Raw genomic sequence first — 72089 nt, 5'->3', positions numbered from 1 at the left:
GAAAATTCTTTGTGGAACAAGTTCATGCTTATCATTAGGAACAACAATAATACCTCCCTCCTTAGGGACACAATGAACATACCTTACCCATCTACTATCAGCTATAGGATAGATTATACCTCCTTCCAGAAGTTTCAATATTTCCGTTCTTACCACTTCTTTCATCTTCGTATTTAACCGACATTGGTGATCAACTGTAACGACCCGACTCAAAACAAGTCAAGCCTCTGTGTTTCTGTGCCATCCCTGGATCAGTATGCTGGCACACACAGTACATCAATGTATATATCAAAGTGCAATCACATGTAAATAGCGTAAAACTGATATATACCTTAAATATCTCAGCGGAAGCGGTCAAGGGAGTGGAGTCCCAATAAACACCAACGGCAAGTTGAGTGTAGACCGTAACCCTGAATCGTACTCTTACTCGTCGAAGAAAAATATCTGCAACATAAGACGTTGCAGCCGTGTAGGTCAGCATATTGAATATGCCGGCAAGTCACATAAGAGAGGGGTGAAAAGTAATCATCTATACTATATGCATATATGGCAGGTGGGGCTATAAGTTTTTAGCGAAAAGCAAGTTTTCTCCTACATCAAGAGAGGGCTGAAAGCAAAATGTTACTACATTGTTGGTTGTTAACGAGATGGTTCCGCCAACCAGTTCTCGTACCCGAGTTGTCAATAATTACCCTCATCAAATATATTGAATGGTTTTGAGAAATCCAGATAACTTCAGTTCCTTTGGCTCAAGTTGTCCATGACCGTGGACGCGGCTAATCGATTAGGTTTGAGTACTCTGCAGAGTTTTGCACACGTTCCCCACAAGATTTGATCGCCTCCGAGTATGTCCTCGTACTTCAGGGTGTTTGAAGACCGGATGATCAAAACATGGTCTTTCAACGGGTCCCTCTGAATCCCTGTCGGTGCCCATCCATTCCTACTGTTCTTTTACATCTGCTAGCACCGCCTGTCCAGAGTCGCCGTGTTGTCCAACCAAGTTAGAGCCCATAATGACTTGTGGCTGTGTAGGTAAGCCTTGGGTCTTGAAAATATCCGTCCGTCTCTTTGAGCCTGGGTGAAGCTTTTCGCAGGATGTCATGGCCGTCCCCAGCATCCCGGGTCATCCACTGGGTTCTCCAGGGAGCCGATCAACCGTCCTTCACCCAGTGTTGCATTTCGTCCGAGGTCTTGAAAATCTTGTCTTAACCGGTCTTGATTATTTAATCAACCTCGCATCACTCATGTTATGCACTCAACCGAAATCCCGTCTACTCAAGCATAGCAATATGAAATTTGTCGTCCCGGGGACAAGTATCGGGATTGTTGTGTGCCTACCACATGATACTACAATCTATACTAAAATTTCCAAGTACCTAAGCAGCATGCAAATTTGGGCATCGGATGGTAGAACTACGATGCATAAAACATAGGTGATAGTATGATCAAAGTGACTTGCCTGGTGATGTTGACGAAGAAGAATTTCTCGAGAAATAACTTGATAGACTACTCGTCACTCTCCGATGAAATCTATATAACAAACATATCATTCACATAAGCACTCATACTAGCAATCATTCTAACAATAAAGAAAAAAGAGAGAGCGAATAGGAATCCGAAAGAAACTTCAAATAAGACTAGGGGGTCTTCTACTACGTCAAACACTAAATAGTTTTTGTCTAACAGAAAATAATAACAAGGAACTAAGATATAAATTTAACTAAGATAAAATAAAGTATTTTTCACAAAACTATTTGAAAGTATTTCCAAACGGGATTTGAAACAGTGGAGAAACCAATTGCAAGTTAGTAAGGAACTAGAATTGATTTCATGGAAACAAATAAAAATAAAATAAAAACTTGTTGCAAAACTACTGTTTAACTAACAGAAACAAAACATAATAATCTTTCTGAAATAATAAAGAAAATATTTTAAAAACAATTCTAGAAAAGAAATTAGCCGCAATCCTAAAAGAGGTGAAACAGAAATTGTTTCACAAGAAACCATAAGCTAAAATACTCAAACAAATCTGACATTTTTGCCACTGATAAATAAGATCACTAGTGATCAGTAGCAAAAAGAATCAAATTAAAATCTATTTTTAAACTCCTGGAATAAGCAAAACAAGGTTTAAACTAAATCTGATCTAATTCAAATTTGAAAATTTTAAACATAGACAAATTATATATTTTTAAAAACTACAGACAATTTGTGATCTAGTGGAAAAATAATCAACATCAAAAGTTATGGGCTAAACAAGATTGGAACTTTTCTGTTTTTGGAATTAAACAGAAAAAAGAAAATCCAACTAACGGACAGGGTGTACACATGGTGCTCTCTGATTGGCTAAGGGGGTGTTTGCTGCGAGACATATAAGCAAACGGCCGAAATCTCACTAAAAGCTCCGGCTAATAAGTTAAGTGACTGAAAAACCGGCGGTCTTTGTTTAAAAACCGAAAGGGTAAGTACCTCCTAATCTACACCGTGGGATCTAGATCTAAGGGCAGAACTACACAATAAAAAAAAACAGAACAAGTAAAAGAAAAAAAAGGCAGGAGGAGTTACCTCGTGCTCCACAGGAAAGCACGACGAGGCACTCTAGCGATGGGGAGCTCCGAAGGGGTGGGGTCGCCGGCGAGGGTGGGGAAGGGGTCGCAGGGGGGCGGTGGAGGCTCCTGGGGGGAGGGAGGCAGGGAGGGGGAAACCTGCAGGGCGGGTCGACGGGAGGATTTCTGGCTCCCCGATCGTGGTGATGGGGAGGAGCAGGAGCTCCGGGCGAGGCTGTAGGGCGAGGGGTGGGGTGGGGTGGGGAGGCCGAAGTGATGGGAGGCGCGGCAGGGGTGCCAGGGGGGCGACGGGGTGGACCTGGGGCGAGGCAGGGAGTGTCCAGAGGGCTCCCGAAGCTTCGGCTCCGGCGATTTTAAGGCGGGTGGCGCGCGAGCTAGAGGCGAGGATAGTGCGGGGTTTCGAGGGGAATGGAACGAGGAGGCCATGGGGGTTCTTATAGAGGCGACGGGAGGTGCTGGGAGGGAAAGAGCTTCGCGAATCGCGGAGGTGTGGATTCCTCTGTCCATGGCAAGGAAGGTTTCCGTGACGTGAAGGAGAGAAAGAGGAGGAAGAAGATCTTCTGTTGGGCCAAAATAGGAAAACTCTTAATGGGCCACCTGGAGTTTCCAAATAAAAGTGATTCCTTTCCTATTTTTAAAACTAGGAAACTAAAACGATAAAAGGGAATTCAAATCAATTCGGAATAAAGAGTTTCTATATACTAAAATTATCAGAAAAATAAAATATAAATGATGGGCATTTTTCCATGGCAAAAATAAAAACTTCAGAAAAAATTATTTTCACAAATTTGCCTAAAAGATTTATTTTCTTTTGCAAATAATTTTCAAATGACCCTCTAAGTTTTAGGGTTCAAATAACTTCAAAATGCCCGTGTTTTTGAGGATCATGTTCCTCCGCTCTTTCTTGCATGCAAGAATTTTTTCGGGGCATTTTCTCGGGGAAGAAAAATATAGAAGCAAGGGCAAATATTTTGAAAGGATTCAAATGCAAACTCCATTCAAATTCTTTATAGTTGAAGAAGTCATGTCATCTTCTCTCTTTGCTTTTTAAATGATTGAATTTGAATTTATCGGAGAAGGGGAAAGTCATTTTATTCCCTCTCATTCAAAGGTTTTTGAAAAGTTTCAAATTTCACTCAAGCTTCAATCACTCAAGCAAACAAACAAACAATCTTATATTAATTATATTAACATTCCAAATTTTAAAATTTTGGGATGTTACAAACTACCACACTTAAAATGAATCTCGTCCTCGAGATTCGAAGAGGCTAGAAAGAAAGGTTAGGGTTTGGGGGTCTTCTAACAAATCCAATCTCCGGCAAGGTGGGATGCTACCACACTTAAAATGAGAGATACTGGTCCCTCAAAATGCTTTAACGATCCTCTGGGGTTTTGGCAACTGACATCGCACAGTCTTCATATTAAATCCTTTGGTGATGCTCTCCCGTTTATATAAGCTTCTTCCGTCACTGGGTCTTCTTAACTGACAGTCTCGTGGTCAATTCTAAATAACATATCGATGGTTCTCATGGTGGTCTACCATTTGTGGTTATCCTGCAGAGAAAGGGGTCTTGGTTTCATCCTCACCGTAAAATTTCCTACGCGTGACAATAAGTGCCATGTACATGGGCTTTCCTTGTACCATTCTAAGGCTTAAACAAAAGCTTCAAAGAACGTCGTCTCTCTATATGGGTAAGTCTCTCAGATTTACCATTCCGAATAGCAAGATAAATGATAAGAGTAAGTCGTCATGGTGATCAATCCATTCCGCACCCAAATCATTTCTCTGTATAAGGTTTAGCGAATCTCGCATTCTAACACTTGGGCATCCTCACAAGCGTTTGCAGAATTTCTCTTGTCCACGAACGAAGTTCGGATAATCCATTGGTTCTGCAAGCTGAACGAAACATCTATCGTATCTTCACAACTCTCAGGTTTTCGTATGCTCCTAAGAAAACGTTTGCTGATCCATCATAGCTTCTTCCATAAATCATATTCATTTCATAATCAAGCCTTTATTACATCCTTAATTTATCCTCAAAAACTCCAATTCAAAAGTACTTTATTACAAATGCTGCCATCCACATAGTTCGGTATGGTCAAGCATTTCTGCCAACTTTATTCATCTGCCTCTCTTGGAGGTACTTTAGTTCCACTCGAATTTTCCGATGTGCTCCTTGAAATCATCCATCTTTTGCTTCATCATGGTGGCCATTAGCTTCATCTCCATCATTTCCGCACGTACCTCACTCAGGTATTCCTGGGTATGACGGAGTCTTGCTTCAAGTATTTCTCCGATCTGACGTATGGCTTCCATGGCAGCTTCACGAACAGCATCAAAGAAGGTTGCTCGTGGTACACGTGAAATGAAAAATTATTGCCCCATAGTCTTTGGACAAACTCTTTTCACATGGTGGAGGTGTACTTCCACATACCAAAGTTCCACTCCATTTTCCACAAATGGGTAGCCTTTGTAGACTGCATCTCCTTCAAGGTGAATGGGCTTCATCATGTCCTTTAGGATTTTCAGGTAATCATGATCACTGGTCAGGGTCATGATCGTTTCTGGGCCCTTGAGGAATGACTCGTAGAGCGTTGTCATGTGCAGGTGTCAGTAAATAGGTACTCAGAGGAATGTATATGTCTCCTTGGTAATCATGGTACACTCCTAATCAATAGATCCTGTGGGTTTACCGATTACTACCACACTTAAATGAATTATACTCATGCCTGCATAGACCATATTTTCCCATATCCTCATAATTGTTCAGAGATCTTTGCTCGTAGAGAAACAACGCATACATTTTCAACATAGGCAATCATGAGACAATAAATTCCATTAATTCATGATGTTATTACAATCTCAGAGACTTCTGTTACAAAAAATTCACTCCATGATCTTATGAAAAACAAGAGTGCTTCGGATTACACTTATTGCCATGGTCAAAGCTTAACTACTCCATTCTAGCTTTCTTCCTTTGTGGACAATCGCTGGCAAAATGTCCTGCTTCCTTGCAACAAAAGCAAATGATTTCTGACAAGTCTCGAGGCTTCTTAGCTTCTACTTTTGCTCCTTGGATTCTCGGCTTCCTTCCTGAGCACATGTATTTGTGGTGGCCAAATTTCGTACACTTGTAACATCTGACATGACTCAAGTCTATGTCTGCAGAGATTTGGCTCTTCCGAGGGTAATTTTTCTTCTTTCCGGACTCCTTTATTTTGGCCAGTTCTTCCATTTCAAGTGCATCAAACTCCACTTCTTCCGTCGGGAAGTTTCCCAGATACTCTTGGCTTCTCTTCGTGCAGTCCTGTGAATAATGTCCTTCTTCTCCACATGAGTAGCATGCATTGGAGAAAAATCTGGTCAGACCTTGTCCATCAGGGTCTTCTATATTTTCGTTCATCACCGGTTCCTCTAGAATCTTCTTCTTGAGGGTTTCCTTCACTGCATCTTTCTGCTGCATGACAACATGTTGCACCTTGGGGTAAATGTGACACTGAGCTGGGTAGTGGGTGGTTCCCTCACAAAGGAAACAAGTCACCTGACTACTTGGGCACTCCTTAGCTGGGTGATTTTCTTCACAATGAGTGCATCCATCCTTGTGTTCTTCCTAGATGTGTCCTATTTCTCCACAGATCTTGCATGCACAAGTCTTCTCCTTCGGATTGTCATAGCCCTTCTGAATAAGTCGGGATCTTAACAGAGTCTTCTTGAATTCTTCCCAACTTTCTGCTCCACTAAATCCTTGTATGGCATGGTGCATTTTCCACCAGATAGCAGCACTTTGGGTAAAGTACTGGAGAGCGTGTTCCACTTCATATTTCCTTGAGATCAAGTTGCTCCCGAAGTGGTTCTCCATGTTCTGAATCCATATTTCAGCTTCCAGTTGGGTCATTGGTCCAGAGACTACAAGTCCAGCTTCATACTCCATCTGGTAGGGTTGAGGTTTTGTGGATGAGACGGGTAAGAGAGGGAGGGAGATACACACAATACAAACAATATTTGTGAGAATGGGTTTTATTTGTGGCCGTCGGAAAACACACACCAATGACGGCTCACAATTCATCGTATCTAACGTGGGTACATAAAAGGGGTTTGGACTTCTAATGGTCATATAATTATTCGGACACTTCAGGGTCTTCGAGTTCTTCGGGTCTACTGTTGGTGTAGCTTCGATTCTTCAAACGCGTGGTGAAATCCTGTTTACTTTGAAGTAGTACTCCGTTGATTCTTCATGAGGTCGAAGGGGTAAGGGGATTGTCTAACTATTGGAGGTGAGAGAGAATGTTTGATGAAATCAGAAGAGATGAAGAATTAAAAGGTGTTGTTGAAAATAAAATTTTTAAGAGATCCTTTCCTAAGAAATTTCCAGTTTCTAGGGTCACGTCCTACAGTCAACATGTGCTCTGAATACCATTTCTGTTGCGACCCGACTCAAAACGAGTCAAGCCTCTGTGTTTCTGTGCCATCCGTGGATCAGTATGCTGGCACACACAGTATATCAATGTATATATCAAAGTGCAATCATATGTAAATAGTGTAAAACTGATATATACCTTAAATATCTCAGCGGAAGCGGTCAAGGGAGTGGAGTCCCAATAAACACCAACGGCAAGTTGAGTGTAGACCGTAACCCTGAATTGTACTCTTACTCGTCGAAGAAAAATATTTGCAACATAAGACGTTGCAGCCGTGTAGGTCAGCATATTGAATATGCCGACAAGTCACATAAGAGAGGGGTGAAAAGTAATCATCTATACTATATGCATATATGGCATGTGGGGCTATAAGTTTTTAGCGAAAAGCAAGTTTTCTCCTACATCAAGAGAGGGCTAAAAGCAAAATGTTACTACATTGTTGGTTGTTAATGAGATGGTTCCGCCAACCAGTTCTCATACCCGAGTTGTCAATAATTACCCTCATCAAATATATTTAATGGTGTTGAGAAATCCAGATAACTTCAGTTCCTTTGGCTCAAGTTGTCCATGACCGTGGACGCGGCTAATCGATTAGGTTTGAGTACTCTGCAGAGTTTTGCACACGTTCCCCACAAGATTTGATCGCCTCCGAGTATGTCCTCGTACTTCAGGGTGTTTGAAGACCGGATGATCAAAACATGGTCTTTCAACGGGTCCCTCTGAATCCCTGTCGGTGCCCATCCATTCCTACTGTTCTTCTACATCTGCTAGCACCGCCTGTCTAGAGTCGCCGTGTTGTCCAACCAAGTTAGAGCCCATAATGACTTGTGGGTGTGTAGGTAAGCCTTGGGTCTTGAAAATATCCGTCCGTCTCTTTGAGCCTGGGTGAAGCTTTCTGCAGGATGTCATGGCCGTCCCCAGCATCCCGGGTCATCCACTGGGTTCTCCAGGGAGCCGATCAACCGTCCTTCACCCAGTGCTGCATTTCGGTCGAGGTCTTGAAAATCTTGTCTTAACCGGCCTTGATTATTTAATCAACCTTGCATCACTCGTGTTATGAACTCAACCGAAATCCCGTCTACTCAAGCATAGCAATATGAAATTTGTCGTCCCAGGGCCAAGTATCAGGGTTGTTGTGTGCCTACCACATGATACTACAATCTATACTAAAATTTCCAAGTACCTAAGCAGCATGCAAATTTGGGCATAGGATGGTAGAACTACGATGCATAAAACATAGGTGATAGTATGATCAAAGTGACTTGCCTGGTGATGTTGACGAAGAAGAATTTCTCGAGAAATAACTTGATAGACTACTCGTCACTCTCCGATGAAATCTATATAACAAACATATCATTCACATAAGCACTCATACTAGCAATCATTCTAACAATCAAAACAAAAGAGAGAGCGAATAGGAATCCGAAAGAAACTTCAAATAAGACTAGGGGGTCTTCTACTACGTCAAACACTAAATAGTTTTTGTCTAACAGAAAATAATAACAAGGAACTAAGATATAAATTTAACTAAGATAAAATAAAGTATTTTTCACAAAACTATTTGAAAGTATTTCCAAACGGGATTTGAAACAGTGGAGAAACCAATTGCAAGTTAGTAAGGAACTAGAATTGATTTCATGGAAACAAATAAAAATAAAATAAAAACTTGTTGCAAAACTACTGTTTAACTAACAGAAACAAAACATAATAATCTTTCTGAAATAATAAAGAAAATATTTTAAAAACAATTCTAGAAAAGGAATTAGCCGCAATCCTAAAAGAGGTGAAACAGAAATTCTAGAAAAGAAACCATAAGCTAAAATACTCAAACAAATCTGAAATGTTTACCACTGATAAATAAGATCACTAGTGATCAGTAGCAAAAAGAATCAAATTAAAAGCTATTTTTAAACTCCTGGAATAAGCAAAACAAGGTTTAAACTAAATCTGATATAATTCAAATTCTAAAATTTCAAACATAGACAAATTATATGTTTTTAAAACCTACAGAAAATTTGTGATCTACTGGAAAAAGAATCAACATCATTGGACTTATGGATCAAAAGTTATGGGCTAAACAACATTGGAACATTTCTGTTTTTGGAATTAAACAGAAAAAAAATCCAACTAACGGACAGGGTGTACACATGGTGCTCTACACCGTAGGATCTAGATCTAAGGGCAGAACTACACAATAAAAAAACAGAACAAGTAAAATAAAAAAAAGGCAGGAGGAGTTACCTCGTGCTCCAGAGGAAGCACGGCGAGGCACTCCAGCGATGGGGAGCTCCGGCGGGATGGGGTCGCCGGCGAGGGTGGGGAAGGGGTTGCAGGGGGGCGGTGGAGGCTCCTGGGGGGAGGGAGGCAGGCAGGGGGAAACCTGCAGGGGGGGCCGACGGGAGGAGTTCTGGCTCCCTGGTCGTCGTGATGGGGAGGAGCAACAGCTATGGGCGAGGCTCAAGGCCGAGGGGTGGGGTGGGGTGGGGAGGCCGAAGTGATGGGAGGCGCGGCAGGGGTGCCAGGGGGGCGACGGGGTGGAGCTGGGGCGAGGCAGGGAGTGTCGAGGGGGCTCCCGGAGCTTCGGCTCCGGCGAGTTTAAGGCGGGTGGCACGCGAGCTAGAGGCGAGGATAGTGCGGGGTTTCGAGGGGAATGGAACGAGGAGGCCATGGGGGTTCTTATAGAGGCGACGGGAGGGGCTGGGAGGGAAAGAGCTTCGCGAATCCCGGTGGTGGGGATTCCTCTGTCCATGGCAAGGAAGGTTTCTGTGACGTGAGGGAGAGACAGAGGAGGAAGAAGATCTTCTGTTGGGCCAAAATAGGAAAACTCTTAATGGGCCACCTGGAGTTTCCAAATAAAAGTGATTCCTTTCCTATTTTTAAAACTAGGAAACTAAAGCGATAAAAGGGAATTCAAATCAATTCGGAATAAAGAGTTTCTATATACTAAAATTATCCGAAAAATAAAATATAAATGATGGGCGTTTTTCCACGGCAAAAATAAAAACTTCAGAAAAAATTATTTTCACAAATTTGCCTAAAAAAATTATTTTCTTTTGCAAATAATTTTCAAATGACCCTCTAAGTTTTAGGGTTCAAATAACTTTCTAAATGCCCGTGTTTTTGAGGGTCATGTTCCTCCGCTCTTTCTTGCATACAAGAATTTTGTCAGGCCATTTTCTCGGGGAAGAAAAATATAGAAGCAAGGGCAAATATTTTGAAAGGATTCAAATGCAAACTCCGTTCAAATTCTTCATAGTTGAAGAAGTCATGTCATCTTCTCTCTTTGCTTTTTAAATGATTGAATTTGAATTTACCGGAGAAGGGGAAAGTCATTTTATTCCCTCTCATTCAAAAGTTTTTGAAAAGGTTCAAATTTCACTCAAGTTTCAATCACTCAAGCAAACAAACAAACAATCTTATATTAATTATATTAACATTCCAAAATTTAAAATTTTGGGATGTTACATCAACAACGGGTTTAGCATCAAGTTCCATACTAATCTTGTGCTGACATAGAGTGGGACTAATGCCCTTCACATCATCAAGAGTATATCCAATATCAGCTCGGTGCTTCCTTAGAACTTTCAATAATCTTTCTTCTTCATGTTCTGGAAGGTTAGCACTAATAATAATAGGATATATCTTTTTCTCATCAAGATAAGCATATTTCAAAGTGTATGGTAATTGTTTTAATTCAAACACAGGATCACCTTTAGGTGGAGGGGGACCTCCTAGAGTTTCAGTAGGCAAATTGTGCTTAAGCAGAGGTTTTTGTTCGAAAAAGATTCTATCTATTTCGTTTCTTTCACGCATATGCAAATCATTTTTATGGTCTAGCAAATATTGTTCTAAAGGATCAGTAGGAGGTATAACAATAGAAGCAAGACCAATAATTTCATCTGTACTAGGCAAATCTTTCTTATGCGGTTGTCTACTAAGCTTGGAAAAGTTAAATTCATGAGATTCATCACCAAAGCTAACACCGACAATTTGTTTCATACAATCTATTCTGGCATTGACGGTGTTCAAGAAAGCTATACCAAAGATAATGGGACAAAAGTCATCTTGTGGGGAGCCAAGAACAAGAAAATCAGTAGGGTATTTTATCTTCCCACATAAGACTTCAACATCTCTGAGAATCCCAATTGGTGATATAGTATCTCTATTGGCACTTTTAATAGTAACATTTGTGTCTTCTATTTCAGCAGGTGCTATTTCATTCTTATTTTATCCATATAAGGAAAAAGGAATAGCACTCACACTAGCACCTAGGTCACATAACCCATGATAACAGTGATCTCCTATCTTAACTGAGACAACAGGCATGCCAACAACTGGTCTATGTTTATCTTTTTTATCCTGTTTGGCAATTCTAGAAGCTTCATCACAAAAGTAAATAACATGCCCATCGATATTATCAACCAAGAGATCTTTAATCCTAGCAACACTAGGTTCAACTCTAATTTCTTCAGCTGGTTTGGGTGTTCTAACATAACTTTTGTTAACCATGGTTGAAGCTTTAGTATGTTCCTTCATCCTAACACGGGAAGGTGGTTTTTCAATATAATATGTGGGAACGATTGGATCAACATTGTAAATGATAGTTTCTTCTTTAGATTTTATAGGTTCTTTAATCTCTCTTTCGTAGGTGGTGTTATTTAAACCACTTCTCCTTAGGGAGATCAACATGAGTAGAAAAAGATTCACAAAAGGAAGCTACTATCTCAAAGTCAAGTCCATATTTAGTGCTAAACTTATGAAAAGCATCGATATTCATAAAAGATTTAACACAATCAAACTTAGGTTCAATACCCGACTCTTTCCCTTTGTCGAGTTCCCAATCTTTAGAGCTGCGTTTATTTATTTCTGAAATATCTCACGGGAATTCAATAGTCTTCTTCATAAAAGAACCAGTACAAGAAGTATCGAGCATGGATTGATCATCACGAGAAAGTCGAGCCTAAAAATTCGGAATAATAATTTCTCTTGAGAGCTCATGATTGGGGCATGAATATAATATTGACTTAAGCCTCCCCCAAGCTAGAGCGATAATTTCTCCTTCACGAGGCCAAAATTAATATATATAATTCCGATCACGATGAACTAGATGCATATGATAAAGTTTTTGATGGAATTCCAATTTCAACCGATTCTAGTTCCAAGATCCAATATGATGGCATAGCCTATACCATGTCAATGATTTTCCCTTCAAATATAAAGGGAAAACCTTCTTCTTAGCTTCATCTCCGAGTAAACCTGCAAGCTTAAACAATCCACAAATTTCATCCACATATATCAAGTGCATATCAGGATGTTCGGTTCAATCTCCTGCATAAGGATTAGCTAGCAGTTGTTCTACCATACCCGAAGGAATTTCATATTCAATATTTTCATTAGGTGCAGTAGGTTGAGGGGAAACTAATTTTGGTTCCGGTCGAGGTGAAGATACCCCGAACAAACCGCTCAAAGGATTGTTTTCCATAGTAGGAAGTGACAATAAATTTCAGCATGTAGTAAAAATGTTTCCTTACCAAGAGCGCTTCACTCCCCGGCAACGGCGCCAAAAAATATCCTTGATGACCCACAAATATATGAGGTCAATTGTATCCTTTTCGATAAGTAAGAGTGTCGAACCCAACGAGGAGCATAAGGAAATGACAAGTGGTTTTCAACAAGTTAATGTCTGCAAGTGCTAAAATTGTAAGTAGTGGAATAGTTTGATAGCAAGATAATTTGTAACTAGCAAGTAACGATAGTAGTAAAAAAAGTGCAGCAAGGTAGCCCAATCCTTTTGAGGCAAAGAACAAGCCAAAACGTTCTCTTATGATAAGCAAAGTGTTCTGGAGGGTACACGGGAATTTCATCTAGTCACTTTCATGATGTTGGCTTAATTCGTGTTCGCTACTTTGATGATTTGGTATGTGGATGGAACGGTGCTTAGGTGTTGTTCTTACTTGAAACAACCTCCTACTTATGATTAACCCTCTCGCAAGCATCCACAACTACGAGAAAAGTATTCAGAATAAATTCTAACCATATCATTAAACTTTTGGATCCAATCGGTCCCTTACGGAATAGCGCACAAGATAGGGTTTAAGCTTCTGTCACTCTCGCAACCCATCATCTAATAACAACTCCACAATGCATTCCCTTAGACCCAAATTTGGTGAAGTGTCACGTAGTCGACGTTCACATGACACCACTAAGGGAATCCCAACATACATATCATCAAAATATCGAACACATATCAAGTTCACATGATTACTTGCAACGTGATTTCTCCCGTGACCTCAAGAACAAAAGTAACTACTCACAAATGATAAGCATGCTCACGATCATAGGGTATTAAATAGCATAATGGATCTGAACATATAATCTTGCACCAAATATACAATATAGTAATCAACTACAAGATGTAATCAACACTACTACTCACCCACAAGCACCAATCTACAGTTCCGGTACAAAGATTGAACACGAGAGATGAACTAGGGTTTGAGAGGAGTTGGTGCTATTGAAGATGTTGATGAAAATAGCCCTCCCAAAGATGGGAGAGTTGTTGGTGATGATGATTACGATGATTTCCCCCTCGGGGAGGGAAGTTCCCCCGGCGGAATTGCTCGGCCATACGACAAAAGTGCTCCTACCCAAGTTCCGCCTCGAGACGGCGGCACTTCATGCCGAAAGTCCTCTCCTCCTTTTTTCTAGGTCAACATGACTTATATTCTAGAAGAGGGGCACCGGAGGTGGGCCTAGGTGAGCACAACCCATTGGGGCGCGCCTGGGCTCCCTGGCTCGCCCAGGTGGGTTGTGCCCACCTGGTGGGCCCCCTCTGGTACTTATTTTTTCCGATATCCCTCATTATTCCATAAAAAATACTGATAAAGTTTCAACTCATTTGGAGTTGTTCAGAATAGGTAGCCTGACGTAGCTTGGTCCAGATTTCCAGCTGCCAGAATTCTCCCCCTTTGTGTATACCTTGCATATTATGACAGAAAAGGCATTAGAATTACTTAAAAAAGCATTATTATACAATAAAACGGTATCAATAATAGTAGGTAAACATGATGCAAAATGGACGTATGAGTGATCAACATGGAGATTTTTACCATTGAAACCACCTCATTTCACGTGATGATCGGACTTGATTTGGTGGATTTGGATCATGTTACACTCGAACAACCTGAGGGGTGTTGATTTGAGTGGGAGTTTTTATGTATTATGATTAACTGAACTCATTATCATGAACAATAGTCTAAGTTGTCTTTGCAAATTATGTTTTAGATCAATGGCTCGCGCATTAGCTCCCTAGAATTTTAATACCTTCCTAGAGAAAGCTAAGCTAAAAGATGATGGAAGCAACTTTGCAGACTGGGTGCGTAATCTGACGATTATCCCCACAGCTTCACAAAAGTCTTATGTCCTTGATGCGTCTCTTTGTGCGCCACCCCCTCCAGTGTCGTTTGTGGATGTTGTGAACGTTTGGTAGGCTCGTGCTAATGACTACTCAATAGTTTAGTGTTCCATGTTGTATGGATTAGAATCGGGACTTCAAAGGCATTTTGAACGTCGGGGAGCATATGAGATGTTCGAGGAGTTGAACTTTTTTTTCAAGAAGATGCCCAGATCAAGAGGTATGAGACCTCTGATAAATTCTATGTCTACAAGATGGAGGAGAAAAGTTCTGTCAGTGAGCACATACTCAGAATGTCTGGGTACTACAACTGTTTGACTCGGCTGGGAGTTGAGATGGTCACTGAGAGTGTTCTTCTATCACTGCCATCTAGCTACAAGAGCTTCGTGATGAACTATAATATGCAAGGGATGAACAAGTCCATCTCCCAGTTGTTCGCGATGCTAAAAGTCGCGGAAGTAGAAATCAAGAAGGAGCATCAAGTGTTGATGGTCAATAAAACCACAAGTTTCAAGAAGGGCAAGGTAAAGAAGGGTAACTTCAAGAAGAATGGCAAAGGAGTTGCCGCTCCTGTAAAGAAACCCAAGGCTGGACCCAAGCCTGGGAATGAGTGATTTTATTGCAAGGGAACTGGCCACTCAAAGCGGAACTACCCCAAGTATCTGGCTGATAAGAAGGCTAGTAATGTCAACAAAGTAATATATGATTTACATGTTATTAATGTGTACCTTGCTAGCTCTCGTAGTAGTACGTGGGTATTTGATATGAGTTCAGTTGCTCATATTTATAACTTGAAACAGGAACTACATGATAAATGGAGGCTCGAAAAGGATGAAGTGACAATGCGCACGGGAAATGGCTACAAGGTTGATGTGATCGCCGTCGGCATGCTTGCTCTTTGATTGCCACCGGGATTAGTGATGAACCTAAATAATTTTTATTTGGTGCTTGTGTTGAGCATGATCATTATATCTGTATCTTTTTTTATGCGAGATGGTTAGTCATTTAAATCAGAGAATAATGGTTGTTCTATTTATATGGGTAATATCTTTTAAGGTCATGCACCCAATGTGAATGGTTTATTCTTATTTAATCTCGATAGTGATGATACACATATTAATAACATTTATGCCAAAAGATGTGGAGTTAATAATGGTAGTACCACTTTCTTGTGGAACTGCCACTTAGGTCATATTGGTGTAAAATGCATGAGAAAGCTCCATGCTAATGTACTTTTGGAGTCAATTGATTTTGAATCACTTGACACATGCAAACCATACCTCATGGGCAGTATGACTAAAACCTTGTTTTCTGGTACAATGGAGCGGGAAAGTGACTTGTTGGAGATCATACATACTGATGGGTGCGGTCGAATGACTGTTGAGGTGCGCGGTAGAAATCGTTACTTTCTCACCTTCACCGATGATTTCACTAGATATGGGTATATTTACTTAATGAAGCCCAAGTCTAAAATGTTTGAAGAGTTCAAGGAATTTTAGAGTGAAGTTGAGAATCTTCGTAACAAGAGGATTACATTCCTGCAATCTGATCGAGGAGGATAATATCTGAGTTATGCGTTTGCCATGCACTTAAGATAGTGTGGAATTGTTTCATAGCTCACGCCTCCTAGAACACCACAACGTAATGGTATGTCTGGACGTCATAATCATACTTTATTAGATATGTTGCATTATATCCTGTCTCTTATCGATATGCCACTATCGTTTTGGGGTTATGCATTAGAGACAGCTACATTCACTTTAAACAGGGCTCCATTTAAATCCGTTGAGACGACGTCATATGAATTATGGTTTGAAAAGAAACCTAAGTTGTTGTTTCTTAAAGTTTGGGGTTGTGATGCTTATGTCAAAAAGGCTTCGGCATGATAAGCTCGACCAAAAGCGAATAAATGTGCCCACATAGGATACCCAAAGGAAATAGTTGGGTACACCTTCTATCTCAGATCCGAGGGGAAAGTGTTTGTTGCTAAGAATGGGTCCTTTCTCGAGAAAGAGTTTCTATCGAAAGAATTGAGTGGGAGGAAGATAGAACTTAATGAGGTTATTGAACTGTCACTTCAACCGGAGAGTAGCACAGTGCAGGAAGATGTTCTTGTGGCGCCTACATCAGTTGAACATGAAGCTGATGATGGTGATCATGAAGCTTCATATCAAGTTACTATCGAACCTCATAGGTTGACAAGGACACGTACTGCTCATGAGTGGTATGATAATCCTGTCTTAGAGATCATGTTGTTGCACAATGATGAACCTACGAGCTATGGAGAAGCGACGGTGGGCCCTCATTTCAACAAATGGTTAGAGTCCTGATACGTCTCCAACGTATCTATAATTTTGATTGTTTCCATGCTACTATATTATCCTTCTAGGATACTTTTTGAGTAATTATTTACCAATTTATATTATTTTTTAGCACTAACCTATTGACTCAGTGCCTAGTGTGAGTCCCTATTTATTGTTTATTTTTTGTTTTGAATAAAATACATATCCAACAGAATCCAAACGTGATAAAAATTTCTGAAATTTTCTTTTTAGAATATAAGTGAATTTTGGGAGTGAGAATCAACGCAAGACGGTGCCCGAGGGCCCCACAAGCTAACAGGGCGCGGCCAGGGGGTTGGGTGGCGCCCAGATAGCTTCTGCCTAGCCCTTAAGTTAGTAGGAACTCTCCTTTGGCCGCAAGAAAGATAATTTTCTGATACAAAATCCCCAAAAAATTTCAGCCCGCTCAGAGTTATGGATCTTCGTATATTTAATAAAAGATGAAGGGCCAGAAAACAGGTCGCGAAAATAGGAGAAAAACAGAGAGAGATCCAATCTCGGAGGGGCTGCTGCCCTTCGGGTGCCATGGCAGCCATGGACCAAAGTAGAAACCCCTCCTCCCACCTAGGGAGGAGGCCAAGGAAGAATAATAAGGAGGCGGGCTCTCTTTCCCTCTCTCCTGGTGGCGCCGGAGCATCGCTTGGGCAACCATCATGACGATGATTTACACGAACAACTTCGCCTCCGTCACCACCAACTCTCTCCTCCTCTAGGCAGCGGTGCAAAACGGGTCTTCATCACTGTAATCTCTACTTGAACATGGTAATTAATGCTACATATTATTATCCAATGATGTGTGGCTATCCTATGATATTTGAGTATATTTCTTTTGTCCTACAGGTTAACTGTGATATGATGTTGTTGATATGAGTTGTGTGTTGATATGGTGATGTCCTAAGGTGCCTTCTGTGAGGTGCACACGTGAGGATACACGCTGGAGGGTTTGCAATATGTTCATGATTTGGTTATAGTGGGTGGCGAGATTGACAGAAAGTTACACCCGAGTAAGGGAGTTGTGTGCGTATGGGAGCAAAGAGGACTTGATGTTTAGTGCTACGATTGCGTTTACCTTAATGACTTCTAGTAGTTGTGGATGCTTGCTAGAGGTCCAATCATAAGTGAATGTGACCCAAATACGGAAAGTCTGTTAGTGTATGCCTCTCCCTCATTGCATATGACGAGTATCTATCATGTTATATCCAATTGCCTATAGACAATATTTTTCTTACATTACACAAAAAAATTCTACTAAACAACCCCTAAATTATATTTCCATGCTCTTTTTTTTTTGCAAAACAGCAACTAACTTTTATTTACTTGCTCTTTATTTCCTTGCAAAACTATCTATCACACCTACTAAGTACTTCTAGTTTCTTTCCCGCAAAGTAGTTTCATACTTGTTCTAGGTAAAGTACATGTTAGTGTGCGTAGAGTTGTATAGGTGGTCGATAGAACTTGAGGGAATATTAACTCTACCCCTAGCTTCTTGTTGGGTTCGTCACTCTTACATATCCTAAAAGGCTACAAATAATCCCCTACACTTGTGGGTTATCAAGACCTTTTTCTGGTGCCATTGGCGGGGAGCAATAGCGTAGTGGTTGATATTCTCTTGTGTGCTTGTTTGCTTTATCACTAAGTAATTTTTATTTTCTTTTGTAAGTTGTTTTCTTGTTGGGGAACGTAGCATGGGAAACAAAAAATTTCCTACGCACACGTAAACCTATCATGGTGATGATCATCTATGAGAGGGAGATCGGATCCACATACCCTTGTAGATCTCTAAGCGGAAGCATTAATAAACGCGGTTCATGTAGTGGTACGTCTTCACGATCCGTCCCACGAACCGTCCCATGATCCGTCCCACGAACTGTCTCGTGATCCATCCAGATCAAGTGCCAAACGTACGGCACCTCCGCGTTCCGCACATGTACGGCTTGATGAAAATCTTCGCCTTCTTGATCCAGCAAGAGAGACGGGGATGTAGATGAGTTCCCCAGCAGCGCGACGGCACTCCGGTGGTGGGGGTGATCTATTCCTGCAGGGCTCCGCCCGAGCTCCCCAGAAAATATATCTAGAGGAAGAAGTACGAAGTAGAGGCTTAGGGTTGCACGTGGCAAAGTTGTGTCTCAAAAACAGCCATAAACCTCTATTATATATAGGAGGAGGGAGGGGGCAGCCCTTGCGCCACAAGGGAGGAGCCCTTGGGTCGGCCAAAGTGGAGGAGGGAGGAGTCCTCCTCCAATCCCACTTGGATTAGGACTCCTTCCTTAATTTCCCACCTCTTTTGGATTTTCCACTTTTTCCTCATGGGCTTTCCTTGGATGGCTTTGTCAGCCCATTATGCCTTATTGCGCAACCAATAAACCCATGTGGACCCCTTGGGGCGTGATGGGCCCACCCAGTGGTCCCTCGGAACCCATTCGCCACTCCCGGTACACTTTCGGCAATGCCCGAAAACCTTCCGGAATCCAAATACCAACTTCCTATATATCAGTCTTCGTTTCTGGACCATTCCGGAACTCCTCATGACGTCCGGGATCTCATCCGAGACTCCAAACAAAACTTCGGTCACCAACACATATAACTCAACCATACCGAAACGTCACCGAACCTTAAGTGTGCAGAGCCTGCGGGTTCGAGAACTATGCAGACATGACCTGATACACTCTCTGGTGAATAACCAATAGCGGGACCTGGATGTCCATATTGGCTCCCACATATTCTATGAAGATCTCTATCGGTTGAACCTCTATGTCAAGGATTCAGTTAATCCCATTTGTTGTTCCCTTTGTCCTTCGGTATGTTACTTGCCCAAGATTTGGTCATCGATATCTCCATACCTAGTTCAATCTCGTTACCGGCAAGTCTCTTTACGCGTTACGAAATACAAGATCCCGTAACTAACTCCTTAGTCACATTTCTTGCAAGGCTTTTTTGTGATGTTGTATTACCGAGTGGTCCCCGAGATACCTCTCCCTTACACGGAGTGACAAATCCCAGTCTTGATCCATGCCAACCCAACAGACACCTTTGGAGATACCTATAGAGAACCTTTATAGTCACCCAGTTATGTTGCGACGTTTGATAACCCACAAGGTATTCCTCTAGTGTACTAGACTTGCATGTTCTCATGGTCATAGGAACAGATACATTGACATGCAGAAAACAGTAGCATAAACTGACACAATCATACGCTACGTTTATAGTTTGGGTCTTGTCCATCACATCATTCTCCTAATGATGTGATCCCGTTATGAAGTGACAATACTTATCTATGGTTAGGAAACCTTAACCATCTTTGATCAATGAGTTAGTCAACTAGAGGCTTACTAGGGATAGTGTTTTGTCTATGTATCCACACATGTATTTGTGTTTCCAATCAATACAATTATAGCATGGATAATAAACGATTATCATGAACAAAGAAATATCATAATAACTAATTTATTATTTCCTCTAGGGCATATTTCCAATAGTCTCCCACTTGCACTAGAGTCAATAATCTAGTTCACATCAGTATGTGATTTTAACGAATCCAACACCCATACAGTTTTGGGGTTTGATCACGTCTTGCTTGTGAGACAGGTTTTAGTCAATGAGTCTGAACCTTTCATATCTGTGTGTGCTTTACAAATCTCTATGTTATCCCGTAGATGCTGCTACTACGGGCCATTTAGAACTATTCCAAATGACTGCTCCACTATACGAATCCGCTTTACTCCTTAGAGTTATTCGGATTAGTGTCAAAGCTTGCATCGATGTAACCCTTTACGACGAACTCTTTAATCACCTCCATAATCGAGAGAAAATCCTTAGTCCATTAGTTACTAAGGATAACTTTGACCGTTGTTTAGTGATTCAATCCTGGATCACTCTTTGTACCCCTTGACAGACCTATGGCTAGGCACACATCACGTGCGGTACACAGCATGGCATACTTTAGAGCCTATGGCTAAGGCATAGGGGACGACCTTCGTCCTTTATCTTTCTTATGCCATGGTCGTGCTTTGAGTCTTACTAAAATTTGTAAAAAAAAAATTGTACCTTACAACACAGCCAAGTACTCCTTCTTTGCTGATCTATTTTGAACTCCTTCAATAAACTTGTCAAGGCATGCATTTCATTGAAAGTTCTATTTAGCGTTTTGATCTATCTCTATAGATCTTGATGCTCAATGTTCCAGTAGCTCTATCCAGCTTTTCCTTTGAAAAACTCCTTTCAAATAACCCTTTATGCTTTCCTGAAATTCTACATTACTTCCGATCAACAATATGTCAACCACATACACTTATCAGAAATTATATAGTGCTCCCACTCACTTCTTTGGAAATACAAGTTTCTCATAAACCTTGTATAAACCCAAATGTTTGATCATCTCATCAAAGCGTACATTCCAACTCTGAGATGCTTGCACCAGTCCATGGAAGGATCGCTGGATCTTGCATACTTGTTAGCATCCTTAGGATCGACAAAACCATACAACCTTTCCTCAAGGAAACCGTTGAGGAAACAGTGTTTTGACATCCTATGTGCAATATTTCACAAATAATGTAGCAACTGCTAACATAATTTCAACATACTTTTAGCATCGCTACGAGTTAGGAAGTCTCATCATAGTCAACTCTTTGAACTTGTCGGAAACATCATTTCTATAAGTCGAGCTTTTCTTAATGGTGACATTTCACCATCATCGGCTGTCTTCCTTTTAAAGATCCATATGCACTTAACACTCTTACGACCATCAACTAATTCTTTCAAAGTCTACACTTTGTTTTCATACATGGATCCTCTCTCGGATTTCATGGCCTCGAGCCATTTGTCAGAATCCAGGCCCACCATCGCTTCTACATAGCTCGTTGGTTCATTGTTGTTCAACAACATGACCTCCAAGACAGGGTTACCGTACTACTCTGTAGCAGTACGCGACCTTGTCGACCTACGAGGTCTGTAGTAACTTGATCTGAAGCTTAATGATCACTATGATCAGTTTCCACTTCAATTGGCGTATGTGCCACACGAACAACTTCCTCCGCCCTGCTACACATTGGTTGAAGTTACAGTTCAATAACCTCATCAAGTTCCACCACCCTCCCACTCAATTCTTTCGAGAGAAACCTTTCCTCGAGAAAGGACCCGTTTCTAGAAACAAACACTTTGCTTCCGGATATGGGATAGGGGATGTACCCAACTGTTTTGAATATCCTATGAAGATGCATTTATCCGCTTTGGGTTCGAACTTATCACATTGAAACTTTTTCACATAAGCGTCGTAGCCCGAAACTTCCAAGAAACGACAACTTAGGTTTCTCCAAACCATAGTTCATACGGTGTCATCTCAACGGAATTACGTGGTGCTCTATTTAAACTGAATGCGGTTGTCTCTAATGCCTAACCCAAAACGATAGTGGTATTTCGATAAGACACATCATAGTATGCGCTATATCCAATAAGGTGCGGGTATGACGTTCGGACACACCATCACACTATGGTGTTCTAGGTGGCATGAATTACAAAAAAAATCCCACATTGTCTTAACTGTGTACCAAAACTTGCAACTCATATATTCATCTCTACGATCATATCGTAGACGGTTTATCCTCTTGTCACGACGATCTTCACTCTTAAATAGCTTTCAAATTTTCAATATTTCAGACTTGTGATTCTTCAAGTAAATACTCGTGTATCTACTCAAATCGTCGATGAAGTAAGAACATAACGATATCCACTGCGTGCCTCAGCAATCATTGGACTGCACACATCAAAAATGTATTACTTCCAACAAGTTACTTTCTTGTTCCATCTCACTGGAAAACGAGGCCTTAAGTATCTTGCTCATCTGGTATGTTTTGCATGTCTCAAGTGATTCAAAATCAAGTGAGTCCAAACGATCCATCTGCGTGGAGTTTCTTCATGCATTTATACCAATAGGTATGGTCTGCATGTCTCAAACGTTTCAAAAACGAGTGAGCACAAAGATCCATCAGCATGGAGCTTCTTCATGCATTTTATACCAACATGACTCAAGTGGCAGTGCCAGAAGTAAGTGGTACTATCATTACTACTTTGTATCTTTTGGCATCAATGTTATGAACATGTGTAGCACTCCGATCGAGATTCATTAAACCATTGAAGGTAATTATTTAAACAAATAGAATAACCATTATTCTCTTTAAATGAATAATCATATTGCAATAAACACGATCCAATCATGTTCATGCTGAACGGAAACACCAAATAACAATTATTTAGGTTTAACACCAATCCTGATGGTAGAGGGAGCGTGCGATGTTTGATCACATCAACCTTAGAATTACTTCCAGTACACATCGTCACCTCACCCTTTCTATTATCCTTTTAATCCGTAGCTATAACTTCGAGTTACTAACACTTAGCAACTGAACCGGTATCTAATACCTTGGTGCTACTAGGAATACTAGTAAGGTACACATCAATATCAGGTATATCTGATATACTTTTGTCGACTTTGCCAGCCTTCTCATCTACCAAGTATCTAGGGTAGTTCCGCCTTAGTGACCGTTTCCCTCATAATAGAAGCACTTAGTCTCGGGTTTGGGTTCAACCCTAGGTTTCTTCACTAGAGCAGCAACTGTTTTGTCGTTTCATAAAGTATCCCTTCTTGAAACTAGTGGTTTTACTAACCATCAACAATTGATGTTCCTACTTGATTTCTACTTCTGCAGTGTCAAACATTACGAATAGCTCAAGGATCATCATATGTATCCTTGATATGTTATAGTTCATCGCGAAGCTCTAGTAGCTTGGTGGCAGTGACTTTGGAGAACCATCACTATCTCATCTGGAAGATCAACTCCCACTCGATTCAAGCGATTGTAGCACTCAGACAATCTGAGCACATGATCAACGATTGAGCTTTTCTCCCTTACTTTGTAGACAAAGAATCTTGTCGGAGGTCTAATACCTCTTAACAAAGGCACGAGCATGAAATCCCAGTTTCATCTCCTGGAACATCTCATATGTTACGTGACGTTTCAAAATGTCTTCGGCGCCCCAATTCTAAGTCGTTAAGCATTTCACACTGAACTATCACGTAGTCATCAAAAAACGTGTATGTCAGATGTTCGCAACATCCACAGACGACGCTCGAGGTTCAGCACACCGAGCGGTGCATTAAGGATGTAAGCCTTCTGCGCAATAATGAGGACAATCCTCAGTTTACGGACTCAGTACGCAAAATTGCTACAATCATCTTTCAACTAAATTTTCTCGAGGAACATATAAAAATAGTAAAGCTACAGCGCAAGCTACAACATAATTTTCTCGACGAACATATAAAAACATTAGAATCATATTACTAATAACTCCCTCTCAAAATAGACATCCCTCTAGTCATTTGAGTGGCGCATGACCCAAATCCACTAACTCAAGTCCGATCATCACGTGAGTTGAGTACAATTTCAGTGGTGAACATCTCCATGTTGATCATATCAACTATATGATTCATGCTCGACCTTTCGGACTCTTGTGTTCCGAGGCCATGTCTAAACATGCTAGGCTCGTCAAGTGTAACCCGAGTGTTCTGCGTGTGCAACTTTTTTGCACCCGTTGTATGTGAACGTTGAGTCTATCACACCCGATCATCACGTGGTGTCTCGAAACGATGAACTGTCGCAACAGTGCACAGTCGGGGAGAACACAATTTTATCTTGAAATTTTAGTGAGGGATCACCTTATAATGCTACCGTCGTTCTAAGAAAGATAAGGTGCATAAAAGGATTAACATCACATGAAATTCATAAGTGACATGATATGGCCATGATCTTGTTCTTCTTGATCTCCATCACCAAAGCACCGGCGTGATCTTCATTGTCACCGGGGCCACACCATGATCTCCATCATCGTGCCGCCATCGAGGTTGTCATGCTATCTATGCTATCACTACTAAAGCTACAACCTAGCAATATAGTAAACGCATCTGCAAGCACAAACGTTAGTTTAAAGACAACCCTATGGCTCCTGCCGGTTGCCGTAGCATCGACGTGCAAGTCGATATTTAACTATTACAACATGATCATCTCATACATACAATATATATATCACATCATGTCTTTGGCCATATCACATCACATGCATACCCTGCAAAAACAAAATAGACGTCCTCTAATATGTTGTTGCATGTTTTACTTGGCTTCTATGGGTATCTAGTATGATCGCATCTTACTTATGCAAAACCACAACGGTGATGGGAAAATTGTTATTTAACCTCTCTCCAAGGACCGCCTCGGTCAAATCCGATTCAACTAAAGTTGAAGGAACATACACCCGCCAGTCATCTTTATGCAACAAGTAGCATGTTAGTCGATGAAACCGGTCTCTCGTAAGCGTACGAGTAAGGTTTGTCCGGGCCGCTTCAATCCAACAATACCGCCGAATCGAGAAAATACTAAGAAGGGCAACAAATCGAACATCAACGCCGACAAAAACTTTTGTGTTCCACTCGAGATTACATCTACGCCTGAACCTAGATCTGATACCAATGTTGGGGAACATAGCATGGGAAACAAAAAAACTCCTACGCACACGAAAACCTCTCATGGTGATGATCATCCATGAGAGGGAGACCGTATCCACATACCATTGTAGATTGCTAAGCGGAAGCGTTAATAAACGCGGTTGATGTAGTGTTACGTCTTCATGACCCATCCCACAAACCGTCCCACAATCCGTCCCAAGAACCGTCTCGTGATCCGTCCCGATGAAGTGCCAAACAGACGGCACCTCCGTGTTCCGCACACGTACAACTCGATGACGATCTCCTCCTTCTTGATCCAGCAAGAGACGCGGGGATGTAGATGATTTCCCTAGCAGCGCGACGGCGCTCCGGTGGTGGTGGTGATCTATTCCTGCAGGGCTCCGCCCGAGCTCCCCAGAAAACCGATCTAGAGGAAGAACTACGAAGTAGATGTTTAGGGTTGCACGTGGCAAAGTTGTGTTTCGAAAACAGGCCTAAACCTCTAGTATATATAGGAGGAGGGAGGGGGCAGGCCTTGCGCCACAAGGGAGGAGCCCTTGGGTCGGCCTATGTGGAGGAGGGAGGAGTGCTCCTCCAATCCCACTTGGATTAGGACTCCTTCCTTAATTTCCCACCTCTTTTGGATTTTCCACTTTTTACTCATGGGCTTTCCTTGGATGAATTTGTTAGCCCATTATTCCTTATTTCGCATCCAATAAACCCACGTGGACCCCTTGGGGCGTGGTGGGCCCACCCAGTGGGCCCCCGGAACCCATTCTTCACTCCCGGTACACTGCTAGCAGTGCCCTAAAACCTTCCGGAATCCAAATACCCACTTCCTATATACCAATATTCGTTTCTCAACCATTCCGGAACTCCTCATGACATCCGAGATCTCATCCGGGACTCCGAACAAAACTTCGGTCACCAACACATATAAGTGAAATATACCAAAACGTCACCGAACCTTAAGTGTGCAGACCCTGCGGGTTCGAGAACTATGCAAACATGACCTGAGACACTCTCTAGTCAATAACCAATAGCGGGACCTGCATTTCCATATTGGCTCCCACATATTCTACGAAGATCTCTATCGGTTGAACCTCTATGTCAAGGATTCAGTTAATCCCATATGTTGTTCGCTATGTCCTTCGGTATGTTACTTGCCCGAGATTCGATCGTCGGTATCTCCATACCTAGTTCAATCTCGTTACCGGCAAGTCTCTTTAATCGTTCCATAATACAATATCCCGTAACTAACTCCTTAGTCAAATTGCTTGCAAGGCTTGTTGTTTTGTTGTATTACCGATTGGGCCCCGATATACCTCTCCGTTACACGGAGTGACAAATCCCAGTCTTGATCATGCCAACCCAACACACACCTTTGGAGATACCTGTAGAGCACCTTTATAGTCACCCAGTTACGTTGCGACGTTTGATAACCCACAAGGTATTCCTTCAGTGTCCGGGAGTTGCATGATCTCATGGTCATAGGAACAGATACATTGACATGCAGAAAACAATAGCAATAAACTGAGACGATCATACGCTATGTTTATAGTTTGGGTCTTGTCCATCACATCATTCTCCTAATGATATGATCCCGTTATCAAGTGACAACACTTGTCTATGGTTAGGAAACCTTAACCATCTTTGTTCAACGAGCTAGTCAACTAGAGGCTTACTAGGGACAATGTTTTGTCTATGTATCCACACATGTATTTGTGTTTCCAATCAATACAATTATAGCATGGATAATAAACGATTATCATGAACAAAGAAATATAATAATAACTAATTTATTATAGCCTCTAGGGCATATTTCCAACATTTCTATCTTTAGTAATGGGTAGGAAATGCAAAATACCAAAAAAATAGTTGTACTTGCTAACCAAGTGGTTGAGGAACCACCCAAAATGTATCCTTCTGTTTAAGCTTATTACATGGATCATCTTCGACCCCTTTGTGCTCATGCTGAAAACCCAACTATCGGCGTCAAAACCGGCAGATCTCGGGTAGGGGTCCCGAACTATGGAGCTTAGATCGATGGGTTGCAAGGAGAGGGGGAGACTCTGTTTACCCAGGTTCGGGCCCTCTTGAGGAGGTAAAATGCTACGTCCTTCTTGATTATATTGATGGGGAACGATGATTACAAAATTGATCTGCCACGAGATCGTATGAGCTTTACCCTAGATGAGATAATCTCCCCCTATGTACAAGGGCTTCTGGTTTATGTAGACACCACGACCCCTAGGGTTACATGTTACCGACATAGATCGGTAGTAGACGGGCTGAACAAGTCATCTTCTTCTTGGAGTGCACGCCTGTCTTTGGAGCTTTCCATCCTGATCACGTAGTCGTCAGATAATCCGGTTCTTCAATAATGCACCCCATATGATTGCTCATGAGGGGCAACCCGACTGCCCCGAGGAACCCTTAATCCAGAACTCCCTGAGTAGCCCCCGAACTGGCCTTCAACGCTGATGAGTGTGGTCTTCGGCAGCAGAGCACATAAACAAATCAGCTTGCACGACGAGTTCACTTTATATTAGGCCAACATCGGCTTAGTCATTTCACCGACATAGTGTTATCAAAAGCAGGCATCATAAAATCCTGAGGCTATTAACAGCCCGAAGGTGAATACTAACTCATTATGACAACTCTTCTCGCGAAAAAGTCACAATAAAGAGTAATGAGTAAAACTTGAGTCATGGCTCGAGGACACTTTCCCCGTGGCACATTCCATCATCAATAGAGATCTTGTCCCGCATTTAAGGGGATTTTGATTTAAATGACCCGAGCCAATCTACACATGGCCCAACAGTGCGGTTGTTTCGGGAAGTGGAGGAGCTGGTGGCGTAGTAAGCGGAAACACTTGGTTTCGCGACCTCCCTGTTTAGAAGGGGAAAAAGACATAAAGCCCACCACAAGCATTCCAAACCCTTGATCCTTCTTCTTCCTCGCTCAAGCGCCTAGATCCATTCCGCTTCCCATCTCTCTAGTCGCCCACAATCTCAAGCCCCTCAATGGCCAGCTCAGGCGCTCATGGCAAATGGGAGGTCTCGAGCATCTCCGAATGAGACATTCAGGAGCTGAAGCGGTGCGGCTACATCGCCACTTCCGTCGCCCACCGAGCACCAGAAAAGGGCCAGGTGGTTCCTAAGACAAGGCCTGTGGAGTGGGTAGTGTTCATCCCCCACTTCCTCCGGGGACTGGGCTTCCCGCTCCACCCTTTTGTCACACGCCTCATGTTTTACTATGGGGTGGATTTTCATGATCTCCCCCCAAACTCTATCATGCACATATTGTTCTTTGATACGTCTTTGTCGTATTTTTAATTTTTGATTGTTTCATGGCAATATTCTACAACTTTCATATAATTTTGGCAACTTTTTATACTATTTCTGGGACTAACATATTGATCCAGTGCCCACTGTCAGTTCCTGTTTGTTGCATGTTTTTTGTTTCGCAGAAAATCCATATCAACCGAAGTCCAAATGGGATAAAAAGTTATAGAGATGTTTTTTTGGAATATATGTGAATTTTGGGAGGTGGAATCAACAAAAGGCGGAGCCCGAGGGGCCCACAAGCCATAGGGCCGCGCCCTAGGGAGTAGGGCACGCCATGGTGGCTTGTGGTCACCCTATAAGGCGGTTGGTGCCCTTCTTTCTTCTCAAGAAAGCTAATATCCGAATAAAAATCGTGTTAAATTTTCATCCCAATCGGAGTTACTGATCTTCGGGAATATAAGAAACGGTGAAAAGCCAGAATCTGAAATGCAGAAACAGAAAGAAACAGAGAGATATCCAATCTCGGAGGAGCTCTCGCCCCTCCGCCGCCATGGAGGACAAGGACCAGAGGGTAAACACTCCTCCCATCTAGGGGGGAAAGGAAGAAGAAGGAGGGTGGCTCTCTCCCTCTCTCTCTCGGTGGCACCGAAACACCGCCGGGGCCATCATCGTGAAGGCGATCTACACAAACAACTTTGCCGCTGTCATCACCAACTCTCTCCCCCTCTATGCAGCGGTCTAACACCCCTTCTCACTGCTGTATATTATTATTTCCCAATGATGTAGGGCTATCCTATGATGTTTGAGTAGATATGTTTTGTCCTATGGGTTGATTGATGATCATGATTGGTTTGAGTTGCATGTTTTATTATTCGTGCTCTCCTATGGTGCTCTCCGCGTCGCGCAAGCGTGAGGGATCCCCACTATAGGGTGTTGCAATGTGTTCATGATTTGCCTATGGTGGGTTGCTTGAGTGACAGAAGTATAAACTCGAGTAGGTGGGTTGTTGCATATGGTAGTAAGAGAGGACTTGATACCTTATAATGCTATGGTTGGGTTTTACCTTAATGATCTTTAGTAGTTGCGGATGCTTGCTAGATTACAATCATAAGTGCATATGATCCAAGTAGAAAAGGTATGTTAGCTTATACCTCTCCCTCATATAAAATTTCAATAATTATTACCGGTCTAATTATCGATTGCCTAGTTGTTTCTTTATCTAAACATCCCCTAGTTTTGATTTACGTGTTCTATATTTTCTTGCAAATCTATCCTATCACACCTACAAAGTACTTCAAGTTTCATACTTGTTCTTGGTAAAGCGAACGTAAAGCATGGACAAAGTTGTATCGATGGTCGATAGAACTTGAGGGAATATTTTTTCTACCTTTGGCTCCTCGTTGGGTTCGACACTCTTATCGAGAAAGGCCACAATTGATCCCCTATACTTGTGGGTTATCAAGACATTTTTCTGGCTCCGTTGCCGGGGAGCAATAGCGTGGGGTAAATATTCTCGTGAGTGCTTGTTTGCTTTATCACTAAGTAGATTTTATTTGCTATTTAAGTTATTCTCTATCATTAGTTATGGATATGGAACACGAAATACCAAAACAATTAGGTGTACTTTCTACTCATGGAGATGGGAAACCTCCTAAAACCCTCGATGCTCATTATGTGGAAGATATTATGTACTACTTTAATAATCCGGAGAAAACCCATTCAATTATATAATGGGAGACACGTTGGATCAACGTGAATACTTTAGCAATTATCGCTTGACTCAAAAAGGGAAACTGCTATGGGATCAAATTCATATGTTGAAATGGTATGCTTGAGATATGATATTACTTGTTGCTCTAGGATCAAGGCTAAACACCTTCCCTTTTCATGTAAATATAATGATAATGAAACCTTGGCTTCTTATGCTAACACTATATATGATTATTATGATGTGGAACAAATATAAGAGTTTGTTGCTTTTAAGGGTGCTTATGAAATTGAAGCTTTGTTTGAGAAGTATGAAGATTATGATGATCATGTTTACCGATCTCAAAATTTGGCTATGCTTCATTATTGTTATGCCAATTATGAATATAATTCCATATTGGATTTATTGAGAAAGTCTCCGCTATCCAAGAAGAGACTAATATTTTGCAGGAATCTATGGAAGAAGAAATTGATGACACTTTGAGCTCATCAGATGAAAACGATGAGGAGGAGAGCGAAGAACAAAAGGAGGAAGAGCGGATTAGCTACCCGTCCCCACCTTCTAATGAGAGTAACTCTTCCACTCATACATTGTTTAATTTTCCTTCGTGCTTACCGAAGGATGAATGCTATGATAATTGCTATTATCGTTGGTTTCATTTGAAATATCCCTTTGTGATGAACTTGGTGCTTGCTATGCTTGTGGCCATGATGCCAATATGAATGATGATTATGCAGATGAACTTGCTATAATTCCTTATGTTAAGAATTAAATTGTTGCTATTGCACCCACAAATGATAGTCCGATTATCTTTTTGAATTCTCCCAACTACACTATATTGGAGAAGTTTGCACTTATTAAGGATTACATAGATAGGTTGCCTTTTACTATTACACATGATGAATTTGGTAGATATAATCTGCATGTGCTTGCTGCTCCGACTTGCAATTATTATGAGATAGGAACTACATCTCCGCCTCCTTATGTTTCCAATACGATAAAATTGCAAGAAATTGTTTATACTATGCATTGGCCTTTACATTGTGTGCATGAATTGTTCTTTTATGACATGTCGATGGATAGGAAGAGAGTTACTCTGACGCCCTCGGTTTAATCATACGCTAATCATACACGCAAATGCGTACGATCAAACCCAAGGACTCACGGGAAGATATCACAACACAACTCTAGACACAAATAAAATAACATCAGCTTCATATTACAAGCCCGGGTCCTCGAGGTCTAGAATACGGAAGCTCGATAAACACATGAGTCAGCGGAAGCAACAAATATCTGAGTACAGATATAAAACATGGGGTGCCTTAGAGAAGGCTAGCACAAAAGATACAACGATCGAACGAGGCGAGGCCTCCTGCCTGGGAACCTCCTAACTACTCCTGATCATCAACGGCCTCCACGTAGTGGTAGGCACCGTCGGGGTAGCAGTAGTCATCGGCGAGGACCTCCATCTCCCGTGCTCCATCATCTGGTCGCAGCAAACGGATCAAGGGGACAAGGGGGGAGCAAAGCAGCGGCGAGTACTCATCCATAGTACTCGCAAGTCTTACATCAGAACTATTCTAAGTATGCATCAGTATCAAAGGGGGGTGCTATATGTGGACTGACTGCAACAATGCGAGAATAGAGAGTGAAGGCCTAGTCCTATCGAAGACTAGCATCTTCAAGGTCTTGCAGCAATAGACGAGAGTAGAACAGGGGTAAAACATAATAGTCATATTGTTGCGGCAATATTAAAGTGAGGTCACGCCTAAAGATCCTCCCTCGACTCCCTGAAAGGAAGCAATCCCGAGGCAAACTAAATCCAGTTAAGTAACAATTGTAGTTGTATAAGATCGGGGCACAACTCCAAGTCGTCATGTAACCGTGGACACGGCTATCCGAATAGTTAATTTCATCCCTACAGGGGTGCACCACATGTCCCGTCACGCTCGATAACACTCTAGCCGGATATACTTTTCTGGTCCTGTCCGGCCTCGGAATATCGACACGTCGCAACCCCACCTAAGACTAATCAGAGAGGTCTGCCCGCTGATCTAAATCTTAAGCGCAAAGGGTTCATGGGCCCAGTTCCCCTCCGTGCTCCTGCATGATGCGAGGGCGGTCGACGTTAGTCCTAGCATCCCTTAATCACAAGCGCAATGCATCTCAGGACCACTTGGGTGCGCGCCACTACGATTGCTGACATCTGAAAAGCTTCGGCTGATACCGCGACGCCGAGTACCCATAATTCTTCCCGCGTAGCAGGTTAGTGCGAAAAGGTCTCCGACCAACCCAGATCAAATACCCAAATCCATTAACATTTTAATTAGGCCATCAACACAGACTCATGGGAATCCACCCGTCTTACAACTAATCACCAATGATCCTAGTAACATGGTCGAGTAACTATGTGGTTATAACATCGGGGGAATCCAAGGTATCACCCTCGTTGGATTCTGAACGATGCATCCGTCAAGGTGGGCTTAGATGAATCCACCTTGGGGGTCCCACACTTGAGGGGTTGTATGACAGAGGCATCGTCGGGAATGGTGAAAGAGGAATCACCCTCGATAACCCGGGCCGACTAGCTATACTACAGAGATATCATCAGGAGTACATAGCGAGGTGTCACCCTCGGTACCCGATAGTATCTCTGTAGCGTCGTACAACTAAGGGGGTGTATGTGCTATGTCGGGTCTGGCTCATCGATCAGGGATCGAGATTTGATAACCAGCGGGGCAACTGAACTACGGGGTCAGAGGGGATGACTGCTCCACCTATACTAAGCATATTAAAGGTATAGGACTGAAAGTAGCAGTTCATCAAAAATAGGCTATGCATCAGATATAGGAGCTAACTACAACAATAGAAAAATACTAATGCAAGCAGTAGGAAGAAAGACATAGGCGATATAGGAATGATCAAGGGGGGTTTTCTTGCCTTGCTACTCTGCGGCAAAGGACTGATCGGCAGGGTCGTAAATGTACCCGACAGCAGCGTCAGTCTCGGGGTCTACCGGTAAGAAGAGGGTGAAGAAACAATAAATAATAGCAACAATGCAACACAAAGCATGACATGGCAAGATGAAGGCTAGACATGAGCTAACGCAGCAACATCCGTCATAGACGGGTCAGAAGAATATCTGACGATATTTTTCGGGTCTCGGGCTACTACCGGTCATACTGGAAACGATGGAAATGTTCCATGTTGCTATGCTATTGACACGTGATAGACGAATGGACATTGTATCCGGGTTTGTCTCGTTCTGCTGATCAACTTTCATGTTGAAAATATTTTGATCTCACTTACGGATTATTTTATATTACTTTTCAAAGTTTTATTAATTATTTAGGAAATAAAAACAGATTTAAATAATTTAATAAAATACTATTATGACATCAACAGTTGACTGGTCAACTCACGAGTGGGTCCCGAACGTCATAGGCACAAGTTTTAATTAAGATTAAATATTAATTAATCAGATTAATTTAGTGGGGGACCCACGTGTCATACTCTAATTATTCTAATTACCCAATTAATTAATTAACTAATATATCTATTTATTTATTTAATAAAAGTATTATTTTTAGATTTATGTTTTAATTTTCACCTAACTTAAAGAGAGGGTGTGGGGCCTCCCTGTCATAGACAGCGGGGTCCGTTGGCCCCACCGGTAAGTGGCTTTAAGCCAAATACACATTTTTACTCACCGATACATATACAAACAAATAACGTATTCTCCATATACCTATATACGCGAATACATACATCGTGCATCTCATACATACAAAATACATACGACGTTTTTATACATACATACATTCGCAATACAACCTTTATTTTTATTTCTTTTTCTCACATCTCACATCTCCCACCTCTCTGTTAACAGAGAGAACTCCACGGAGAGAGAGCTACATGTCCATGATCTCCTACACGAACCTAACGGCGTCGGGTCGGAGTGCCGTCTGCCGGAACCGAACCGGGACGGCGCGAGGAAGGAGATGGTGGGAGGAGCCCGAGGAGGGGCTCACCGACGTTGACGAGAGGGCCCGGTGAAGCCCGAGTTCTCGTGAGGCGGAGGTGACGGTGAGGAGGAAGACGATGCGTTGACGGTGGTGCCGGTGCCGGTGAGGACGAATGCTGGCGAGGAGAGCCGCCGAGAGGGGCCCCGGTGAGGAGGGGCCCCCGGGGATGAAGGGCTGCTGGAGGGGCTCCCGGGGCCACGGTGGGGCGGTGCAGGGGAGGGAGGCTGACGGGGCTTGCTGGGGAGGGCCGGTCGGGGTGGCTCCTTGGTCCGACCGGCGGGGCTCCCGGCGGATCTTGAGTGGGTTGTAGGGGCTCTCTCTCTCGTCTCTCGCGGGGAAGGGGCTCGGTCCCGGTGGGAGACCGAGGAAGGGGCTGCCATGAGGGGAGTTGCCCTGGGGGAGGGAGTGGTCGTGGAGGGCGGGGGCCGACGGGGGGATCTCGGGGTCGCGGGAGAGGAACGGTGCGTGGGTGTTGCTGCGGAGAGAGAGAGAGAGGAGGGGTTCAGTGCATGGGAAAAAGGAATTGTCGGTGGGGGGTGGATCGGGCTGGGACGAGGGAGAGAGTAGGTCGGGGGGTTTCCTCTCGTGGGTCTCGTGGAGCGGAGAGGACCGAGACGAGGGGGGCCCTCGGTTGCGTGGTCGGTGGGAGGGGTGTGAGGGAGGGGGCTCATGGGGAGGGAGCCCCTCGGTGGATCAATGGGATCCAGGGGATCGAGCGTGGGGCGCTCCCGTGGCGGCGGCAGATGGGAACGGGAGGAGCAGGGGGTGCGCTACGGTTCGGGTGGGAGTAGCCGGCTGGGCCACTTTAGCCCAGTCGGCGAGGGGCTCGGTTTTTTTTATCATTTGTTTTTCTTTATTTTATTTTTTGACATTCTATTATTATTATTTTCTTATATATATATATCTTTCTGTTCTAACTATATAGGACTTTTAATACCATTAAAAACGTTCGATTTATTTTATAACTTATTAGGGAATTTCAATAACTCTCCCGACATTTTTACTTAACATCACAAAACGTTTCTCGTTCGACTTTATTTTTAAATTTCGAACTCGTCTTGGTTTTCGACTAATATGAGATCCATGATAGAAATCACGGTGACGTGGCAGCATTAGAGTGGGATTACTGTAGCTTGATCACAAGGGTTACTGTAGCCTAATCCAGGGATGTTACAACTCTCCCCTACTAACAAGAATTCTAGTCCCGAGAATTAAGAGGTAGAAGGAGAAAAGCTCGGGGTATTCATCACGGAGATGATCCGCGCGTTCCTAAGTGGCTTCATCTTCAGAATTATTTGACCACTTCACTTTAAAGAACTTGGTGACTTTGCGACGAGTCTTACGTTCAGCCCGGTCGAGAATGCGGATCGAGTGTTCTCTATAAGAGAGGTTTTGTTGCAGTTGTAGCATATCATGATCCACTTTTCGAATAGGATTCTTGAAGGAGCGGCGGAGCTGAGATAGATGGAAGACATCATGAACCTAGGAAGGATTTGACGGCAGAACCAATTAACAAGTCACTTTTCCACGCCTTTCGAGAACAGTGAAAGGACCAATATAGCAAGGAGCTAACTTGCCCTTGATTACAAAACGGTGTGCGCCTCTCATTACTGTGACACGAAGATAAGCCTTTTCGCCAGGTTGATAGACCATATCTTGATGATGACGGTCGTATTGACTCTTCTGACGAGACTGAGTAGCCTTCATATTCTCAAGAATAATGCAGACTTGATCTTCGGCATGTTGGATAATATCCAGATCGAAGAGTGATCATTCCGTTGGACGATGGCTCAGGAATTCCATACGAAGCCAAGTGCAAAGGATAATTCGGAACCAAAATATGTACATGAGAGTCAGGTTGCAATCCTGTGGAACGTTGGGTTATGGGTCCACCATGTGGGCCGGGAGTAAGTAGAGGGGTGACATATTATACGGTCTTGGTAGTAAGACATGTCAGAGGATAGCCTGTCAGTTATGTTGGCAACAACGTCGGTACCAAGGGCGGGGGACGAATAGAACCATTTTCCTGCTCGTTGAAAAGAGGCGGACCAATAGGCAAGGTTCTCGTCCACCGGCGGCTACCGGGATGTTATCCACAATAGTAACAGGGTCTTACTGACAGATTTGTATACCGAGAATTTTATCTAAGCAGGGAATTAACACTGCTTAGATAAGTTATGCCACAAGAAAGGTCAAAGAGACGAATGGGAAGGAAAATGTGTTCACACACACAAGTATTAAAGTATACCATTCCCGAGGAAAACATAGGGTATGGTATGCCTAATAGGTCATCAAGTACATAACCATTTAGACAAAGAGGCAAGAAAAACCATGATGTTTACCCATACCATACGGTTTGGATAATTGACCAGGAACAATTTAGCATTGCGCTTCCAATGTTACTGTTGAAATTTGAAGTACCACATCCGTGCTTGGGGGTAGCATCGACATGGTCACCAAATAAAGGTCGGACCAATGGGTACACAAAGAGGATTCATGAGGGTCAACTTATGAAATAAGTCATATAGTTTCCGCATGAAAGGATGGTGAACCTTATATATGGGAGAATTTATAACAATAGGTCCTTCGGCCCGGTGTGCTAGACAAGACATCACCGTACCGGTTACATAAAGACCAAAGTTATAATTATTGGGAAAATGTTCCAACCACCATATCTGCCCGAGATTCAAATCTGATTGGTGTCGGGTCACCTCAGACTCAATATGCCTGAGAAGAAAAATGAAGATGCAAGATTCTCATGATATGAGATACACAAGCAATTCTTGAACCATGAGTCCGTATGTAAGACACATGAACATCATGTCAAGACATTCATGCCCATGTGGAATTCTTACGTCAAATGCAACTGAGTTCTCATTTGGGAACCACCATCGGGGATAACAAGGCTCCGTGTGTAAGTCTGGATTAGTTCTTATGAGGGAACTTCTTTTCCCTTGATCAAATCAGTCAGTGGCTTGGCATGCTAAGAGAAGGTATATAAACTGAAGATAACAATTCTCCAAAACATATAACACTTCGCACATGCATGAATGATTTGGTATTTCCCAAGTGGAAGCAAAACAGAACTTTCACATATTCACGGCGAAAAGAGTGCACGTGAAGTTTTGGAAAAAAAATCCACTTCCTTTACCAAACATATCCTTCATGAGTTAGGCACAAAGATAGTGCTTTCAAAAGCTTCATCGTCGAACCATGAACAAGTTCAGGGTGTGGCCGAAGGGCTAAGCAACAAACCATCAAGATTTTGAGAGGGATGAATTCCCAAAATTATAATATCAAGAAGATAGCATTTGTCAATTCAAATGGTATAATGTCGTATGCTCGAGGAACAACAACAATTAAACATTGGTCTAAGGGTGCACCCGGGAATACAGACGGAGTAGCACAACCAATGTCAAAAATGACGAGTCATCACCCAACACACTAAAATTGAAACAATCAGTTGTTAACCTCGAGGCAATAGGGTTGCCAGAAGTATTGAAATCACACATGAGAGTTCACTTGTCGGTATACCGGTTAGAAACAACACGGGACCAAGAAATGAATGGTGATGGAGAGAAGTATTACTATGTGAAGGATTCTTAAGAGGTGCAATGATGCTCAGAACATTGTTGACAGAAAAGATAGTAATACTCCAAGGTAGAAGGTGACATAAGCTGATTTAGCAAGGAACTCGAAGGACAACACAAAACATGAACACGTTTGTGTAGGAGGGAGGGCAAGAAGGTTGTCGACGATAACACATATCATCGAGGGGCAAGGATGATATTTCTCATCATGCATTCGGTCGATACCCTGCAAGAGCTCGGAATGCTGATGATTATCACGACACAATTGTCGAGAACTTCACGAAGATGTAATCGATCAGCGACGACATCAAGAAAGGGAAGGGTGAAGCCACAGGTTGCCGGAAACACCGTTAAGACTGCTAGCTTAGAATTGAGATTGCCTTTCAGGACCACCAACATGATGTGGAAAGCTCGATGCAAGCTCAACGCACAGTTGGAATTGTGCTATAGGGACGAAGGGTATAGATAGCATGGTCGAGCTCCAACATGACGATGATGATGTAGCTTAACAGCTTGGAATGCATGATCAATTACAAACTCGTAAACAAGGAAGATTGCTAAAAGTTGTTGAATCGCAATGCATACTCGATTCAGTTATCGATGTACTCGCGTGTCCAACAACTCAAACACGAGGCAACTTGAATTAAGGGAAAAAATCATAGTTGATAAGGAGCTCACAAGAAGTTTCATAGCTCCGCGATATCCTCGAGCTGCAAGGAATAATACCCGGAGGTAGATCAATAATAAGGCTTGGACCGATGTATTGATCTGAAGAAGACAAGTACCTTTAACTCGCCTGAGAATGAAGTCATTGTAGGACAACATGCTCGGAACCATGATTGCAACGGACAAGATCACATATACCAGATCAAATCATATAATGAATGATTATTGATACAAGAAGTTTCTATGATAGGATCAATGTCATTTCCATGGGCATGAACACAAAGTTCAAGGTCGACTCCCACTTTATCAATGCATCACCTGCCATTTACTCCTCGCCTTTGATCAAGTTGTAGCCTTGAAAGAATATCCGGCAAACACCAGAAGAGTAAGACTCATGAAAACTTTTCGAGTCATATGGATTTAGGAAGGCATAGGTTCAACCCATAGGGGCATCTTAGGAACATATACCATACACTCCAAGAGTAATTAACACATGCTTGACAACAGCGCATGGCCAACAAAAGTATAGGCTAGAATTTATCAGAGGGAGAAGACACAATTTACTAATGGCATCATGTGTCAGGGGAAGCATTCACAAGAATTTTCGAAAGCAAAAGATGTCGTCGGATAATACCCAGAATGAGTCTGGTAGTCCACAAAGATCTGATGTGAGTATCGGTACTCAATCCGAGGGATATAGGATGCAATGCATTGTGTTAATAAAACATCTGAAAATTATCGGTACTTAATTACCAAAGGAATTATGATTTCCAGGTTGGCGTATCATAATCAGATGCTCTGATCAAATACAAGTAGGTTGAATGGACTTACATGGACAACCAACCAAAAATTGATTTGTCGAGAACCAACTCGGTCTGGAAGGACGTCTGAGCCGGCAGATAATTTATGAGTCACAACAGATGATTGTGTGCATTCACACAAAGGTAGAATCTATAAGATCACAGGAAAATCACAAAGGATTTTAATGAATGTTGCTAGACATATGGATTTAACCATAATGCAAGCAGGTGAGAAAGGTCATGAACATTTGGCTACGGAGGATTTCGGAAGACCGAATAGTAATTCGGAGAGCTATCGAAACCCATGACAATTGATGACGGACAGATCCCCGATAAGATAATTCGTTGCATCTTGTAAAACAAGAGCAATTGGAAAAGAAAGTATGTACGACATTTGTACGTCATCATCCAGGGGTTGCCGGAGGAAGGGAATTGCAGAAGTGATGAACACCAGTTCTCGAGAACAACGAAGAGTATCTTGAGAGTCTTCTGACGGATCAAGAGATCCTGTGGAATACGGGACTCTTCGGGAGGAAATATTTACGAGAACCTAATGTTAGAGTTAGTAAATTCTTTAACCCGAAAGAGAAGAGAGAGTAGAGCCCAGAGTATAGGAAAGGAGTAAAAAGATACTAATACCACCCAATTGAGATGTGGGCCCGTAAGCCACAACATCAGTGTTAGTAAAGTTTTTCAAACACTAGACTCAACTTCAGTCAAGGAGTTGGAAAGGGGGCTATCTACAGGCTGTCGGCTCTGATACCAACTTGTGACGCCCTCGATTTAATCGTACGCTAATCATACACGCAAATGCGTACGATCAAACCCAAGGACTCACGGGAAGATATCACAACACAACTCTAGACACAAATAAAATAACATCAGCTTCATATTACAAGCCAGGGGCCTTGAGGGCTAGAATACGGAAGCTCGATAAACATACGAGTGAGCGGAAGCAACAAATATCTGAGTACAGACATAAAACATGGGGTGCCTTAGTGAAGGCTAGCACAAAAGATACAACGATCGAACGAGGCGAGGCCTCCTACCTGGGAACCTCCTACCTACTCCTGATCATCAGCGGCCTCCACGTAGTAGTAGGCACCGTCGGGATAGCAGTCGTCGTCGGCGGGGACCTCCATCTCCTAGGCTCCATCATCTGGTCGCAGCAAACGGATCAAGAGGACAAGGGGGGAGCAAAGCAGCGGTGAGTACTCATCCAAAGTACTCGCAAGTCTTACATCAGAACTATTCTAAGTATGCATCAGTATCAAAGGGGGGGTGTTATATGTGGAGTGACTGCAACAACGCGAGAATAGAGAGAGAAGGCCTAGTCCTATCGAAGACTAGCATCTTCAAGGTCTTGCAGCAATAGACGAGAGTAGAACAGGGGTAAAACATAATAGTCATATTGTTGCAGCAATATTAAAGTGAGGTCACGCCTAAAGATCCTCCCTCGACTCCCTGCGAGGAAGCAATCCCGAGGCAAACTAAATCCAGTTAAGTAACAATTGTAGTTGTATAAGATCGGGCCACAACTCCAAGTCGTCCTGTAACCGTGGACAAGGCTATCCGAATAGTTAATTTCATCCCTGCAGCGGTGCACCACATGTCCCGTCACGCTCGATAACACTCCAGCCGGACATACTTTTTTGGGTCCTGTCCGGCCTCGGAATATCGACAAGTCGCAACCCCACCTAAGACTAATTAGAGAGGTCTGCCCGCCGGTCTAAATCCTAAGCGCAAAGGGTTCATGGGCCCAGTTTCCCTCCGCACTCCTGCATGATGCGAGGGCGGCCGACGTCAGTCCTAGCATCCCTTAATCACAAGCGCAATGCAACTCGGGACCACTTGGGCGCACGCCACTACGATTGCTGACATATGAAAAGCTTTGGCTGATACCGCGACGCCGAGTACCCATAATTCTTCCTGCGTAGCCGGTTAGTGTGAAAAGGTCTCCGACCAACCCAGATCAAATACCCAAATCCATTAACATTTTAATTAGGCCATCAACACAGTCTCACGGGAATCCACCCGTCTTACAACTAATCACCAATGATCCCAGTAACATGGTCGAGTAACTGTGTGGTTATAACATCGAGGGGAATCCGAGGTATCACCCTCGTTGGATTCCGAATGATGCATCCGTCAAGGTGGGCTTAGAGGAATCACCCTCGGGGGTCCCACACTTGAGGGGTTGTACGACAGAGGCATCGTAGGGAATGGTGAAAGAGGAATCACCCTCGATAACCACGACCGACTAGCTATACTATAGAGATATCATCAGGAGTACTTAGCGAGGTGTCACCCTCGGTACCCGATAGTATCTCTGTAGCTCGTACAACTAAGGGGGTGTATGTGCTGTGTCGGGTCTGGCTCGTCGATCAGGGATCGAGATTTGAGAACAAGTGGGGCAACTGAACTCCGGGGTCAGAGGGGATGACTGCTCCACCTATACTAAGCATATTAAAGGTACATGACTGAAAGTAGCAGTTCATCAAAAATAGGCTATGCATCAGATTTAGGAGCTAACTACAACATTAGCAAAATACTAATGCAAGTAGTAGGAAGAAAGACATAGGCGATATAGGAATGATCAAGGAGGTTTGCTTGCCTTGCTGCTTTGCGGCAAAGGACTAATCGGCAGGGTTGTAGATGTACCCGGCAGCAGCGTCAGTCTCGGGGTCTACCGGTAAGAAGAGGGGGAAGAAACATAAATAATAGCAACGGTGCAACACAAAGCATGACATGGCAAGATGCAGGCTAGACATGAGCTAACGCAACAACATTCGTCATAGACAGGTCAGAAGAATATCTGACAATATTTTCCGGGTCTCGGGATACTACCGGTCATACTGGAAACGATGGAAATATTCCATGTTGCTATGCTAGGGACGCGTTACAAACGAATGGACAGTGTATCCAAGTTCGTCTTGTTCTCCTTATCAACTTTCATGTTGAAAATATTTGATCTCACTTACGAATTATTTTATATTAATTTCTAAAGTTTTATTAATTATTTAGGAATTAAAAACAGATTTAAATAATTTAATAAAATTCTATTGTGACATCGGCATGATGTCATGCTAACATCAGTAGTTGACTGGTCAACTGACTAGTGGGTCCCGAACGTCATAGGCACAAGTTTCAATTAAGATTAAATACTAATTAATCAGATTAATTTAGTGCGGGACCCATGTGTCATACTCTAATTATTCTAATTACCCAATTAATTAATTAACTAATATATCTATTTATTTATTTAATAAAAAAATTATTTTTAGATTTATATTTTAATTTTCACCTAACTTAAAGAGAGGGTGTGGGGCCTCCCTGTCATAGACAGCGGGGTGCGTTGGCCCCACCGGTAAGTGGCTTTAAGACAAATACACATTTTTACTCACCGATACATATGCAAACAAATAACGTATTCTCCATATACCTATATACGCGAATACATACATCGTGCATCTCATACATACAAAATACATACGACGTTTTTATACATATATACATTCGCAATTGAACCTTTATTTTTATTTCTTTTTCTCACATCTTACATCTCCCACCTCTCTGTTAACAGAGAGAACTCCACAGAGAGAGAGCTACATCTCCACGATCTCCTACACGAACCTAACAGCGTCGGATCGGAGTGTCGTCTACCAGAACGGAACCGGGACGGCGAGAGGGAGGAGATGGTGGGAGGAGCCCGAGGAGGGGCTCACCGACGTTGACGAGAGGGCCCGGTGAAGCCCGAGTTCTGGTGAGGCGGAGGTGACGGTTAGGAGGAAGACGATACGTTGATGGTGGTGTCGGTGGTGACGGTGGTGCCGCTGCCGAAGAGGACGAACGCTGGTGAGGAGGGGCCCCGGGTATGAAGGGCCGCCGGAGGGGCTCGCGGGGACGCGGCGGGCGATGCAGAGGAGGGAGGCTGACGGGGCTTGTAGGGGAGGGACGGTCGGCGTGGCTCCTGGGGCCGACCGGCGGGGCTCCCGGCAGATCTGGAGCGAGACGTAGGGGCTCTCTCTCTCGTCTCTCGTGGGGAAGGGGATCGGTCCCGGTGGGATACCGAGGGAGGGGCTGCCGTGGGGGGAGTTGCCCTGGGGGAGGGAGTGGTCGAGGAGGGCTGGGGCCGACGGGGGGGGGGGGGGGGATCTCGGGGTCGCGGGAGAGGGAGAGGAACGGTGCGTGGGTGTTGCTACCGAGAGAGAGAGAGAGGAGGGGTTCAATGCAGGGGAAAAAGGAAGTGTCAGTGGGGGTGGATCGGGTTGGGACGAGGGAGAGAGTAGGCCGGGGGCGGTTTCCTCTCGTGGGTGTCGTGGAGGGGAGAGGACCGAGAGGAGGGGGGCCCTCGGTTGTGTGGTCGGTGGGAGGGGTGTGAGGGAGGGGGCTCGTGGGGAGGGAGCCCCTCGGTGGATCGATGGGATCCACGGGGATCGAGCGTGGGGCGCTCCCCTCGCGGCGGCAGATGGGAACGGGAGGAGCAGGGGGTCCGCTAGGGTTCGGGTGGGAGTGGCCGGCTGGGCCACTTTGGCCCAGTTGGCCAGGGGCTCGGTTTTTTTTATCATTTGTTTTTCTTTCTTTTACTTTTTGACATTCTATTATTATTATTTATACATATATCTTTCTGTTCTAACTATATAGGACTTTTAATACCATTAAAAACGTCCGATTCATTTTATAACTTATTAGGGAATTTCAATAACTCTCCCGACATTTTTACTTAACATCACAAAACGTTTCTCGTTCGACTTTATTTTTAAATTTCGAACTCGACTTGGTTTTCGACTAACACGAGATCCACGATGGAAATCACGGTGACGTGGCAGCATTAGAGTGGGATCACTGTAGCTTGATCACAAGGGTTATTGTAGCCTAATCCAGGGATGTTACAGTTACACTTAGTTATTGTGTGATATATGTTACTTTGCGATCACTACTAAATTACAAATCATTGTTAATTAAAATTGGCTTTGATATACCTTGGGATCCGGATGGATCAATTACTTGATTACTTTATGCCTAGCTTAATGGATTTAAAGAAAACGCTGCGAGGGAGACAACCCGGAAGTTTTAGAGAGTCGTTTATTCTGTTGTGTGCTTTTGTATAGTTTAAAAAACAAAAAAATAAAGAGGGAAACGTAAAACTTTTCAAAAACAAAAGTGAAAGTGAGAGAGACGAGCATTATTAAAATGGGAGCATGCCTTGAACTTTGTTCATGCCCATGGTAACCTTGTGAATCTTAATTACAGAAACTTTCAACGAAAATAATTATCCCCTTGTATTATAAAAATAATGTGCCAAGATTTGTCTTTAGGATGATTAGATGCTTGTTTGGTGTGTGGAGTGCAAAAACAGAAACTTTGGTTGTAGTGCGTGAATTTACATTTTTTACTGGTATGTCAAAAGTTTCTGAAATTCTTACATAGTACTTCTATGCAAATAGTTTATTTCTTCCTAATTTTTTAGATTTGTTAGATTTATATAAGTATGGTGAATGTACAAATTACTACAGACTTTCCTGTTTTTGACAGGTTCCGTTTTTTGATGCATTGTTTTGCTCGTTTTGATGAAACTATCGATTGTGTCGGTGGTATAAGCAATGTAAAAGTTATATTACAGTAGATACAATACAAAAATAAAATATGAATTGGTTGGCAACAATACTTAAAGTTGTAATTTGATTTATTATTACTAACGGATCTCACGAGGGTTTTGTTAAGTTTTGTGTGATTGAAGTTCTCAAGTTTTGGGCGAGATCACAAAGGATGAAGGAATAAGGAGTGGAAAGAGATTAAGCTTGGGGATGCTTGTGGCACCCCAAGGTAATATTCAAGGACTCCTAAGCTACTCAGCTTGGGGATGCCCCGGAAGCCACCCCCTCTTTCTTCTAACAACCATCGATAATTTCACTTGGAGCTATATTTTTATTCGTCACATGATATGCTTAAATCTTGGAGCATCGTGTGCTTTTTATTTTTCTTTTTATAGTGCACCATGCTGGTATACGAAAGTCCTTGGTTGATTTATAGAATGCTCTTTGCACCTCACTTATATATTTTGAGTACGGCTTTATAGAATGCTTCATGTGCTTCACTTATATCATTTGAAGTTTGGATTGCATGTTTCTCTACACATGGAAAACCGCCATTTGTAGAATGCTCTTTTGGTTCACTTATATTTGTTAGAGCATGGGCATATCTTTTGTAGAAATAATAAAAATCTCATGCTTCACTTATATCTATTTAGAGAGTTAAGAGGAGTTGGTCATTCACATGGTTAGTCATAAAATCCTAAATAGAACTTGTAGCTCCCTGAATATGATATGTTAGATTCCTTGCAATAGTTATACGATATAAAAATAGTGATATGGTGATATTAGAGTCATGCTAGTGAGTAATTGTGGATTTAGAGAAATATTTGTGTTAAAGTTTGTGATTCATGTAGCATGCACGTCTGGTGAACCGTTATGTGAACAAGTCGGAGCATGATTTATTTATTGATTGTCATCCTTTGTGTGGAGGTCGGGATTGCGCCATGGTTAACTCCTACCAACCCTTCCCCTAGGAGCATGCTGCTACTGCAACAAAAGACCTTCCAACGGCGCCATAAATAGGTATGTTGACGGCACCAGGAATCCTTCTGCTACGACAACGCCTTAAGGGACTTCCTAGGCAAATATGCAAAGGATTTCCCCCGTGGCCTTCGAGCCTCGCCTTGGTGTTCCCTCAAAGCGGAAAGGGTGATGTAGCGCAGCGGTGGTAAGTATTTCCCTCAGTTTTGAGAACCAAGGTATCGATCGAGTGAAGGAGTATCTCAACTGTCTGCACAAACACAAAAAGCTTGCTCCCAATGCTACGAAGGGGTTGTCAATCCCTTATAGATTGTTCGCCAAGTGAGAACTGAAAGCAACAAAGTAACAAAGCAAAGTAAAAGCGAAAGTGCAAACGATAGGTGTCAATTGAATCGGGGGCCGTAGTGTTTACTAGTGGCTTCTCTCATGAAAGCAAGTAGACGGTGGGTGAACAAATTACTGTCGAGAAATTGATAGAACCGCGCAAAGTCGTGACGTCATCTATGGCAATGATTATATCTATAGGCATCACGTCCAAAACAAGTAGACTGATACTTTCTGCATCCACTACTATTACTCCACACGTCTACCGCTATCCAGCTTGCAACTAGTGTATTAAGTTCAAAGGAACAGAGTACGGCCTTAAGCAAGATGACATGATGTAGATGGACCATCTCATATCTACGACAGATCCCACCGTATTACCCTTGATGGCAACTACATGATGTGTGCCTTGCTGCCCCTACTGTCACTGGGAAAGGTCACCACAAGGTAAGAACCCAAAACCAAACACTTCTCCCATTGCAAGAATCATAGATCTAGTTGGCCAAACAAAACCCAAGACTCGGAGAGACTTACAAGGATATCAAATCATGCATATAAGAAATTAGCAAAGACTCAAATATATATCGTAGATAATCTGATCACAAATCCACAATTCATCAGATCTCGACAAACACACCGCGAAAGAGGATTACATCGGATAGATCTCCGTGAAGATCATGGAGAACTTTGTATTGAAGATCCAAGAGAGAGAAGAAGCCATCGAGCTACTAACTACGGACCCGTAGGTCTGAAGTGAACTACTCACGAGTCATTGGAGGGGCGATGATGTTGATGTAGAAGAACTCCAACTCCAAAGTCCCCTCCGGCAGGGCACCGGGAAGGGTCTCCAGATGAGATCTCACGGAAACGGAAGCTTGCGGCGGCGTAAAAGTATTTTCGTGGATCCCTTGATTTTTTTCTGTATTTTACGGAATATATAGGCGAAGGATCTAGGTCAGGGGGGCGCGAGGGAGGCCACAAGCCTGCCCACCGCAGCCCCCCTGATGGCGGATGGGGGGCTTGTGGGCTCCCTGTAGACCTCCTGGCTTGGCCCACAAGCCCCCTGATCTTCTTTCGTTCGGGAAAAAATAATTTCGGGGATTTTATTCTGTTTGGACTCCTTTCCAAAATCAGATCTGAAAAGAGCCAAAAACACACAAAAAACAAGAACTGGCACTTGGCACTGAATTAATAAGTTAGTCCCAAAAGAGATATAAAATGTACTTAAAACATCCAAAGATGACAAGATAACAACATGAAACCATCAAAAATTATAGATACGTTTGAGACGTATCAAGCATCCCCAAGCTTAACTCCTGCTCGTCCTCGAGTAGGGAAGTGATAAAGAATGAATTTTTGATGCTTTCATGCTACCTAGCATAGATGTTCTTTGTAACTCCTCTTATGTGACGTGAATGTTCAGATCCATTAGATTCAAAACAATAGTTTGCTATTGACGTGGAAACAATAATAATTCAAGCAAACTAGCAAGGTAAACATGAACTTTCAAAATAACAAGGCCAAAAGAAAGTTATCCCTACAAAAGCATATAGTCTGGCTATGCTCTATCATTATTGCACAACGAATTTAAATCATGCACAACCCCGGTATTGGCCAAGTAATTGTGTCACACCTTTACTTTCTCATACCTTTTCAACTCTCACGCAATACATGAGCGTGAGCCATGGTTATAGCACTATAGATGGTGTGGAGTGTGGTGGAGGTTGCAAGACAAAAATAAGGAGAAGATGATCACATTAACTAGGCATATCAATGAGCTGTGGAGATGCTCATCAATAGATATCAATGTGAATGAGTAGGGATTGCCATACAAATGATGCACTAGAGCTAAGAGTATGTGAAAGCTCTTAAAGAAACCTAGTGGGTGTGCATCCAACTTGCTTGCTCATGAAGACCTAAGGCAATTTTGAGGAAGCCTATCATTGGAATATACAAGCCAAGTTATATAATGAAAATTTCCCACTAGCTATATGGTGGTGACAAAATGAGAGACTCTCAATCATGAAGATCATGGTGCTTAATATGCACAAGTGTGGAAAAGTGGTAACATTGTCCCTTCTCTCTTTTTCTCTCATCATTTTTTTATTTTTTTGGTGGGCTCTTTGGCCTTTTTTTTGGTGGGCTTCTTTGGCCTATTTTATTTTCTTACATGGGACAATGCTCCATCAATGATGATCATTACACTTTCGACTCAAAACTTAGAGCAACGATGACTCTATATGGAATGCCTTCGGTAGTGTACCATGGCAATGATCTAGCATGACATAGACATTAATGGAAACATCATGCTAGCTATCTTACGATCATGCAATGGCAATGTAGACGTGGTGGCACATGTCATTGTGGTGGTTGCATGGCAATATATCTCGGAATGACTTTGAAAAAGCCATAGTAGGTAGGTATGGTGGCTGTTTTGAAGGAGGCTAATGGTGGGTTTTGTGCACCGATGAAAGTTGCACGACACTAAGAAGATAGTGATTGTGGAAGGTGAAAGTGCATCTAAACCATGGACTCAACATTAGTCATGAAGAACTCATATAATTTTTGCAAAAGTTTTATTAGTAATCGAAACAAAGCATTCAACGCATACTCCTAGGGGAATGGTTGGTAGGTATAAACCATCGCGATCCCAACCGCCATGCAAAGGATGACAATCAATAGACTAATCATGCTCAGATTTCATCACATAGCGGTTCACCATACGTGTATGCTACAGGAATCACTAACTTCAACACAAGTATTTCTAGATCCACAACACCTTACTAGCATGACTTCATTATCACGAAAACCACAACTCAAAACTAATTGAGATGAATCGAACTTCTCTAACTATTCAATGCACATGAAGGTGGAAGTTTTCGTATCCCTTTGGATAACTACCCCTTTTGAGACTACTTTCAAAGCATAGATCAACTACCAAGCCACGCACCTCTATGCTCTAAAAGATATAAGTGAAGCACATCGAGCAAAAGTATCTAGCTCAAAAGATATAAGTGAAGCACATGTGAGCTGAATTGTGTACCAAAAGATATAAGTGAAGCTCGACAAAATCACGGTGAGTGCATGTCTCTCTCTAGGTGTGCAGCAAGGATGATTGTGACACAACAAAAATTAAAGACTCCTACGATACAAGACGCTCCAAGCAAAAACACATAACATGTGGTGAATAAAAATATAGCCCCAAGTAACGTTACCGACGGATTGAAGACGAGAGAGGGGATGCCTTCCCGGGGCATCCCCAAGCTTAGGCTTTTACGGCATCCTTGAATCTATTGGGGTGCCTTGGGCATCCCCAAGCTTGAACTCTTGCCACTCTTTATCTCTTTGTCCATAAGAACTTCACCCAAAACTTGAAAACTTCACAACACGAAACTTAAACCGAAACTCGTGATAACATTAGTATAAGAAAGCAAACCACCACTTCCTTAGGTATTGTATCAAACTTAAATTCTACTTATGCGGATGTTTTGTTACTGTATTTTCAATCTTCCATGGCTAATACCCCCCGATATTATCCATAGTTCCATCAAAATAAGCAACCAACACAACAAAAACAGAATCTGTCAACAGCAGATCAGTTTGTAGCAATCTGAATACTTCGTAAACTTCTCGTACTCCAAAAATTCTGAAACATTACAACAGTCTGAATAATTTGCGTAGAAATCAGAAGAAAAAAGAATCAACTGAAAAGCTCTTACATAAAAAAATGAAAATTCTTTTCGTGAGCAGAAAGTTTCTGTCTTTTCCAGCATGACCAAACGATCATCCCCAAGACTAATCATAACGTTTTTGCTTGGCACAAATGCAAAAAGAAACACTAAAAACACAATCATAACAGAATTATGAAAGTGTGGAAAACAAAAAACAGAAAGAAAAAGGATAGATTCGTTGGGTTGCCTCCCAACAAGCGCTTTTGTTTAACGCCCTTAGCTAGGCATAAGGATTTTAATGATGCTCACACAAAAGACAAGAATTGAAGCACAACGAGAGCATCATAAAGCATGTGAACATCACATCTAAGTCTAACATACTTCCTATGCATAGGAATTTTATAGGAAAACAAATTGTCAAGACAACCAAAAGCCGCCAAATGCAAGGAAGAAGAAAGAGACAAGAGCAATCTCAACATCACGAGAGGTGATTTAGTAGCACGAAAGTTTCTACCACAATATTTTCCTCTCTCATTACATGTGGGATCATATTCGAATTCAACGATATAGCTATCACATAGGATATTCTTTTCATGATCCACATGCATGCAAAGTTGACACTCTTCAAAAATAGTGGGATTATCATCTAAAGTCCATAAAAATAGTCAAGTGCCCTCAACTTACTAGCAATTGGATCAACATAATTGGATCTCTTAAAGAGATTAGCAAGTGGGTGAGGATCCATATCACTAGATTTTCAGCAAGCGAAGATGCAAGCATAATGAAGACACACGGCACACAATGAACAGAAAGCAAGCGAGAGAAAAGGGTGAGCGAAAAGGCAAACGAAAAAGGCAAAGGAGAAAGGCAAAAGAAAACGGCAAATGTGAAGTGGGGCAGAGGAAAACGAGAGGCAACTGGCAAAAAAGTAAATGCAACAGATGAGTTTGTGAGACCTACTTGGATAGATCTCTCCTTCCCCGGCAACAGCGCCAGAAATACTTCTGCTACTGCAACAAAAGACCTTCCAACGGTGCCAGAAATAGGTATGTTGACGGCACCAGGAATCATTCTGCTACGGCTATGCCTTAAGGTACTTCCTAGGCAAATATGCAAAGGATTTCCCCTGTGGCCTTGGAGCCTTGCGTTGGTGTTCCCTCGAAGCAGAAAGGGTGATGTAGCACAGCGGTGGTAAGTATTTCCCTCAGTTTTGAGAACCAAGGTATCGATCCAGTGAAGGAGTATCTCAAGTGCTTGCACAAACACAAAAAGCTTGCTCCCAACGCTATGAAGGGGTTGTCAATCCCTTATAGATAGTTGAGAACTGAAGTCAACAAAGTAACAAAGCAAAGTAAAAGCGAAAGTGGAAATAATAGGTGTGAATAGACCCGGGGGCTGTAGTGTTTACTAGTGGCTTCTCTCATGAAAGCAAGTAGACGGTGGGTGAACAAATTACTATCGAGCAATTGATAGAACCACGCAAAGTCGTGACGTCATCTATGGAAATGATTATATCTATAGGCATCACGTCCAAAACAAGTAGACCGACACTTTCTTCATCTACTACAATTACTCCACACGTCGACCGCTATCGAGCATGCATCTAGTGTATTAAGTCCAAAGGAACAGAGTAACGCCTTAAGCAAGATGACATGATTTAGATGGACAATCTCATATCTACGACAGAGCACACCTTGTTACCCTTGATGGCAACTACACGATGTGTGCCTTGCTGCCCCTACTGTCACTGGGAAAGGTCACCACACGGTAAGAACCCAAAACCAAGCACTTCTCCCATTGCAAGAATCATAGATCTAGTTGTCCAAACAAAACCCAAGACTCAGAGAGACTTACAAGGATATCAAATCATGCATATAAGAAATCAACAAAGGCTCAAATATATTTCATAGATAATCTGATCACAAATCCACAATTCATCGGATCTCCACAAATACGCCGCGAAAGAGGATTACATCGGATAGATCTCCATGAAGATCATGGAGAACATTGTATTGAAGATCCAAGAGAGAGAAGAAGCCATCTAGCTACTAACTACGGACCCGTAGGTCTGAAGTGAACTAGTCACGAGTCATTGGAGGGGCGATGATGTTGATGTAGAAGCCCTCCAACTCCAAAGTCCCCTCCGGCAGGGCACCGGGAAGGGTCTCCAGATGAGATCTCGCGGAAACGGAAGCTTGCGGCAGTGGAGAAGTATTTTCGTGGATCCCTTGATTTTTTCCTGTATTTTAGGGAATATATAGGTGAAGGATCTAGGTCAGGGGGCGCCAGGGTGGCCACAAGCCTGCCCACCGCCGCCCCTTGGTGGTGGATGGGGGGCTTGAGGGCTCCCTGTAGCCCTCCTAGCTTGGCCCACAAGCCCCCTAATCTTCTTTCGTTCGGGAAAAAATAATTTTGGGGATTTTATTCCGTTTGGACTCCGTTCCAGAGTCAGATATGAAAAGAGCCAAAAACACACAAAAAAACAGGAACTGGCACTTGGCACTGAATTAATAAGTTAGTCCCAAAAAAGATATAAAAGGTACATAAAACATCCAAAGATGACAAGATAACAACATGAAACCATCAAAAATTATAGATATGTTAGAGACGTATCACATGCGTGTAGTACCTTGTTTTGATGACTAATAATTTTTTGCTATAAGTATGTGAGTTCTTTATGACTAATGTTGAGTCCATGGATTATACGCACTCTCACCCTTCCAAATTTGCTAGCCCCTCTAGTACCGTGCAACTCTAGCCGGTGCATTAAACCCACCTTCCTCAAAACAGTCACCATACCTACCTATTATGGCATTTCCATAGCCATTCCGAGATATATTTCCATGCAACTTCCACCGTTTCATTTATTATGACACACACCATCATTGCATATTGCTTTGCATGATCGTAAGATAGCTAGCATGACGATTTCATGTTTTTGATGTCATTGCTACGCTAGATCAATGCACATCCCTGTACACTACCAGAGGCATTCACATAGATTCATCTTTTGTTCTAGTATTGAGTTGTAGTTCTTGAGTTGTAAGTAAATAAAAGTGTGATGATCATCATTATTAGAGCATTGTCCCATGTGAGGAAAGTATGATGGAAGCTATGATCCCCTCACAAGTTGGGATGAGTCTCCGGACTTTATGAAAAATAAAAGAGGCCAAAGAAGTCCCCAAAAAAGGGGGCCAAATTAGCCCACCCAAAAAGGAGAAAATGAAAAATGAGAGAAAAGAGAGAAGGGGCAATGTTACTATTCCTTTTTCCACACTTGTGCTTCAAAGTAGCACTATGTTCTTCATGATAGAGAGTCTCCTATATTGTCACTTTCTTATACTAGTGGGAATTTTTCATTATAGAACTTGGCTTGTATATTCCAATGATGGGCTTCCTCAAATTTCCCTAGGTCTTCGTGAGCAAGCGAGTTGGATGCACACCCACTTAGTTTCCTTTTGAGCTTTCATACACTTATAGCTCTAGTGCATTCCTTGCATGGCAATCCAAACTCACTCACATTGATATCTATTGATGTGCATCTCCATAGCCTGTTGATACACCTAGTTGATGTGAGACTATCTCCTTCTTATTGTCTTCTCCACAACCTCCACCATATTCTATTCCACCTAATAGTGTTATACCCATGGCTCACGCTCATTTATTGCCTCAAAGTTGAAAAAGTTTGAGAATACTCAAGTATGAGACAATTGCTTGGCTAAAACCAGGGTTGTGCATGATTTAATACTTTGTGTGATGAATATGGAGCATAGCCAGACTATATGATTTTGTAGGGATAACTTCCTTTCAGCCATGATATTTTGAGAAGACATGATTGCTTTATTAGTATGCTTGAAGTATTATTGTCCTAATGTCAAATGATAGGCTATTGCTTTGAATCACTCGTGTCTTAATATTCATGCCATGATTAGATTATATGATCAAGGTTATGCTAGGTAGCATTCCACATCAATTTTTTTTTATCATTTACCTACTCGAGGACAAGTAGGAAGTAAGCTCGGGGATGCTGATATGTTTCCGTGTATCTATAATTTTTGATTGTTTCATGCCAATATTCTACAACTTTCATGTACTTTTGGCATGTTTTTATACTATTATTGGGACTAACATATTGATCCAGTGCCAGTTCCTCTTGATTGCATATTTTTTGTTTCACAGAAAATCCATTTCAAATGAAGTCCAGACGGGATAAAAACTTATGGAGATTGTTTTTGGAATATATGTGAATTTTGGGAAGTGGAATCAACAGAAGACGGCGCCCGAGGGGCCCACAAGCTATAGGGGCACGCCCTGGGGGGTAGGGCGCGCTATGGTGGCTTGTGGTCACCCCGTAAGGCAGTTACTGCCCTTCTTTCGCCGCAAGAAAGCTAATATCCGGATAAAAATCGTGTTAACATTTCAACCTAATCGGAGATATGGATCTTCCGGGATATAAGAAACGGTGAAAAGTCAAAATCTGAAACGCAGAAACAGAGAGAGATCCAATCTTGGAGGGGCTCTCGCCCCTCCGCAGCCATGGAGGCCAAGGACCTTAGGGGAAACCGTCGTCCCATCTAGGGGGAGGCCAATGAAGAAGAAGAATGAGGGGGCTTGATATGTCTCCAACGTATCTATAATTTTTGATGGTTTCATGCTATTATCTTGTCATACTTTGGATGTTTTGTATGCCTTTTATATCTTTTTTGGGACTAACTTATTAACTCAGTACCAAGTGCCAGTTCCTGTTTTTCCGTGTTTTTGACCCTTTTCAGAGGAGGATTTTAACCGGAGTCCAAACGGAACGAAACTTCCAAAAAGATTTTTTCCGAAACAGAAGAAGATCGGGGAACCTGAGAACCAGGGCAGGGGGCCACCAAGGACCCCACGAGCCCGGTAGCCACGGCCAGGGGGCCCGCACCTCCCAGGCTTGTGGGCTCCCTGGGCATCCTCTACCCTCTTCATCAACACCATGACCTCTCCAATGATGCGTGAGTAGTTCACCATAGACCTACTTTTCCATAGCTAGTAGCTAGATGGCTTCTTCTCTCTCTTGGATCTTCAATACAGAGTTCTGCATGATCTTCATGGAGATCTATCCTATGTAATCTTTTTTTGCGGTGTGTTTCTCGAGCTCAGATGAATTGTGGATTTATTATCAGATTATCTATGAATCTTATTTGAGTTTCTTCTGATCTCTTATATGCATGATTTCATATCCTTGTAAGTCTCTTCGAGTTGTGGGTCTTGTTTGGCCAGCTCGATCTATGATTCTTGCAATGGGAGAAGTGCTTGGTTTTGGGTTCATACCGTGCGGTGACCTCACCGAGTGACAGAAGGGGTAGCGAGGCACGCATCGTGTTGTTGCCATCAAGGGTAAAAAGATGGGGTTTTCATCATTGGTTTGAGATTATCCTTCTACATCATGTCATCTTGCTTAAGGTGTTACTCTGTTCGTCATGAATTCAATACACTAGATGCATGCTGGATAGCGGTAGATGTGTGGAGTAATAGTAGTAGATGCAGAGAGTATCGGTCTACTTGTTCCGGACGTGATGCCTATATGTATGATCATTGCCTTAGATATTGTCATGACTTTGCATGGTTCTATCAATTGCTCGACAATAATTTGTTCACCCATCGTAATATTTGCTATTTTGAGAGAAGCCTCTAGTTAACACTATGGCCCCCGGGTCTACTGCACACTATATTTTCATCCTTACTCGTTTGCTTCGTTGCACTTTCCGCCTTGAGATCTCACTTTGCAATCAATCTTGAAGGGATTGACAACCGCTTTATAGCGTTGGGTGCAAGCTCGTTTGTGTTTGCGCAGGTACTCTGGACTTGATGAGATTCTCCTACTCGATTGAAACCTTGGTTCTCAAACTGAGGAAAATACTTACTACTCTTGTGTTGCATCACCCTTTCCTCTTCAAGGGAAAGACCAACGCAAGCTAGTCTCCGTCAATGTGTCAATTTTTGGTGTTGTTGTTTGAGAAGTAGCAAGAAGAATTTCTGGCGCTGTTGCCGTGGAGATTCAAGTCAAGAACTCATCCAAGTAGGTGTCGCAAACTCATCTCTTGCATTTACTTTTTTTGCCTCTCGTTTTCCTCTCCCCCACTTCTAAAAAACAAAAATTTACCAAAAAAATATTTGCCTTTTTCGTTTTCCTTTCCTTTGCTTATGTGCTATGTGCCTTCAATATGCTTGCATCTTCGCTTGCTGAAAATCTAGTGATATGGATCCTCACCCACTTGCTAATCTCTTTAAGAGATCCACTTTTGTGGAACCAATCGCTAGTGAGTTGAGTGCACTTGACTTTCTATATGGAGTTTTCCTTGAGATGCGTGAATCTGAAAATCGTGATGAAGAAATTTATGAAGTGCTTCACGAGGGATCCTTGGATGAAAAGCATGATTGCAATGGTTTCACTATGAATTCTATTAGTGACAATCATGCTAACAATATGCTAAACCCTTAGCTTGGGGATGCTAGTTTCGCTATGTCCACTACTGGTTGCAATGATCATGATTGGGGTGATGATTTTTCTTCTGATCTTGAAATTTTTTTTAAGCCTCATGATGAATATGATGTTTGCAATAAGATTGAAAGTGGGTTTGGAGAAGTCATGACTTGAGTTGATGATAATCCCACTATTTTTGAAGAGCGTCAACTTTGCATGCATGTGGATCATGAAAACAATATCCTATGTGATAGTTACATTGTTGAATTCGAATATGATCCCACATGTAATTATTATGAGAGAGGAAAATATGGTGGTAGAAACTCTCATATCACTAAGTCACCTCTCGTTATGTTGAGATTGCTCTTGTCTCTTTCTTCTTCCTTGCATTTGGCAGTTATTGCTTGTCTTGATAATTTGTTTTCATATAAAATGCCTATGCATAGGAAGTAGTTTAGACTTAGACGTGATTTTCACATGCTTCATGATGCTCTCTTTTATGTGGGCATCATTGAATTATCAATGCCTAGCTAAGGACGTCAAACAATAGCGCTTGTTGGGAGGCAACCCAATGAATTTATCTTTTTCTTTCTGTTTTGTTGCGTCCACACTATCATAATTCTGTTATGATTGTGTCTTTTGTGTTTCTTTTTGTGTTTGAGCGAGGCGAAACCTTTATGACTAGTCTCGGTGATGCTTGTTTGATCCTGCTGGAAAAAGATAGAAACTTTTTGCTCACGAGATGATTTTTCATTTTTATTCAGAAAGACCTTTTGAGTTGATTATTTTTTGCTTATGGTTGATATGCCTTTTTCCCACGCAGTCGTAATTTTTCAGAATGTTTGAGGTACACGAAGTATACGAAGTATACAGATTGCTACAGACTGGTCTATTTTTGACAGATTCTGTTTTTGTTGAGTTGGTTGCTTGTTTTGATGAAACTATGGATGGTATCGGGGGGTACTAGCCATGGAAAAGTGAGAATACAGTAGCCTAACACCAATATAAATAGAAATCAAGATTGCTACAGTACCTAAAGAGGTGGTAGTTTATTTTCTTCTGCTAATGTTATCACGAGTTTTTGTTTAAGTTTTGTGTTGTGAAGTTTTCATGTTTTGGGTGATGTTCTCATGGACAAAGAGATAAGGAGTGGAAAGAGCTCAAGCTTGGGGATGCCCAAGGCATCCCAAGCCAAATTCAAGGACACCAAAAAGCCTAAGACTAGGGAAGCCCCGGGAAGGCATTCCCTCTTTCGTCTTCAATCCATCCGTAACATTTCTTGGAGCTATATTTTTATTCACCACATGATATGTGTTTTTCTTGGAGCGTCTTGTATCGTAGGAGTCTTTTCTTTTTTTTGTGTCACAGTCATCCTTGCTGCAGACCTTTAGAGAGAGACGTGCACTCACCGTGATTTTGCTAGAATGATCATCGTGCTTCACTTATATCTTTTGAGCTTGATAATTTTGCTCTATGTGCTTCACTTAGATCTTTTAGAGCACGGCGGTGCGTGACTTGGTAGTTGGCTCGTGCTATGAAAGTAGTCCCAAAGGTGATAGGTACCCAAAGAGGATACAAAAACCTCCATCTTCATGTGCATTGAGTAGAAAGAGATGTCTTGATTCCTCTCAATTAGTTTTGAGACATGGATTTGGTAATATTAAGAGTTATGTTAGTAGGGTGTTGTGAATCTAGAAATACTTGTGTTGAAGTTAGTGATTCCCGTAGCATGCACGTATGGTAAACCGCTATGTTAGGAAGTCGGAGCATAATTGATCTATTGATTATCATCCTTTGTGTTGAGGTCGGGATCGTGCGATGGTTAACACCTACCAACCCTTCCCCTAGGAGTATGTGTTTAGCACTTTGTTTCGATTACTAATATAATCTTTCGCAACAAGTATGTGAGTTCTTCATGACTAATGTGAGTCCATGGTATAGATGCACTTTCACCTTCCACCATTGCTAGACTCTCTAGTGCCGCGCAACTTTCGCCGGTGCACAAACCCACCATATGCCTTCCTCAAAACAGCCACCATACCTACCTACTATTGCATTTTCATATACATTTCAAGATATATTGCCATGCAACTCCCACCGTTTCGTCTCATCACTTGTGCCTTCACTCTCATATTTCCATTGCATGATCGTAAGATAGCTAGCGAGATGTTTCAATGGCATACGCCAAGCTAGATCGTTACACATCCCGGTACACTACCGGAGGCATTTCCTATAGAGTCATCATCGTTCTAAGCATTGAGCTGTGAGTAAATAAAAGTGTGATGGTCATCATTATTTGAGCATTGTCCCATGTGAGGAAATAAAAAAAAGGCCAAAGAGCCAAAAAAATATATAAAAAAAGAGAGAAAAAGAGAGAAGGGACAATGCTACTATCTTTTTCACACTTGTGCTTCATAATAGCACCATGTTCTTCATGATTGAGAGCCTCTTGCTTCGTCACCACCTTATGCTAGTGGGAATCTTTACTATATAACTTGGCTTGTATATTCCAATGATGGGCTTCCTCAAATTGCCCTAGGTCTTCATGAGCAAGCAAGTTGGATGCACACCCACTAGTTCTCCTTTTGAGCTTTCACATACTTATAGCTCTAGTGCATCCTTTGTATGGCAATCCCTACTCATTCACATTGATATCTATTAATGGGCATCTCCATAGCCCTTTGATACACCGAGTCAATGTGACCATCTCCTCCTTTTTGTCTCACAACCACCACCACACTCTATTCCACCTATAGTGCTATATACATGGCTCACGCTCATGTATTGTGTGATAGTTATAAAAAGTTTGAGAAAGTAAGAGTGAGAAAAAAATTACTTGGCCAATATCGGGGCTGTGCATGATTTACATTAGTTGTGTGAGGATGATGGAGCATAACCAGACTATATGATTTTGTAGGGATAACTTCCTTTGGCCTAGTTATTTTGAAAGTTCATGATTACCTTGCTAGTTTGCTTGAAGTATTATTGTTTTCATGTCAATAGCAAACTACTGTTTTGAATCTTACGGATCTAAACATGCATGTCACATCAAAGAAGTTGCGAAGGACAACTATGCTAGGTAGCATTCCACATCAAAAATTCAGTCTTTATCACTTCCCTAGTCGAGGACGAGAAGGAGTTAAGCTTGGGGATGCTTGATACGTCTCCAACGTATCTATAATTATTGATGGTTTCATGCTATTATCTTGTCAAACTTTGGATGTTTTGTATGCCTTTTATATCTTTTTTGGGACTAACTTATTAATTCAGTACCAAGTGCCAGTTCCTGTTTTTCCGTGTTTTTGACCCTTTTCAGAGGAGGATTTTAACCGGAGTCCAAACGGAACGAAACTTCCAAAAAGATTTTTTCCGAAACAGAAGAAGATCGGGGAACCTGAGAACCAGGGCAGGGGGCCACCAAGGACCCCACGAGCCCGGTAGCCACGGCCAGGGGGCCCGCACCTCCCAGGCTTGTGGGCTCCCTGGGCCTCCTCTACCCTAGGTTTTCCGCCTATATATTCCCATAAATTCCAGAAACAATCTGGAGATCATCGAAAGTATTTTTCCGCCACCGCAAGCTTCTGTCTCCGCAAGATCCCATCTGGGGCACGTTCTGGTGCCCTGCCGGAGGGGGGACTCGGATACGGAGGGCTTCCTCATCAACACCATGACCTCTCCGATGATGCGTGAGTAGTTCACCGTAGACCTACGGGTCCATAGCTAGTAGCTAGATGGCTTCTTCTCTCTCTTGGATCTTCAATACAAAGTTCTCCATGATCTTCATGGAGATCTATCTGATGTAATCTTCTTTTGCGGTGTGTTTGTCGAGATCCGATGAATTTTGGATTTATGATCAGATTATCTATGAATCTTATTTGAGTTTCTTCTCATCTCTTATATGCATGATTTCATATCCTTGTAATTATCTTCGAGTTGTGGGTTTTTTTTTTGGCCAGCTTGATGTATGATTCTTGCAATGGGTGAAGTGCTTGGTTTTGGGTTCATACCGTGCGGTGACCTCACCCAGTGACAGAAGGGGTAGCGAGGCACGCATCATGTTGTTGCCATCAAGGGTAAAAAGATGGGGTTTTGATCATTGGTTTGAGGTTATCCCTCTACATCATGTCATCTTGCTTAAGGCGTTACTCTTTTCGTCATGAACCCAATACACTAGATGCATGTTGGATAGCGGTCGGTGTGTGGAGTAATAGTAGTAGATGCAGAAAGTATCGGTCTACTTGTTTCGGACGTGATGCCTATATGTATGATCATTGCCTTTGATGTCGTCATGACTTTGCGTGGTTCTATCAATTGCTCGGCAGTAATTTGTTCATCCACCGTAATATTTGCTATTTTGAGAGAAGCCTCTAGTGAACACTATGGCCCCCGGGTCTACTCCACACTATATTTTTAGCCTTACTCTTTTACTCGGTTGCACTTTCCACCTTCAGATCTCACTTTGCGATCAATCTTGAAGGGATTGACAACCCGTTTATAGCGTTGGGTGCAAGCTTGTTTGTGTTTGTGTAGGTACTCTGGACTTGACGAGATTCTCCTACTGGATTGATACCTTGGTTCTCAAACTGAGGGAAATAATTACTACTCCTGTGCTGCATCACCCTTTCCTGTTCAAGGGAAAAACCGACGCAAGAAAGTCTCTGTCAACGTGTCAATTTTTGGTGTTGTTGTTTGAGAAGTAGCAGGGCTCTCTCTCTCCCTCTCTCTCGGTGGCACCGGAATGCCACCCGGGTCATCATCGTGCGGCGATCTACACCAACAACTTCACCGCCGTCATCACCAACTCTCTCCCACTCTATGCAGCGGTGTAACACCCCTTCTCCCTGCTGTAATCTCTACTTAAAGATAGTGCTCCATGCTATATATTATTTCCCAATGATGTATGGTTATCCTATGATGTTTGAGTAGATCTATTTTGTCCTATGGGTTGATTGATGATCATGATTGGTTTGAGTTGCCTTTTTTATTATTGGTGTTGTCCTATGGTGCTCTCCGTGTCACGCAAGCGTGAGGGATCCCCGATGTAGGGTGTTGCAATGTGTTCATGATTTTCCTATGGTGGGGTTGCTTGAGTGACAGAAGCATAAACCCGAGTAGGTGGGTTATTTAATATGGGAGTAAAAGAGGACTTGATACCTTATAATGCTATAGTTGGGTTTTACCTTAATGATCTTTATGAGTTGCGGATGCTGGCTAGAGTTCCAATCATAAGTGCATATGATCCAAGTAGAGAAAGTATGTTAGCTTATGCCTCTCCCTCATATAAAATTGCAATAATGATTACCAGTCTAGTTGTGGATTGCCTAGGGACAAATAACCTTCTTGTGACAAAAAGATCTCTAATAAGACTAACTTAGTTGTTTCTTCATCTATAGAGACCCTAGTTTTTACTTACGTGTTGTTTATTTTCTTGCAAACCTATCCTATCACACCTAGAAAGTACTTCTAGTTTCATACTTGTTCTAGGTAAAGGGAACGTTAATCGTGCGCAGAGTTGTATCGGTGGTCGATAAAACTTGAGGGAATATTTTATATACCTTTAGCTCCTCGTTGGGTTCGACACTCTTACTTATCGAGAAAGGCTACAATTGATCCCCTATACTTGTGGGTTCTCAGTCTTCATCACCGTCTTCAAAGCTTTTCTGCGGGTTCGTCCACACTTTGGTCTTTGGCTCAAGGTGTTTGGTGTTAAGCCGAAGTCGGTCAGTAGCTAGCATGCCGACTGTGGTGGGGCCGTGATAAGCAAGATTTGTCGCATGACATGGCCGAAGGGCACATTGATCGACAACATCAAGAACTGGCAGAAGGAGTGGTTCTATATCACTGAACCACGAGAAGAAAATTGGCCAACGCCGGCCGAGTTCAGGTCTGCCCCTGTAGTGAGGCTGACCTCATGGGTTAGGAAAGGCCTAGACTGGGGCTTGTCTTCGGATGTGCAGCAGCTGCAAAACCGCATCACGCAAATGGTGGAGTCCAATATCCGATTGGATGATGTGGTTTAGCTCATGCTCCATTGCCATATCCTTCCCTACCAGCATCAGGAAAACCTGATGTGGTCTAACTAGGCCGACGAGCCTTGGACGGTGCTCAAGTTCTACCGCACCACCCATGAAGATCTATGGTGGGTGCTGCTTAAACCGCAACATGAGTTGTCGGCTGAGGATGAAGATATCGGCCTAGACGACAATACTCCCCGAGTGGAGGTACGTCCAAGCTCTTTTATCCACTTGGAGCTTTTCTTTTATTAAATATCTTATTATCCTTTCACTTTTGTAGGAGTGGCTGGAAGTGGTCAAGAACATAGAAGGCCGAGATCCCCTGCCCGAGGAAGCCCGGACTCCTCTACTGTAGGAGATACTAATGGAGTTGCCGTATGTGGCATCGTACAACAAGAAGAAGGAGACATGCGGGGGTCTCCATTCAAGGGGTCCTCTAGATACGAAATCCGAGGACACCCATGCCTCCTCCAACCACGATGGTGAGGAAGCAGACTAGGAGGAAGAGAAAGACTCTCTTCAGGCGAGGAAGAGGGTTGCACCAGAGGGGGTCGTAGAGGCGCTACCTCCCCGGGCTCCGAAGAAACCCTGCAAGCGCAAGGTTGCCCATCTCGGTGCGCGTCTGGACTCCGATGATGAGGTCGGGGCATTCCTCCGCTAAACACTTAGGGTCAAGCCCCCGGCCCATAGGTATGGAGTCTACTCCTTATTTTTAAAAGAGTTATTCCAATATTTATTAGTAATGAGGACCGAGCTTTTTTCCCTATCACAGCCCGGTTCGTGATATTTTGACAGATCGGGTATCGGAGGGGGACTCGCTGCCTGCCGAATTGGTCGAGAGTGGGAACGCTTCCCACAACAGCCCTCCCCAGACTTTAGACGAGCTGGTCGCGGTGACGTCCCATTGGTCACCGTTGACCACTATCAAGGAGGTGATGGTCGATCTGGATACAGCAGGCACTAGGGATTGAGAGATCCTGGCCGAAGAAGAGACACCAGCCTCCGAGGATCGAGAGGTTCTGGTTGGTGGTAATACACCGGTCGCTGAGGACCAGGAGATTTTCACCGAGGTACATACCTCGGTAATTGAAACTCCAGGGGCAGGTTCCTTCTTCGTAAGTTGGGAAAAGAACCTAATTCCCCCGAGCATCGCCCGGAGACAAACTCCGGGGGACCTGATGCTCCGGCATCTTCTATGCCACCCCCAGCGGTGCTCACAACAGAACAAACCATGGCTGGGGGGCCGACCATACTGGAGGACGTCGTGATCGGCACCTCTATAGCCAAAGAGCATCACACCCTTATGGGTGTGGTTTTAAAAATTATTTAGTCCACCAACAGCAGACTGAATGAAGCCTTCAACAGCTTGCTCTAACGTGCTTTAAGGTAATCCATGTAACATTGTAGGTTTTTAATTTTTAAAAAAACTATATATAATTTTATTGGTATAACAGCCCTCGAGCCATGGGTCAGTTGGAAAGTAGAACTCACCCGTGGCTCAAACATTTGTGGGAAAAACGAAGAATAGCCCAAAGACTTGGTTAAATTGTTTTGTTTGAGAATTTGGACTGAGCAATGTTTGCTCCCACAATTCAGAATCGGACTAACATGCTATTTTTACCTTGCAGGCCTCGTCCTCAACTGCCAACGCCAATGCGTTGGAGATAGCCGAACTTAACCGGAAACTCAAAGTTTCTGATGAACAGCTTGACCGCATAAATGGTTGGCTTAACGAGAAGCAGGGTAAGCTGGGTCAAAGAACTTCATACCATGCTTTTTTTAAATAAGCGTCCTGGCCGCACTAGCCGACTTTTTTTATTTTAACTTTGTTATCAGCCCAAGACGAAGAGCGTGAGAAGCTCAGGGCCGAGGTGGAGCAAGCCAAACGAGAGGCCGCTGCTAGAAAGGCGGCGACCGAATAAACGGCTATAGAGCTGGATGCCCTTAAGGTCATCAGCAGCAAACGTGAAGCCAAGCTGACGGAGATCCAATAGAAGGTGGAAGAGGCAAGCTCAAAGTGTGAGGCCTTGGAGCATAAGGCCAAAGAGCATGTGGCCGATCACACCAAACTGTCCGTCGAGCTTCAGTCAGAGCGGGTGGAGCAGAGGTTCTATGAAGAAGTGCACCAACCAAGCTTATGGCAACCGGTAAGAAATACTTACTGCAATGTGCCTTTGGTAGAAACATGTATGCCTTTCTTACGGGGATATGGCATTCCGCAAGCACCGTCACGAACCTCCCGCAGAGTGTGGCGGATGCGGCCAAGCATTTTGCGATCCATGACGGGGATGCCGAGCAGCGGCTATTTTGGTCCGAATTGAAACTTCGGAGCTCAATCCTAGTCTGAGCTATCAGATGAAGCAGCTGACGGAACTGCATAGGCTGGCGGAGCCGGCCATGAAGGACCTTTGTGTTTGGCAATGGTCTGTCAAATACTTGACGAGCAGTTACTTCGCGTTAGTGAAGAAGCTGGTCGGCGCCGCGCCCCGGATTGAAGTCATGCAGCGCTCTGTTTGCATGGAAGGAGCTTGGATGGCCTTTGCTTGGACGATGGTGCACTTGCCAGGGGTAATGCCCCTTAAAATGGTCACTAATCCACCACCTGTCGGGAAGGAGCATAGGCGCCCCGAGTTGTATTTCTCCGCCGCTATGGAAGTTGCTGGGGTGATCGAGTCCCGCTGCTCAAAAGATGTAGTATTAGAGTTGATATTTGTTAGTGTATTTCAGAAAAAATTAACTATTAAGCTGTATGCCCGAAATGGATTACATTTTGTGTTGTTTTGAGTCCTATATTGGCTTTTTTAATCGGAAAGTTCCCGATCGTCGGCCTCAGCCCCCATGTAGATACTACTTTGGGGTGTGTCATCGTCTGCACAGTTACCCTTAGCTGATGTATTGGTGCCCGAGGGTGGTAGTTGATACGTCTCCAACGTATCTATAATTTTTGATGGTTTCATGCTATTATCTTGTCAATCTTTGGATGTTTTGCATGTCTTTTATATATTTTTTGGGACTAACATATTAACTCAGTGCCAAGTGCGAGTTTCTGGTTTTTCCATGTTTTTGACCCCTTTCACTGGAGGATTTTGAACGTAGTCCAAACGGAATGAAACTGCCAAAAAGATTTTTTCTGGAACAGAAAAAGATCACAGAGCTGGAGAATCAGGACAGGGGGCCACCAGGGACCCCACAAGCCCTCATGGCGCGGCCAGGGGGACCCGCAACCCCCTGGCTTGTGGGCTCCTTGAAGCCCCTTTCCCTAGGTTTTGCGCCTATATATCCCCAAAAATTCCACAAAAAATCAGGAGATTATCAAAAGTACTTTTTCGCCGCCGCAAGCTTGTGTCTCCGCAAGATCCCATCTGGGGCACGTTCAGGTGCCCCGTCGGAGGGGGATTCGGATACGGAGGGCTTCCTCATCAACACCATGACCTCTCTGATGATGCGTGAGTAGTTCACCATAGACCTACGGCTTCTTATCTCTCTTGGATCTTCAATACAAAGTTCTCCATGATCTTCATGGAGATCTATCTGATGTAATCTTCTTTTGCGGTGTGTTTGTCGAGATCCGATGAATTGTGTATTTATGATCAGATTATCTATGAATCTTATATGAGTTTCTTCTGATCTCTCTTATGCATGATTTCATATCCTTGTAATTCTCTTCGAGTTGTGGGTTTTGTTTGTCCAACTAAATCTATGATTCTTGCAATGGGAGAAGTGCTTGGTTTTTTGTTCATACCGTGCTGTGACTGATGGTTGCTGTGTATCCTCGGCAACGGTGCCAGAAATACTTCTGATGGCTGTTGTGTATCCCTTGCGAAGGCGCTAGAAATAGTCGTGTCGACGGCACCAGGAATCCTTCAGCTGCGGCTATGCCTTAAGGGACTTCCTAGGCAAGTATGCAAACGATTTCCCCCGTGGCCTTGGATCCTTGCGTTGGTGTTCCCTCGAAGCGGAAAGGGTGATGTAGCACAGCGATGGTAAGTATTTCCTTCAGTTCGAGAACCAAGGTATCAATCCGGCGGAAGAGTATCTCAAGATCCTGCACAAACACAAAAGCTTGCACCCAACGCTATGAAGGGGTTGTCAATCCCTTATAGATTATTTGCCAAGTGAGAACTGAAAGCAACAAAGTAACAAAGCAAAGTAAAAGCGAAGGTGTAAACGATGGATGTGAATAGACCCGGGGGCCGTAGTGTTTACTAGTGGATTCTCTCATGAAAGCAAATAGACGGTGGGTGAACAAATTACTGTCGAGCAATTGATAGAACCGCGCAAAGTCGTGACGATATCTATGCAATGATTATATATATAGGCATCATGTACGAAACAAGTAGACCAATACTTTCTGCATCTACTACTATTAGTCCACACGTCGACCACTATCCAGCATGCATCTAGTGTATTGAGTCCATAAGAAGAGAGTAACGCCTTAAGCAAGATGACATGATGTAGAGGGATAATCTCAAACCAATGATAAAAACCCCATCTTTTTACCCTTGATGGCAACTACTTGATGTGTGCCTTGCTGCCCCTACTGTCACTGGGAAAGGTCACCACATTGTAGAACCCAAAACCAAGCACTTCTCCCATTGCAAGAATCATGGAGAACTTTGTATTGAAGATCCAAGAGAGAGAAGAAGCCATCTAGCTACTAACTACGGACCCGTAGGTCTGAAGTGAACTACTCACGAGTCATTGGAGGGGCGATGATGATGATGAAGAAGCCCTCCAACTCCAAAGTCCCCTCCGGCAGGGTGCCAGGAAGGGTCTCCAGATGAGATCTCGCGGAAACGGAAGCTTGCGGCAGCGGGAAAGTATTTTGGAGGCTCCCCTGATTTTTGGCGGAATATTTGGGAATTTATAGGCCAAAGACCTAGGTCAGGGGACGGCCAGGGAGGCCACAAGCCTGCCCACCGCCGTCTCCCCCTGGTGGTGGAGTGAGGTCTTGTGGGCTCCCTGGAGTCCACCTCTCTTGGCCCAAAAGCCCCCTGGTCTTCTTCCGTTCGGGAAAAAAATCATTTCGGGGTTTTTCTTCCGTTTGGACTCCGTTCCAGAATCAGATCTGAAAAGAGTCAAAAACACGGAAAAAACAGGAACTGGCACTTGGCACTGAATTAATAAGTTAGTCCCAAAAAAGATAAAAAGGTACATAAAACAACCAAAGAAGACAAGATTACAGCGTGAAACCATCAAAAATTATAGATACGTTTGAGACGTATCCGTGACCTCACCAAGTGACAGAAGGGGTAGCGAGGCACGCATTGTGTTGTTGCCATCAAGGGTAAAAAGATGGGGTTTTCATCATTGGTTTGACATTATCCCTCTACATCATGTCATGTTGCTTAAGGCGTTACTCTGTTCGTCATAAACTCAATACACTAGATGCATGGTGGATAGCGGTCGATGTGTGGAGTAATAGTAGTAGATGCAAAAAGTATCGGTCTACTTGTCTCGGACGTGATGCCTATATGTATGATCATTGCCTTAGATATCGTCATGACTTTGCTCGGTTCTATCAATTGCTCGACAGTAATTTGTTCACCCACCATGATATTTGCTATTTTGAGAGAAGCCTCTAGTGAACACTATAGCCCCCGGGTCTACTCCACACACTACTGGAATTCAGAAATTTGTCGTCTGCCTTTCCTTTGCGGTCTGCTGACACATGGTAAAGAGCTTCTTTGTCGTCAGCTGGCGCAAAGCAGACGGCAAAGACAGCACCTAAGGCAAAAAAATTCTTTGCCGTCGGCCTTCCCTATGCCGTCGGCCAGCGGACGGCAAAGGAACCACAGGCGGACGGCAAAGGGGTGGCAGACGGCAAAGGGGGTGCCACCGCACACCCCCTCCGACCCCATAATGGGCGCTCCCTTTACCGTCTGCCCTCCTTCTCTTTGCCGTCGGGGGGCGGACGGCAAAGCGAGCCTCCCCCCTAACGGCCGTCTCCCTCTCCCTCTCACTCTCATCTGCTCCAACAGTCTCATGTGCTCCGACAGTTTCTCTCAGCCGCTCGTCCCCCGCCCGCCGGCTGCCTCCCCTCCCACGGGCCGCCTCTTCCCCCGCCCCCTCCTCCCCTCCCGCGGCACCCCTCCTTCCCGCCCGCCGGTCGCCTCCCCTCCCGCCCCCTCCTCCCCGCGCCCGCCTGCGGCACCCCTCCTCCCTGCCCGCCCGCCGACTCTGCTCCCGCCTGTCGCCGCCTCCCCTCCCCCCCGCCGGCCGCCTCCCCTCCCGCCCCCTCCTCCCCGCGCCCTCCTCTCCACACCATCCTACCCGCCCGCCGGCCGCCTCCCCTCCCGCCTGCCAGCCGCCTCCCCTCCCGCCTGCCAGCCGCCTCCCCTCCCGCCCCTCCTCCCCGGCTAGGTGAGTTTTTTATTTAATTAGATTTAGTTAGTTGATTTAGTTATTTGATTTAGTGGTAGTTGATTTAGTTAGTTGTTTTAATTAGATTTAGTTAGTTGATTTGAATAGTAGGTTTAGTTAGTTATTTGATTTGTTAATTTAGAGGTAGATTCTATTTTGTTAATTAGTGGTAGATTATTTTTTAGTTAATGATTGGTAGATTTTGTTTTTGTTATCTTTTTTGATGTTTAGTGCTATATAGGTTTAGCGATAGGTTTAGTGATAGGTTTAGATTTTACATAGTCATAATTCAAATAAGTAGAAAAAAGATGAAGAATAAAAGAAGAATAAGTAGATAAGGGAAGAAGAATAAGAAGAAGAGGAGGAGGAGGAGGAGGATAAAAAGAAGAAGAAGAAAAAGAGGAGAGAGGAGAAGAATAAAGAAGACGAAAAAGGAAAAGAAGGAAGAAGAAGAAGAGGGAAATGGAAAAGAAGGAAGAAGAAGAAGAAGAAGAAAAGGAAGGAACGACGAAGAAGAAGAAGAAAAGGAAGAGGCGGAAAAAAAGAAGATGAAGAAGAAGAAAATGACACCCTGACACCTCGACACCCCGACACGATGCCCGAAACCCCGACACGACATCCTGACGACACCCTGGCAGAATACGCCGCCCCCGACGCCACTGACCCCCAACTCCCGACCTCTGATACCTCTTGGGCCTCTTGTTGACCGAAAAGTCCCCCGACCACCGACCACTGACGCCACTGACCCTGGACCCCCGACGACACTAACCACCGACACCACTAACCCCCGAACCCCGACGCCACCGACACCCGACACCACCGACCCTCGACCGCACTGAGTCCCGACGCCACTAACCCCCGACCCCCGACAACTCTTCTGCCTCCGATTAAACGAGAAGGTGCTTTTCGGCCTTCCACAAACCGACGGGGTCATAGTTTTGTAAATTATGAGTTAGGTCACATATTTTCCGATTATGTTAATTATAAAAACATCATATTTGTGTTGATCGTGTGAATTTCAATGTGCAGTTGTTCGACGACCTCCACGTGCATTGGACGAGCTCCGTCCTTGCATTTGTTGGTGAGCACAAATGACTTCTCCTCCTACCCCCTTAATTTGCTCTATCCCGGTCTTCGTGCCGATGAAACTTGCTAGCTATAGGTTTCTTCAATCATGAGTATGCGTGACCAGTATGCGTCTCCCGTTCGAAAGGGCGACATCTATAAATATGCATTTCCTTGCATATTTATAACCGCCATCCTTTCGAATTGTCCAACATTATCCATGGACAGCCCGAGTATATGTAGATTGGGTTTGTTTTCCCGTATGCTGTGCTCCGGATCCGATGTGGAATTTCGTTAGTGCCTCCCCCGTTGTTCTCCGGGTACACATCCTCTCTGGTTATTGCCGAGACGTGTATCAGGAGAACAGCGGGGAGGTGCTGCCGAAATTCTGCGTCGCATCTCGAGCAGAGCATGGGAAAACGAACCCAATCTACACATACTCGGGTGGGATTAGGACCTATCTTTACCTATTAGCGTGTAGGTTGCATGGACGTAATAAAACTGACAAACTTGATTAGCGTATGAATATAGATGATGAATTATATATTTATTTCTTGTGCCCCCATAGGTAGCTAGGCAACATGATTGATCGTGCTTGGATGTACACTGGTCACCCTAGTCAGAAAGACATGACCCATGAATGGTTAACAAAAACCAGGGGGTTTCTGAGAGCCGCATTTGCAAATGGCCAGCAAAAAACATGGTGCCCCTGTCCCAACTGCGACAACTGGAAAAAGCAGACAGAGTTTGAAATGGGTAAACACCTGCAGAAGTGGGGTTTTACGCCTAATTATACGGTGTGGACTTTTCATGGTTAGTCTGAGCAACGTGCCAGAGCTGAGGTGATTCGTCGTCGCACCGACGAGCATGGTACCGGGATTGAAGACATGGTGCAAGACTTTGATGATGCTTGGAATTCTAACAATGAGATCGAGGAATCTGCAAAGGCCTTCTATGAAATGTTGGAGTCTTCAAAACGTCCTCTCCACGAGCAGACTGAGCTTTGTCAGCTGGATGCCATCGCGCAAGTAATGGCTCTGAAGGATCAATTCAACCTAGGCAGAGAATGCTACAACGCGATGATGACGATATTTGGATGCTTTCTACCCAAAGGCCATGTACTGCCTCCAAACCTGTACCAGTTAGAGAAAATCCTCCATGTACTTAAGATGCCCTATGAGAAGATACATGCATGTGAGAATGGATGTGCCTTATTTAGGCTTGAGTATGCGGCCTTGAACTATTTCCCCATTTGCAATTCTTCCAGGTATATTGTGGTAGACAACGGCATGGGTGAGAAGTATCAGACCAAAATCCCCATTAGTGTTCTTTGGTATCTGCCAATCGTACCAAGATTTCAACGTCTTTTCATGGTCGAAGAGATGGCCAGATAGATGACATGGCACAAATTGGGTAAAAGAACCGAACTAGATGCGGATGAGAAGAAGATGCTAGTACACACTTCAGATGGTTTTGCGTGGAGGCACTTCGATGCATTACATAAGGATAAATCGGAAGATCCAAGGCAACCTACAGTTGCCATCAGCACGGATGGGTTCACTGTGTATGGTATGACAGCAGCACAATACAGTTGTTGGCCTGTATTTGTCATTCCACTAAATTTGCCACCCGGAGAGATTATGAAAAGAAAGAACATTTTCCTGACGTTGATAATTCCAGGGCCCAACTATCCGGGGAAGAATATGAATGTGTGCATGCAGCCGCTTAAGGATGAGTTGCAAGAAGCCTGGGATAATGGGATCAAGGCCTACGACGTGGCTACCAAAACAAATTTCAAAATGCATGTGTGGTACATGTACTCGACGCATGATTATCCGGCGTTTGCGCTATTCGCTGGCTGGTGTGTGCATGGAAGGTTCCCGTGCACCACATGCAAGGCAGCTCTTCAGTTCCGTTGGTTGTAGGCTGGTCGCAAGTATTCTTTCTTCGACATGCATAGACAATTCCTGGATCCTGACCATAAGTTCAAATAAGACAAGAAGAATTTCATCAAAGGTAGAGTTGTCAAAAACACTGCACCAGCTGCGTTGACAGGCCAACAGACCCTTGATCAGTTAAACGCTCTCGAGTCTGATCCTTTGCGTCCAGGATACTTCAAAGGGTATAATACGGAACACGCCTGGACTCAAAAGTCATGCTTATGGGATCTGCCTTACTCTTTGTCATGACAGGTGTTGAAAGATGGTGGGAAAGGGTCGAAAGCACTCCATGGGTCCTTCGTCGGCGGTTGATGGGATGGGTACTTCCATTCCTGCCTCGCCTCTTCGGAGAGTGTTGCTCTCTA

The sequence above is a fragment of the Hordeum vulgare genome, chromosome 2H, assembly GCF_904849725.1.
Source record: "Hordeum vulgare subsp. vulgare chromosome 2H, MorexV3_pseudomolecules_assembly, whole genome shotgun sequence".
Lineage (NCBI taxonomy): Eukaryota > Viridiplantae > Streptophyta > Magnoliopsida > Poales > Poaceae > Hordeum > Hordeum vulgare.
Note: the sequence above shows the minus strand (reverse complement) of the source record.